The sequence below is a fragment of the Dipodomys merriami genome, unplaced genomic scaffold, assembly GCF_024711535.1.
Source record: "Dipodomys merriami isolate MVZ:Mamm:240054 unplaced genomic scaffold, mDipMer1.0.p SCAF_82, whole genome shotgun sequence".
NCBI classification, from domain to species: Eukaryota; Metazoa; Chordata; class Mammalia; order Rodentia; family Heteromyidae; genus Dipodomys; species Dipodomys merriami.
Window position 1 is genome coordinate 101233 of NW_027206424.1, and position 71196 is coordinate 172428.

At 43.6% G+C, this 71196-nt stretch overlaps 2 protein-coding genes across 2 annotated transcripts in view; one reads left to right on the plus strand and one right to left on the minus strand.

The window, feature by feature from the left end:
* The window catches only part of LOC138819806 (EEF1A lysine methyltransferase 2-like), a 24346-nt gene extending 18473 nt beyond the window's left edge, over window positions 1–5873 (minus strand). Inside the window, exons 1-3 of the mRNA XM_070011351.1 lie at window positions 5734–5873; window positions 3391–3456; window positions 2111–2225 (exon numbers count right to left, since the gene is read on the minus strand). Of these exons, the coding sequence (XP_069867452.1) occupies window positions 2111–2225; window positions 3391–3456; window positions 5734–5840 (288 nt within the window). The 5' untranslated portion in view covers window positions 5841–5873. The remainder of the gene's footprint in view (window positions 1–2110; window positions 2226–3390; window positions 3457–5733) is intronic.
* Window positions 5874–10811: 4938 nt separating this feature from the next.
* Window positions 10812–52343, plus strand: LOC138819878 (BRISC complex subunit Abraxas 2). The gene is made up of 9 exons (XM_070011482.1): window positions 10812–10910; window positions 18065–18155; window positions 25812–25848; window positions 29340–29406; window positions 38031–38221; window positions 39818–39937; window positions 41486–41570; window positions 44723–44837; window positions 50255–52343. Exons 1-9 carry the CDS (start codon window positions 10812–10814, stop codon window positions 50716–50718), a joined length of 1269 nt encoding a protein of 422 aa, XP_069867583.1. The 3' UTR covers window positions 50719–52343.
* Window positions 52344–71196: the final 18853 nt, after the last annotated feature.

Below are 71196 nucleotides of genomic sequence, written 5' to 3' on the forward strand. Positions count from 1 at the left end.
ATTATGAGCAGAGTACTCAGCCTTTGTGCAAGGGAACAATTTCACATATTTCTTCCATGGCCATATAAGGAATACATACATAAAGGAATATTCTGGGGCTGGAAAGGTGGTTTAGTGGTAGAGTACCTGCCTAGCATGCATGAGGCCCTGGGTTAGATCCGTCAGCACCATATAAACAGAAAAAGCCGGAAGTGGCACTGTGGCTCAAGTGGTACAATGCTAGCCTTGAGCTTTTTTTTGTTTTGTTTTGTTTTCTTTTTTGGTCCGGTCGTGGGGCCTGAACTCTGGGCCTGGGCGCTGTCCCTCAGCTCTTCAGCTCAAGGCTCACGCTCTACCACTTAAGCCACAGCGCCACTTCCGGCTTTTTTCTCTTTGCTTATGTGGTGCTGAGGAATTGAACCCTGGGCCTCAGGCATTCAAGGCAAGTGCTCTACCACTGAGCCACCTTCCCAGCCCTAGCCTTGAGCTTTTAAAGAGCTCAAGAGCTCAAGGGATGGCACCCAGGCCAGAGTTTAAGCCCCAAGACCAACAACAATTTCTGTATATATGAAACTTGTGTTAGTCTATCTTCCAGAAACAAAACCAAGGAGATATATATAGAGATAGATATAAAAGACTAGTTGAGGAAATTGGGTCACATATCCATGGTAACTAAGAAGCTGGACAACAAGTTGTCTACACACTGGAGACCTCAGTATGCTAGTATACTAGCTCAGACCAAACCCACAGACCTCAGAACCAGTGAACTATTAGCATGATTCTCAATCCAAGGCTGAAAGTCTGAGGACCTATGGGCCAGAAGTGTAAGACTGGAGTCCAACTACCAGAATTCAGATGTCTACTCAGAAGAAAACTGCCTTAGACCAAGCATAGTGGTGTACACCTATGATTCCAGCACTTGGGAAAAGGACAAGAGGATTGAGTTTAAAGCCAACCGGGGCCATATACTAAGTTCCAGGCCAGCCTAGGCCACACAGCAAGACCCTATCTATGAAAGTAATGGAGGATGGGGCTGGGAAGGTGGGTGGCTCAGTGGTAGAGCGCTTGTCTTGTATGCCTGAGGCCCTGGGTTCGATTCCTCAGCACCACATAAGCAAAAACAAAAAATGGCGCTGTGGCTCAAGTGGTAGAGTGCTAGCCTTGAGCTGAAGAGCTGAGGGACAGCGCCCAGGCCCAGAGTTCAGGCCCCACGACTGGACCCAAAAAAAAAAGAAAGTAATGGAGGAAAGGGAAGGGGAAAGGGAAGAGGGGAAAGAAAGAAAGCTCTGACCCAGACTTTAGAAAGAGATCAATTTCCCTTTGCAATTTGTTTTCTGTAAGCTCCCATCCTGCTAAATGGTGCCCGCCCATACTGAGGTGGATTTTTTTCCCACCTATTCTAGACTCGACATTAATCTCCTCTGGAAACAACCTCACAGACACTCAAAGTAATGCTAAATCACCAGTCTGTCTTCATTCCACTGAACATGATGCAACTACAACAGAAAACATACATACTAATCCCCAGAATTTAGTTTTCAACTCCATATATTTAGTTTTTTTTACCTACAAAAATTGCAGTTTTGCCGGGCGCTGGTGGCTCACACCTGTAATCCTAGCTACTCAGGAGGCTGAGATCTGAGGATCGCGGTTCAAAGCCAGCCCAGGCAGGAGAGACTGTGAGACTCCTATCTCCAATAAACCACCAGAAAACCGGAAGTGCACTGTAGCTCAAGTGGTAGAGTGCTCCCCTTGAGCTGAAGAGCTGAGGGACAGCGCCCAGGCCCAGAGTTCAAGCCCCACGACTGACAAAAAAAAAAAAATTGCAGTTTTCAGGATTTGGAGTTCAAAGATTTTTTTAAATTGAGTATTTGTTTTTAGGGATTTTACAACTAAGGATTTTTCACTTCTAGGATCTCAATAGTCAGGATTTTTACCCTTCAAGATTATGAATGGCAGCATGCATTCCTTACAATTCATTCAGCCTCACTTTTGTATCACGACTACTCAAAGTAAGTGATATAACTGCTTTACTACTTTAGAATTAGATGTTTAGTACCCTGCATTGCAAAACTTTTAAAACTTTCACTCTAAAACTTGGCTCAAACGTGTGAATACTAAAAGTACCAACAAGTTCAACCAGGAAAACACCATTTCCAGTTCCAATATCAAGTACTGAAGCATCCAATGGGATCTTGTGCTTCTGTATCCACCTTATTAGTCGATTTATACTCTCTTCCCCAAACCTGTCAGAAACAGAATTAGTTACAAATGACAGATATACAAATGACAGATATAGAGCAAAAGTTATAACTACATTCCACTTTAGCTGTTTATAACATATGCCCAATTAAGTCTTTCTTGAAAGTAATAGTATCTGTGACTGTTTAAGTTTTGCCTCTATTATCATTTAGGCAAAAGCACCTCCAAATATAGAACAAAACAGATAAGTGTGTTATTTGCCAATATTTCTGAATATCACCATTAACTTTTGAAAATTTCAGCATTAATTTTTGAAACGTTCATGTTGTCCTGAACATTAGTACATCCTGATGATTCAAAATTTTACTTCCATGCCAGGCGCTGGGGGCTCACACCTGCAATCCTAGCTACTCAGGAGGCTGAGAACTGAGGATCACATTTCAAAGCCAGCCAGGGCAGGAAAGTCCATGAGACTCTCATCTCCAATAAATCACCAGAAGTGGCACTGTGGCTCAAGTGGTAGAGCACTCTCCTTGAGCTGAAGAGCCCAGGCCCAAAGTTCAAGCCCTACGACCAGGGGAAAAAAAATGTTATTGCCTACTGAAAAATGGTAATAGAAAAAGGTAATTTTGGGGGCTGGGAAGGTAGCTCAGTGGTAGAGCGCTTGCCTTGCATGCATGAGGCCCTGGGTTCGATTCCTCAGCACCACATAAGCAGAAAAAGCCGTTAAGTGGCACTGTGGCTCAAATGGTAGAGTGCTAGCCTTGAGCTGAAGAGCTGAAGGACAGCACCCAGGCCCTGAGTTCAGGTCCCGTGACCAGCAAAAAGAAAAAAAAAAAAAGGTAATTTCCTAAAATTCTGATCAAATGAAATCTGGGTCATTAAAAAGCTGGGAACTGGTGGCTCATGATTATAATCCTAGCTACTCGGAGGCTTAGATCTGAGGATCAAGGGTTGAAGCCAGCCCAGACAGGAAAGCCCATGAGAATATTATCTCCAAGAAAGAGAGAAAGGGAAAGGGGGGGTGTGGAGAGGGAGGGAGAGAGAGACTTTAAATCTAATCTACCCAGTTAAGCTACACTCAGCACAGAGTTCCCAAGTCTTAGGTAGGCTTACTTTGGTATAAATGCAAATACTTCTTGCTCACATACTCTCCCTTTCCTCCCTCCCCACCTCATATATATGCATACATACATATCTCTAACTTACCAGATTTCTCCTGTATCTCCATATTCTTGGAACATTTGAAGTTCTTTCTCATAGACAGCATCCCAACTATGTAAAAAATGGAAAAGCAAAGCAAGATTCTAGAATTTAACTGAATCTAAGGGATGTTTCCAATACATTACAGAGCTATTTAAAACATTCTTAATGTTACCAATAAGTACATAAAGGTCAATCTCTTAATATCCTTAGGTTAAAAGAATAAAGAGTAAGTTTTTGCATGCAAAATACCTAGATTATATGATACATTAAAAAAAATGCTACATAGGGGCTGGGAAGATGGCTCAGTGGTAGAGCGCTTGCCTTGCATGCCTGAGGCTCTGGGTTCGATTCCTCAGCACCACATAAGCAAAAAGAAAAAAACTGGAAGTGGTGCTGTGGCTCAAGTGGTAGAGCGCTAGCCTTAAGCTGAAGAGCTGAGGGACAGTGCCCAGACCCAGAGTTCAGGCCCCATGACCAGACCTCCCCCCCAAAAAAGCTACATAAATGTTAGCTTTAAAAGAACACAAAAGAGACAACTGTCCAAGGATGTCTAAGTCCCAAAGCCCAGTTCAAAACCTGTTTGTAAACCAGGTGTCAGTGGCTTACATTGTAATCCTATCTATTCAGGAGTCTGAGATCTGAGAATCATGGTTCGAAGCCAGCCCAGGCAGGAAAAGTCCTTAACACTCATCTTCAATTATAACCATTAAAAAGCCAGAAGTGGAGCTAATGCTCAAATGGTAGTCTAGTAACCAAGACGAGCACAAAAAAAAAAAAAAAAAAAAACTTCAATGATCTCTAGACGTCAATTTCAATTTATACTATACTCCTAAAGCATTTCTGTTCTTAAAATATTACAAAGAGCCAGGTGCCAGTAGCTCACACCTGTAATCCTAGCTAGCTACTCAGGAAGCTGAGATCTGAGGATCACAGTTGGAAGCCAGCCCCTGGTAGGAAAGTCCATGAGACTCTTATCTTCAATAAACCACCAGAAAACCAGAAATGGAGTCATGCCTCAAAGTGATAGAGGGCTAGCCTTGAGTGAAAGAGCTCAGGGACAGAGCTCAGGCCCTGAGTTCAAGCCCCATGACCAAGGGGAAAAAAAATTACAAAGAAAAAGGAATGGAGATATTTAAGCTGTACATTGGTCTAATTAAAATGTGAGTTGAGAAGTGGTGCTGTAGCTCAAGTGGTAGAACGCTAGTCTTGAGATGAAGAGCTGAGGGACAGCACACAGGCCCAGAGTTCAAGCCCCATGACCGATTAAAAAAAAAAAAAAGTGAGTTGAAGCCTCAGCACCAGCACAAAAATAGGTAAATAAATGAGTAACAAACTTGACTGTACAAGCACAAAGTAGTTTAGTCTTTATTGGATCTTATGTGAAGACAAAGTATTGCTCACAAGACCACCAAAGATAAAACTGACTTGAAGCATAAACTCTGATGGTACACAGCTATAATCCAGATACTCAGGGGCAGAAGGCAAAGAGGACAGCCAGCTAGTTGGAGTCAGCCTGGCAAAGTTAATGAGACAGTATCTCAAAAACCAACAGTAAAAGCCCTTACTTAGCACAAAGCCCTGTTCAATCCCCTTTACAGCTAACAAATAAACGAAAGTTCTAGGGGGTGAGGGGAATATCTCAAGTAAAAGGAGTGTTTGCCTAGCAAGCAAAAGGCCCCGGGGTCCAATCCCCAGTATCTGGGGGGAGGGAGGGATGAGGAGGTAAAAACAGACTTGAGTGCCAAACACAATGCTGTCTCTCTGCCTCCCCCAGTATTCTAGCCCTCTGCTTCAGTTTCCTCCTGATGATGTTAGTCTCCCCGCCGTCATCTGCTTTCCTAGTTCCTCTTTCTAGAACCCTCTTCCTATCACCCCTCCAAAACATCCTGGTCCTTCTCCCCACTCATGTATCCAAGTCTAATTTATTTCCGAGAGTAATGCATGTTTCGGGTCAGATCACTTTTTTTTCACTCCCATACGCCCCCATCGTCCGCCGCAGGTCGCCCCCAGGCCGCAGCTTTCCCAGTTCCCGGACCCCAAAGCTCTCCCTCGGCCTCCCACCGTAGCCCCGACTCGTATCCGCGAGCTCGGCCGCTCTCCCATTCCCCAGCCGGGTCAGGTTCAAGACTCACACACGCAAGGCCTCCCACGAGCTTAGGAGCCCGGCCCTCCCCCCTCTCCCCGGGGAAGCCGGTTACCGGGTGGCTCCAGCGGTTCCTCCCGCGCACACCCCGCACTGACCCCGCAGCGGCCCCCGGCCTTCCTCCCGCCACGCCCCCAGTCTCGGGCCCAGGCCCGGGCCGCCCTCCCGGTGCGCTCCCCGGCGCTCCCCCGCGCCACACTCACTGCTCCCGGGTCCCCAGCGCCGATGGGACGAAGCCACCCTCGACGGGACTGTCCCGTCGGGACCTCGCGGCGGCCACAACGCCGCCGCCGTCCGCGTCCGCGCTCATCTCGCTCGGCGCTCTGAGGGACCGCGGGGGCCGCCATAGAGACGGGGCGGGGCTAGAGCGGACTGCAGGCCGGGCTCCTCTAGGCGTCGGGAGGCCCCTCTCCACTGCTCCAGGCTGAGATCGAGACCCGGTGGGGATGTCCTCCGGTGCGGTGCGGGGTCGGCCTCTCGCCCCGCGCCAACGTCAAGGTCTCTGACTCCCCTCCGCACGATCCTGTTTGGGGACTGCGGTTGTTAAGTGACAGTCCACAGTATTGCATGTCGGAAAACAGATGGCCTAAGCCAAGGCCGCCGGCACACAACGCGGAGGTCCTCACCTGTCTGCTCTACCTGGCGGGCAGATCAGCTTAGATTGACAGCCCGTGGCAGGACCGACCTAGAAAAACGCATCTGAGCACTTCTGATTTGACATAGCACCACGGACGGAGGAGCCTATCTATGTTCAGGAAAATGAAACCCTGTCAACACACGTGTACACGCACACACAGCGTACCTTAGCCATAGAAATCAGTATGTTGTGACAGAAAGACTGACACAGTGACAGGATAGCTGGGTAGTGTCTGCAGCTGACATTTGCCCCTTGGTCTGACTTTGGTAGTTCTATAGCATGATGTAAGACATCTTAGGAGCCAAGAGTCTGAGGTACTTTTTTTTTTTGGGGGGGGGGGGTGAGGGTGCCAGTCATGGGGCTTGAACTCAGGGCCTGAGTTTCTTTTGCTCAAGGCTAGTACCCTACCTTTTAAGCCAAAGCACCACTTCTGGCTTTTTCTTTTCTTTTTTCTTTTTCTTTTTTTCATTCTTTCTTTTTTTTTTTTTTTTTGGCAGTCCTGGAGTTCAAACTCTGGACTTGGAGACTGTCTGAGCTCCTTTTTACTCAAGTCTAACACTCTACCACTTGAACCACAGTGCCACTTCTGGCTTTTTCTGTGATGAATTGGAGGTAGGTCTCACTGACTTTTTTTCCTGGCTGGCTTCAAACACTATTCTTCAGATCTCAGCTTCTTGAGTAGCTAAGATTACAGGTATGATCCACCCACACCCAGCTTTAGGGTATTTTCTATAGTAGCAATGAAGTATTTGTGATCCAATGTCCTAGGCAAGGATCTTACATGTACCTAGTATGGCTGCCTTCCAAGCAACAGCTGTTTCCTAGGCTTCATTTCTGTTGACTCCACACAGAAGCCCAATTACAAGTCTCTAGAGGACATCAGCACCAACAGTTGCCTTCCAGCTCACAGAAATCCTGATTAGAACCGAATGTACATCTCCTCCTATACATGGTGTTCCAAGACCGTCAGGAAACCACTGGTGATAGAATAAAGTAAAAGGCAGATGGAAATCCATGTGCATAGTGATTAAAGAACTCAAGAAAGAGCGTAAGTAACTTTATTACAGAGCAATAAAACTACCGGATACCACAGCCAATTAGTGCTGCCCTCGATGAATGGTTGTTTTGATCTTCTCTAGATGGTAGAGAAAGAAAGCTTGAATGTGACTGAGTGGGTCTTAAAAAACTTTTAGGTTCTAATTAAGAAGCACCCATGAAAGGTACGCCCATCTTTGCCTGGTGTTGTGCCAGCACTTAAGAGGTTTTTGCTGTGTGTGATGAAAGCTATAAACAGTTATTGGTATGGAGCCTTGGAAAAAACCATCGTTTATACAGAGTTCCTTGCCTGGCTCCAGGCATGATTACTCTGCTTAGTTCTGAAGGCTGTGGCCCACCACCTCAGATCACCCAGGGCAACAGATTCTTGGTAAGGAAAGGAGAAGCTCTTTGAAGCAAATTGCAGAGAAAAGCAGTGTATGCCCCAGAACACAGTTCCTCCTAACCAATTCATTTACAATGAGGCAGGAGGGAAACTTACTGCACTGGAGCTTGCCTGTCACCTTAGTTTTCCGATCCCTGTTGATTGGCATCCTGTTGATCCACAACTGTTCTGAAAGTATAATTTCAAGAGTGCTCAAGCACTTCTCAACTGTCAAATTCCAGGGTCAAATACATGGTTTTCCTTTTCTTGACTTTGCAGTAGTTAGCATCACTGTTGGGCTGGGGGTTGTCCCTTGGCTTTTTCTTTTTCTTCTTTTTTTTTGGGGGGTCCGGTCTTGGGGCCTGAACTCTGGGCCTGGGCGCTGTCCCTCAGCTCTTCAGCTCAAGGCTAGCTCTCTACCACTTGAGCCACAGCGCCACTTCCGGCTTTTTCTTTTTGCTTATGTGGTGCTGAGGAATTGAATCCAGGGCCTCAGGCATGCAAGGCAAGTGCTCTACCACTGGGCCATCTTCCCAGCCCATCCCTTGGCTTTTTCACTCAAAGCTAATGCTCTACCACTTGAGCCACAGCTCCACTTCCAGCTTTTGGGTGGTTAATAGAAAATAATAGTCTCATGGACCTTACCACCTAATCTAGCTTTGAACCACAATCCTCAGATCTCAGTCTCCTAAGTGGCTAGGATTACAGTCATGAGCCATCAGTATCCAGCTTGTGGGTTCTAAATTAATCTACTGTCAGTTGTCATTGACAACTTTCCTAAGTTCATTTATTGTACGTATAGAGAGCTTAGAATGGAGAATGAAAGGGTTCAGGAAATGTTAGCTACCATTTTTTTTTTTGGGGGGGGGGGGTCCAGTCATGAGACCTGAACTCTGGGCCTTGGTGCTGTCCCTCAGCTCTTCAGCTCAAGGCTAGCGCTCTACCACTTGAGCCCAGCACCACTTCCAGCTTTTTTCTTTTTTCTTATGTGGTACTGAGGAATTGAACCCAGGGCCTCAGGCATGCAAGGCAAGCGCTCTACCATTGAGCCAACTTCCCAGCCCTTAGCTACCATTTTTATTACAGATTGACCATCCCTAATCCAAAAATTGCAAATCCAAAATGCTCCAAAACCCTCAAACTAGTGCTCCTACAACTTTTACCTCTCAAATATCTGTGATTACAGGTTTGCACTAACATACTTGGCTTTTAGCATCTTTATTTAACAATACAGTACTGATATATTTGGAAATCTTTTCTTATCAATGCCTATGCATTCCTCATCTTTCAAAATACTTCATAACAATTGAAAGGACAGCTAATTATCAGCAGGCCATCATCTGATGTGCTTAACACATTAGGAACTGTATTGAACACTTCCAACCTATTTTCTCAGTTACTCCTAAAGACAGCCACAGGATATTTCAGATACCCAAACCACAGCACTGAAAGGTTGTCCAAGATCACATCGTAAGTGCTGGAGCTGAGAATGGAAATCAAGAAATCTTTAAGACCTTCAAGTAACCACTACATGTAAGATGTGATTCTATCATTCTTATTCTTTTTTTTTTTTTTTTTTGTCTTTTCTTTTTTGGTACTGGGAATCGAACCCAGGACGTTGCACTTGCTAGGCAAGCGCTTTGCCACTGAGCTACATCCCAGCCCAGACATGATCTATCATTACAATGTGTTGCTGAAGGTTTGCATGGGGAAGTCAGTTAAGAGCAATTATGAGGGCATGAAACACACACTACTAAATCCTAAAAAATTCATCCTGGTTCTCTTTACCTGAAGTTTATAATCTCACTACAGCTATTGCTCTCTCCCCATCCTCTTACTCCCTTCCTCCAAGGTTGCCAAAACATCTGCTCACTTTTTCTTCTTTATCTTCTGTGTCTCCAACTGTTTTTTGACTGGGTAGCCAAGATATTTCCTTATTACCAAGCTTACATGTTTGTTTTTTTTGTCGGTCGTGGGGCTTGAACTCTGGGCTTGGGCGCTGTCCCTGTGCTCTTCAGCTCAAGGTGAGCCCTCTACCTCTTGAGCCACAGCACCACTTCCAGTTTTCTAGTGCTTTATTGGAGATCAGAGTCTCACGGACTTTTCTGCTTGAGCTGGCTTTGAACCGTGATCCTCAGATATCAGCCTCCTGAGTAGCTAGGATTACAGGCATGAGCCACCGGCGCTTGGCTCCAAGCTTACATGTTTTATCAGTTTCTTCTGTCTCCATTCCCCTACAGCAACCTGTTGATGGACAATGCCATCTTCCCTGGGACTCTCCTACCTTTTCATACAACATTTTCTCCCCAACTATGTATTGGGCAATGTCTACATGCCTGGCATTTTTCCAGATGATGGAGATGCATTGGTAAGCAAATCAGACTTGCAAAAATTCCGGAAAAAAAGCCAATAGACAGGATAAATGAATAAAACAGAGATGATGCAGATGGTGACGGAGGGAAAGTAAAGCAAGGAAGTAATATTAAGAGTGTGGAGGAGGGTGGTGATTTTGGTTTGAGTGACCAAAGGTGGCACTAAATAAAAATCTGAGGTCGTCAAAAATTGTGTGCCAGACAAGCAGAGGCTGAGTCTGAGACTGAGCTTGGAGGACGCTGATTAGGGAGTGCACTCAGGTGGACGTCTGCTGGGGAAGGCAAGGAACAGCCACACCGTGGAGGAAGCAGCTGACTGCAATTCCACCACCAGAGCTCCAGCCAACCTCCTCTCCATGGTCCTTGGCAAACGCTAGCTTGCTTTTTTTTTTTTTTTTTTTTTAAGTTTTAGCAATGACTTACTTTAGAATTACATGATGAAGTAGTAGGGAGAAATGGATAAAGGAGCGGCATTTCCTATCCTCCCCGCCTCCACACAAGACCTGGGACTCAAAACCTCCTAAGTGTGCGGCCTTTAACTCTAACCGTTCCGTTCCCCAAAGGGACAAGCTGGGGAGGATCAAAACATGTAGAAAGAAGTTGTGGTCTCAGACTGTGCGGGGCAGTCCGAGGTCCGAAGCTGTGCGGGGAGGGACTAGGCGGTAGGAAGCCCAAGGCTGTGCGGGCCCGGGATGGGAGGGAGAGGGAGGAGGGGGGAGCGCCGCGGAGCGGACCCAGGCCCCAGCCCGCCCGGGGCTCTGGACACAGCCCCGCCTCCTTCCGTCCGCGGACTCCATTTCCCACAATGCCCGGCGGCGGGGCGGCCGGAAGGCCGTGCGTCCCGCGCGGGGCATGATGGGGGAATTGGAGCTTTCCATCATGGCGGCTTCCATTTCGGGCTACACCTTCAGCGCTGTGTGTTTCCACAGCGCCAACAGCAACGCAGACCACGTAGGTGCCGGGCCCCCTGCCGCGGCCGTAGAGGCCTTCAGCCTCCACTTTGGACCAGCGTCCGCGGCCAGCCCGGGACAGCTCGCTGCTCTGCCCCCGGGCTCGGGGCGGGCCCGACGAGCCGGTGACCCCGGCGGCTCCCGCCCCCGGCCGGCTCCCGGGTCCCCGGTGGGCCTCTGGGCGTCTTCCGCCGCCGGCTGTCCCGGGCTCGCTGCTCCGGGAGCAGCCAGCCTGCCCCGCCCGGCCCCCGGCAGTGTCAGTGGTCGCCCGGCGGAAACAGCGCCGGCCCCTCCCTGAGAGTCAGGCTTCCGGACCTTCGAGGGGCGCCCGCCCGGGGTCCGGACGGGGCCGAGGGGCCGGGCTTTGAGTGTAGTGGAAGCACCAGCCCCGCCCGCCGGCCTCGCCCGTTGTCCTGGCGTGCGGTGGGGGAAACCAGGCTGTCACTGTGCATACTAGTGTGTTCTTCGCCCTGATGGAAAATGAGAATGTAAATAGGTGTGTGAGGTGCAGGGTCCGTTTGCGTTTCCTTGAGGAAGTTGCATATTTAGTTCCTCAGAGAATGTTCTAAGGTCTAGGTGAAATAGGGAAGTGACAGCTCTGCGTACCAAGGAGAAACGCTTAGGCTTTGGAACTCCCAGGGGAAGAAGAAAAGCTGTTTCAGGATCTTTCATTTTACGAATTGCCTTTTCATGTCACTGGCGTTTGGTTGGAAATTCCTTATGGAAGTGGAGAAGGCGGTCCTGAATTTGGTGGGCATCGCTACAGGGTGCTTTCAAATTGCAAGATTATTTTAAGTGATGCTAATAGGGAATGATTCGTGTTCATTAAATAAGTGTGCGTGTGCACGTGTGTGTGATTGTCATTACAAAGCAAAATTAGGCTGCAGAAGGGAGAACTGAATTGAGTTTGATGTCAGCAGTCTTAGCTTCCATTAGTTGATAACTGATTTCACGAGTGATTTCATTAGCAAATTTAATGGTTGTAATGCTTTTCATCCCTTCAGTGTTGATGGTAGAAATTGCTAGGAATGTATACAGTATAGGTTTTTTCCCAAAGGCAACTCTGGGCTTCGGTATTGTAGCCAGCCATTTATTAATGTAGATGGTTTGTGATACTCCTCCTGTCCATAGACTACTGAATATGGGTTCAGTGATACTTTTTCACTTTGTATTAGGTGCAAAACCTTCGTATCATAGTTTATGTTTAGGGCAGGACTATGGTAAGAATAAGAACCTACCTGTTGAAAAGTGAATTGTTTTCTTACAAACTGTGGTAAGATGACCATATTATTTATCATCATCATCGAGCGATGATGATGATAGCCATATTATTTGGCTGATGATATTATTGTTAATATTATTAATATTATTTGTCTGCCCTAGGGCTTGGACTCAGATCCTAGCGTCATCCCTGAGCTCTTTTTGCTCAAAGCTAGCCCTCTACAGACACTTAGAGGCACAGCTCCATTTCCAGTTTTCTGGTGGTTAATTGGAGATGTCTTTCCTGGCCAGGCTGGCCTTTGAATTGCTATCCTCAGATCTCAGCCTCCTGAATAGCTAGGATTACAGGTGTGAGCCATCGGTGCCTGGTTTGTTTAGATTATTATTAACTTAAGAGCTATGCCTTTAATGTCTCATGTTCTAGGCATAATGCTAAATTCATGGAAATTTCCCCCAATCCCTATAGCTTGCAATTGTGTTTTATATAACCATGCCTGTTTATATTAACCTTGTAACAATTATGGATGTTGGATACATAATTCTTGATTTGTTTCTTTGTTTATTTTTGTGCTGGTACTGGGGCTTGAACTCCGCCCACTTCTCTGTTCAATTCTGGTGCTCTACCATTTAGCCACACCTCCACTTCTGGCTTTTTGTTAGTTAATTGGATATAAGAGTCTTTAGGATTTGTCTGCCTGGACTAGCTTTGAATCATGATCCTCAGATCTCAGCCTTCTGAGTAGCTAGGAATATAAGTGTGAGCCACCACAACCTGGCTTAATTTCTCTTTTAAAGTTGAAAAACCAAGAATTAATTTTTATAATACATACATGTTTATACTAGGCAAGAGATTAATATAAAACTACACAGTCTGTAGACAAGGCTAGCAAACTTTCTGCAAAGGGCTAAGTAGTAAAAGATAGTAACAATGTGTAAGGTTTGGAAGCCTTGTGGTCCCTGTTGGAACTACTCAACCCTGCTATTGTATGGAGCAAACAGCTGTATGGTAGACAATATATGAATGAAGGTGACTGAGTTCTATTGTTTACTTATAGACTCTGAAATTTGAACTTTATGCAAATTTTAACAGTTCATGAGGTATTATTCCTATTTTTATTTTTTCCAGCCATTTAAAAATGTAGAAATTTTACTTATCTTGCAAGCTGTACATTAGTGGCATTGGACAGGATTTAGCCTCACACTGTAGGTTGCCTACTCCTATAAAATAACAGACTTTGGTAATTCAGACCAGTAGATAAACATACTTAACTTCAGAGTGGTTTTATTATTATTTTTATTATTATTTGCACTGATGAGATATCTCACCTCATACTTAAGTCTGTTATGGTTACTAGGAAAATAGTGAATGATGAATTAAATTTTAATTTCAAATAAACAACATAATCTTTTTTTTTTTTTTGGGTCCGGTCATGAGGCCTGAACTCTGGGCCTGGCCGATGTCCCTCAGCTCAAGGCAAGCGCTCTACCACTTGAGCCACAGTGCCACTTCTGGCTTTTTTCTTTTTGTTTATGTGGTGCTGAGAAATCGAACCCAGGGCCTTAGGCATGCAACGCAAGCACTCTACCACTGAGCCATCTTCCCAGCCCACAAAGCTTCTTTTAAAAGACAAGTTTATTGGTGCTTCTCAAACTGATTGTCATAGACACTTTTTGGCGTCTGAGAGAATTTTATTGTAAAGGAAATCTATATTACTCAATTTTGGGACATGCTTTGAATGTGATAATTGGGGGTTTTAGGACATTCCCCCTTCCCAAATCAAATTTAGAAGAGTGAAGTTTTAAAACATCTGTCTTCACTCACCCCTCATAGATTGATACTTCTAACTGAAAATCTTTTCCTTTTTTTGGGTCCGGTCATGGGGGCCTGAACTCTGGGCCTGGGCGCTGTCCCTCAGCTCTTCAGTTCAAGGCTAGCGCTCTACCACTTGAGCCACAGCGCCACTTCCGGCTTTTTTCTTTTTGCTTATGTGGTGCTGAGGAATCGAACCCAGGGCCTCATGCATGCAAGGCAAGCGCTCTACCACTGAGCCACCTTCCAGCCCCCTGAAAATCTTTTAAACTAGGAAGTTTCTATAACTGGTTTGATGGATCAACCTAGAAATGAGAAATATCTTATAGAAAAACATTATTTCAGCAAATTTATTCAGCCAGTGTTTGTTGAGTATCTGGTTGGGTGTGTGGTACTGGCCTAGGTACAGAGATACAGCAATAAACAAGCACAAAGTACCTTTTCTGAGCATACATTTTAGCTGGTGTAGACATCTATCTATTTCTATAATTCTGTAATATGGTAGTGAGAAGCCTAAGAAGAAAGGCAAGATGAAGGGGACAGAACCCGGAAGATGTACTTTGCCATATGTTGGCCTTCCAAAGCCTCTCTGATGTACCATTTGAATAAAGACATAAATAAGGGAAGGAAAGCCAAGTATTGTTGCTTCACATACGTAGTCCTAGTTACCTAAGAGGCTAAGATCTGGAGGGTTGAAGTTCTAAGCCAACCCAGGCAGATTGGAGATTCCATCTCCATCTCCAATTAGCAACCATGCAAGTATCTAGGGGGAGAGATTCCAGGATGGATTAGTACTAGTATGTTCTCTACAGGAATATTATTTTGGCATTAGGGTGTGCCCTATCCAGCTGAGCTTGTGCTGAGTAGCAGCAAGTATTCCAACAGGTAATTTGCTGAACAATGCAGACTGATTTTTTTGGGGGGGGGGTCAGGTCGTGGGGCCTGAACTCGGGCCTGAGTGCTGCCCCTCAGCTCTTCAGCTCAAGGCTAGCGCTGTACCACTTGAGACACAGTGCCACCTCCGGCTTTTTTCTTTTTGCTTATGTGGTGCTGGGGAATCGAACCCAGGGCCTCAGGCATGCAAGGCAAGCGCTCTACCACTGAGCCACCTTTCCAGCCCCAGACTGATTTTGTTTTTCATGATATACTGAATTTTATTTTAGAAAGCTATATTGTTTTGACTACTAAAACAAAATTAATAAAAAGATAATAATGATAATAACGGTGATTTGCAGAACAAAAATAAAAAATCAGTGGCTTGACAGAAGTTTGTTTCTTCTCTCCTAAATCCAAATTAGGTATTCATGATAGTCAGGCAGCTCTCCTCTTGATGCAGGAATACAGATTCTTCCATGGATTCTGCTTAACTTTGATACTTGGCTTCCATTGTCATGAATTTCCACTCATGTCCAGAAGCAGTCATCCCAGGCAGGGTCCATCCTCAGACAAAGTCCACCGAGGCCTGGTCCTTCCATAGGCACCACTGTACCTCCATGTTCTCTCAGGTCTCCTGCTCCTTCAGAGGTTTCTCCATCTCTCAAAGTCCAAGATTTCTAGCTTCAGTTAAAATTTTCACTGAACGTATCTTCTAAAAACAAGATTGCTTTGGCTTTCATAGTCTTCCTTCTTTCTTTTCACATTCATTAATCTTCGCTCGGGCGGGCCAGAAGCTCTGGATCTCCTCCTCTTCCTCAGGAGTCCCAGCATTACAGCCAGACTGATTTTTTTTATAAACGTATTTTTTTATTATGAAAATACTGTACAGAGGGGTTACAATTACATGGGCAAGATAATGAGTACATTTCTTTTTTTTTTTTTTTTTTTTTTGGTCTGATCGTGAGGCCTGAACTCTGGGCCTGGGCACTGTCCCTCAGCCCTTCAGCTCAAGGCTAGCACTCTACCACTTGAGCCACAGTGCCACTTCTGGCTTTTTTTTTTTCCTGCTTATGTGGTGCTGAGGAATCGAACCCAGGGCCTCATGCATGCAAGGCAAGCACTCTACCACTGAGCCACCTTCCCAGCCCTAATGAGTACATTTCTTATCAAGCATTGTAGCCTCCTCCTTTGTTTCCCCTTCCCATCCCTTCCCATCCTTCCCCCACACCCCCAACCAAAGTTGTAAAGTTCGTTTTTCGACATAATGACTTGTACATCTCAGTGTTGCAGTGGGTCCTCCTATATCCCTGTTTTAACGATTTGTTTTTTCCCTTCCCCTCCACATATACCAACATCATATATAGTGAAAGCAGGGGTTATACCGTGGTGGAGGGACATACAAAGCAACAAAGACATTATCTTATAAATATGTTAGAAACAATTGCATGAAAGATCTTTCTCTCTTTTTTTTGTCAGTCATGGAGCTTGAACTCTAGGCTTGGGAGCTGTCCCTGAGCAATTCAGCTTAAGGCTCATGCTCTACCACTTGAGCCATCGCGCCGCTTCCAGTTTTCTGTTTTTTTTTTTTTTAATTGTGTTTAAGTGATTACATAATTTCCCAAATTTCACAGTATTGTGGGATAGTGATGCTCAGTTAAAGTCATAAACACATTCTAACTTTCCTGGAGCAAATTGTCTATCACGGTCTATAACATATAACGGTGTACACATATATACCATACATGTGATCAGCAGCATGGGGTTATTTAGTAGTGGTTTGACCAGATGAGTGGAAGTTCTTTGTTTCTTAAGTCCTGTTAATTTTGTCATATCACCTAACATTTTGGATTTAACATCCACTTATCAGGGAGACCATGTACCGTTTGTCTCTTTGCTCTTGGCTTACCTTGCTCAACATGATTTCTTCTAGCTCCATCCAGTTCCCTGCAGATGTCATTATTTTGTCATTTCTAATGGCCAATGCAGACTGATTTAATGATAGCGATTCTCCAGAGTTACAAGTAATAAATCAGCTTCTTCATTTGTATGTCTAAGAGTGTGTGTGTGTGTGTGTGTGTGTGTGTGTGTGTGTGTGTGTGTGTGTGTGTGTGTGTGTGTGTGTGTGTGTGTGTGTGTGTGTGTGTGTGTGTGTGTGTGTGTGTGTGTGTGTGTGTGTGTGTGTGTGTGTGTGTTGGTTCTAGGGCTTATAATCAGAGATTGTTCCGGCTTAGCTTTTTCACTCATGGCTAGTACTCTGCTACCTGAACCACGCCTTCACTTCTGGCTTTTTGTTGGTTAAATGGAGATAAGAATCTAGTGGATTTGCCTGTACAGGTTGCTTCGAGCCTTGAACCACTGACATCTGCCTGACTTCTACAAAGAGGAATGAATGACTTGCTGAAATCATTCCCTATGCCAGCCTAAGAGTACTTGTATTGTGTTGACTTTTTTTTTTTTTTTTTTTGTCGGTCGTGGGGCTTGAACTCTGGGCCTGGGCGTTGTCCCTCAGCTCTTCAGCTCAAGGCGAGCGCTCTACCACTTGAGCTACAGCGCCACTTCTGGTTTTCTGGTGGTTTATTGGAGATAGGAGTCTCACGGTCTTTCTTGCCCGGGCTGGCTTTGAACCGCGATCCTCAGATCTCAGCCTCCTGAGTAGCTAGGATTACAGGCGTGAGCCACCAGCGCCCGGCTTGTGTTGACTTTTTTATCCTTTCATGATTAGTAAGTTTTTTTTTTTTTTTTGGTGGGTTGTGAGGCCTGAACTCTGTGCCTGGGCACTGTCCCTCAGCTCTTCAGCTCAAGGCTAGCGCTCTACCACTTGAGCTATAGCCTCATGCATACAAGCACTCTACCACTGAGCCACCTTCCCAGCCTTTAGTAGGGTTTTTAATAGAATGAAATAAATTACATGCTGTTTTAAGAAACAACCTTGGGATATTCTGCTTCCTGAGCTTTTTTTGACATTGCTTATGAAGCTTAATAAGATTTAAGAAATGAATTCACTCAAAACAGGAAGGCCTTGACAGGATTAAAATAATATTTGTTTTCTTATGAAATCCTTTTTTCTCCAAACATTCTAATTAGTAGAGATACCTCATTGCTTTATTTATTGGTTTAAAAATAGTATTTATATGCTAAGCTTATTTGGGCTGTTTTTAAAATTATTATAAAATAATGTCCTTAATCCCTCTTAATTTTAGTAAAAATATCTTTATATTTAGCCTGCAATTGTTTTCTTTTACTTTTAGGAAGGCTTTTTGCTGGGCGAGGTAAGGCAAGAGGAAACTTTTAGCATCAGTGACTCACAAATCAGCAACACAGAATTTCTGCAAGTAATTGGTGAGTAAATTTCTCATTGACCTTAGAAATACACTTCTTTTTTTTTTTCATAATTCAATAATTTATTCCTCTAAAAAAGTGTAGAAGTATGTAGCTCTCATCCACAAGGTATATATGAATGACATTTTAAATGGAGGCCTTTTATTATTGTTTCTTTTATCAAAGTCTTAATGTACTGTACCAGCTCTGTACTGTAGTGTTTTAGTTTTAATGAACTTCACATGTTTTTGTATTCTTTCAAATTGTTTGCTGTATATAAAAGATGCTCACTGCAAAATGCTGGAAGGAAAAAGGAAACAAAAGTAATTCAGAACTTCCCAGAAATGTACAGCTTTTACATTTTAAAAAGGTTCTGAAATATACATACAAGCATGCTTCTGCAGAATTTCCAAAATTGAAAATAAAAATAATAAAATAACTTCTCACTCTGTAGCAAATCCAGGGCTCATACATTCCAGATTAATTCAGTAAAAAACTCACAAGTAAAATAATACATAGTTAAGGGAAATGTTATACAGACTTTTTTTTTTACACAGAAGTACATAATTAGATTTTTTTTTTTTGGGGGGGGTCCGGTTATGGGGCCTGAACTCTGGGCCTGGGCGCTGTCCCTCAGCTCTACAGCTTAAGGCTAGTGCTCTATCACTTGAGCCACAGCACCACTTCCGGCTTTTTTTTTTCTTTTTGCTTATGTGGTGCTGAGGAATCTAACGCAGGGCCTCATGCATGCAAGGCAAGCACTCTACCTCTGAGCCACCTTCCCAGCCCCATAATAAGATTTTTAAAAATCTATTGCCATTCATTTATTTTTGCACAAAACCACATATGTCACCAGCTTTTTCTTAACTTAAAAAACTTAAATAAGACACCAGGTGAAAACTACCCTTTGCTGCCCTTTTTTAAAAATTTTTTGTAGGGTTTTCTGTTTTTATGTGGATTTTTTTCCTGCTAAGAATTGCATTTCTAGAGAAGAAAAGCCCCTGCATTAAAAACAGCCCATTAAAAAAAAATCAAAGTTATGATGAATTCTGGGGGAAAAAAGCACCCCCAAAGTGGTAAAAAATTACGTATATCGGGGCTGGGAAGGTGGCTCAGTGGTAGAGCACTTGCCTTGCATGCATGAGGCCCTGGCTTCGATTCCCCAGCACCACATAAGCAAAAAGAAAAAAAGCCGGACGTGGTGCTGTGGCTCAAGTGGTAGAGCGCTAGCCTTGAGCTGAAGAGCTGAGGGACAGCGCCCAGGTCCAGAGTTCAGGCCCCACGACTGGACCCAAAAAAAAAAAAAAAAAAAAAAAGGATTACGTATATCTACTTTACAGTTTGTCTTCTCCCATGATAATAGAAATATACTTTTTTTTTTTTTTAAATTTGGGTCCGGTTGTGGGCCTGAACTCTGGGCCTGGGCGCTGCCCCTCAGCTCTTCAGCTCAAGGCTAGCACTCTACCACTTGAACCACAGCACCACTTCCGGCTTTTTTTTTTTTTTTTTTTTGCTTATGGGTGCTGAGGAATCGAACCCAGGGCCTCAAGCATGCAAGGCAAGCGCTCTACCACTGAGCCACCTTCCCAGCCCGAAATATACTTCTTGTATATATACTTGTCATTTATTTTGCTCTTTGGCTCATAATTAATTTTAACTAAAATATTAAATGGATGCTAACAAGTTTATTTGTGCTGATAAGTGATATGTTTTGTGTCAGTGCATAGCTGTATGTGTGGTTCTTCTGTGCAGCTGTCCCTATCCAGTAATTGATCTGATTTTTACTGAATCACTATGTGACCATTCGGTAGTCTCTTCAAAACCACAGTGAACCTGAAGTTTGTAGTTTAGGCTCTCATCATTGCTAGTATCACTCTATATTATAATGAATGGATGCCTTGTGCCGATTCTTCCTAGAGGGATCTGACAAAGATGGTCATACCAAAGATGCTTGCTGAATCTACACAGCCTTCTGAGTCTAAAAGTCAGTCATTTTGGAGCATGTGACTGGGGAGGAGGAAAGGGTGTTTATTGATGTAGATGCTTTTAGGTACATTTTGAGCAAAATACCAAATAGCACATCTTGATATGCAGGACTAAGCAAAGGGTGTTTTATTTATTTATGTAGCAAACATCTATTGCAGAACTTCCATGACTGAGGCATGGCCAACAAAGGAGTATCCAGATCTATCCCTGCATTTTGAAACTATGGGAAAAATAAAGCAACTGTACAGAAATACCACCAGACAGTGCAAGATGAGTGCTGTAAGAGAAACAAGTCTCGGGGCTGGGAAGGTGGCTCAATGGTAGAGCACTTGCCTTGTGTGCATGAGGCTCTGGGTTCAATTCCTCAGCTCCACATAAGCAGAAAAAGCCAGAAGTAGTGCTGTGGCTCAAGTGGTAGAGCACTAGCCTTGAGCTGAAATGCTGAGGACAGTCAAAGGCCCAGAGTTCAGGCCCCACAACCGGCAAAAAAAAAAAAAAAAAAGAGAAACAAGTCTTATTAAATATCTGATGCTGCGAGAAAAACCTAGTGGAGAAACTGCAAAGGACTTGGCAGGGCCAGAGGGCTGCACATTCAGGGAAGTGCAGAGCAAATCAGGCATAAAACATAGATGATACCTGGCCTATTTCTGTGTGACTAAGGCTCAAGATGTGTGAAAGTGAATGGTGTGTGGTTTGAAATACTGCTGGCAGGTTAGATCACACTGTGACCAAGTCATCAGTTTTGATACCCTTCAGGTAAATAAACTGGAGGACAAGGATAAAGAATTGAGGGATAAATGACTGAAGGTTCTCCAAAAGAGTCAAGACCTGCTGGGTGCCAGTGGCTCACACCTGTAATCCTATCTACTCAGGAGGCTGAGATCTGAGGCTCCGTGTTCAAAGCTAGCCTGGGCAGGAAAGTCTGTGAGACTCTTATCTCCAATTAACCACCAGAAAACCAGAAGTGGTGCTGTGGCTTAAAGTGGTGAACACTTGCTTTAAGCTGAAGAGCACAGGGACAGCACCCAGGCCCAGAGTTCAAGCCCCATGACTGACCAAAAAAAAAAAGTCAAGACCAAACTTTGACCTCACACAGTTCTGCCCTGCTGAGTAAGGATTTGTTTTGTGTATAGAGTATAATTCACCTTTAATTCAGGTCATATTGAAGTGGTTTTGATTTACATAACTCTTTAAAATCCTAAATCAGAGAATTTCATTTCACAGGATATCTGGGTAGTTACTTACTATTTACATCTTGATTTTCAAAATTGTATTTCTTTCTTATGACTATTCTGGTTGGCTATCTAGCTATCTTTGCAGAGCTAGGGATCAAACCCCAAGGCCTTATACATGTGAGAGGTAAGTACTCTACAACTGAACCACACCCCCAGCCATATTTATTTATGTCTTTTGTTGTTGTTGTTGTTGTTGGTCATGGGTCTTGAACTCTAGGCCTGGGCACTGTCCCTGAGCTCTTCAGCTCAAGGCGAACACTCTACCACTTGAGCCACAGCGCCACGTCCAGTTTTCTGGAATAAACCTATTGGAGATAAGAGTCTCATGGACTTTCCTGCCGGGGCTGGCTTTGAGCCATGATCCTCAGATCTCAGCCTCCTTAGTAGCTAGGATTACAGGAATGAGCCACCAGAATCCAGCCAGACATCTTTTCTTTTTAAAATATAAGTTAATTTAAAAATCTGTGCCTACTCATTTAAATTAGAGCTGTCCACTTTTAGTTCTAAGCGTGGTAGGTAGGGAGAGAATAGTATCCTCAGGTAATGAGGTGACAACAGTAACAATTACTAGAAAGAATGAAGGGAGGGAAAGAGAGGCAATACTCAGCTCTCCCAGGAGGATCATGGTTCAAAGTCAGCCTGGGCAAGGAAAGTCCATGAGACTCTTATCTCCAATTAACCACCAGAAAACTGGAAGTGGTGCTGTGGCTCAAGTGGTAGAGTGCTTGCCTTGAGCTGAAGAGCTGAGGGACAGTGCCCAGAACCAGAGTTCAGACCCCACGACTGACCCGGGTGGGGAGAGGGGGGAAGAATCTCATCAATTTTTTTTTTCTCCCCTAGGCTGGCTTTGAACTACAATCCTCAAATCTCAGCCTCCTGAGTAGCTAGGATTATGGATGTGAGCTACCAGCACCCAGCTAACAAAATAATCTTAAAAGAGATTAGTTTTTTCTTTTCCCTGAACTGGATAATCTTTTTTTTTCTTTTGTTGGTCATTGGGCCTTGAACTCTGGGCCTGGGCAATGTCCCTGCCCTCTTCAGCTCAAGGCAAGTGCTCTACTTCTTGAGCCACAGCGCCACTTCCGGTTTTCTAGTGGTTTATTGGCCACCAGAGTCTCACGGACTTTTCTGCCCAGGCTGCCTTTGAACCATAATCCTCAGATCTCAGCTTCCTGAGTAGCTATGATTACAGGCGTGAGACACCAGTGCCCAGTTTGGATAATCTTTTTAGTACAAGTAATATGTATACTTTTTTTTCACCTGATGCAAAGAGACAGCAGCCCACCCTTGTCTCTTTATGAATACATTTTTAAAAATTATTTTTTCCCACTTTAAAAATTATTTTTTCCCACTTTCAGTGTTTTGGTGGTTAATTGGAGATGAGTCTCACGAGCAGTGAAGTCTGGGCTGGCTTTGAACTGCCATCTTAGATCTCGGCTTCCTGAGTAGCTAGGATTATAGGACTGAGCCAACAGCACCCGGCTATAAGTAATATTTTTACTACTGACCTTCCACATTCTAATGACTGTCTCTGAAGTAACGTATAATGATGTACTCTGGGCTGGGAAGGTAGCTCAGTGGTAGAGTGCATGCCTTGCAAGCATGAGGCCCTGGGTTCGATTCCTCAGCACCACATAAACAGAAAAAGCCGGAAGTGGCGCTGTGGCTCCAATGGTAGAGCACTAGCCTTGAGCTGAAGAGCTGAGGGACAGCGCCCAGACCCAGAGTTCAGGCCCCATGACCGGCAAAAAAAAAAAAAAAATGATGTACCCTGTCATTTTTAGCCCCGAAAGAAGGAAATACTTCTGGAGTTGTCTTCACTTTCATCACTATATCAGCTCTATAGCTAGGCAAATGAATTCTTCTTTCCTATAGAAGTTATGTATGTATGTATGTGTTGGTGATATAATGTAAATCACTGGTACCCGAGTTTGTAGTAGTTTTGTTTTAATTAACGTAAAACTACACCCTGGAACTCTGAGGCTATGGATTTTTTTTTTTTTTTTTTTTTTTTGCCAGTCCTGGGGCTTGAACTCAAGGTCTGGGCACTGTCCCTGAACTTCTTTTGCTCAAGGCTAGCATTCTACTTCTTGAGCCACCCCACCACTTCTGGTTTATGTTTATGTGATTTTCTGTTTATGTGGTACTAAAGAATTGAACCTAAGGTTTCATGCATGGTAGGCAAACACTCTACCACCAAGCCACATTCCCAGCCCAGAGGCTATGGATTTTTAAACAGCAGGTGATAAGTTGCTCCCTAGGAGAATGTGATAAATAGAATTGAATGGTCAACTTATCTCTTCTTTATAAAAACAGTTCAAACCCTAGATCCTCTAATGAACTTGAAGGAATTGTTCATTTCAGAAGTTCTTAGGATCTGCCTTATAAATGACTGTCTCCTTCAGTATTCACCATCTTTGCAAGGGTTAATAGACTTAAAGAATTCCTTCTCAGCCGGGCGCTGGTGGCTCACGCCTGTAATCCTAGCTACTCAGGAGGCTGAGATCTGAGGATCGCGGTTCAAAGCCAGCCCTGGCAGGAGAGACCGTGAGACTCCTATCTCCAATAAAACCACCAGAAAACCGGAAGTGGCGCTGTAGCTCAAGTGGTAGAGCGCTCGCCTTGAGCTGAAGAGCTGAGGGACAGCGCCCAGGCCCAGAGTTCAAGCCCCACGACCGACAAAAACAAAAAACAAACAAAAAAAAAGAATTCCTTCTCCTTCAAATCATCTGGCCCAACTTGTCAGCTAGTTATGAATGGTAGGTGCTTAAGACCCTTTTCTCTGGCTGGGAAGGTGGCTCAGTGGTAGAGTGCTTGCCTTGTGTGCATGAGGCCCTGGGTTTGATTCCTCAGCACCACATAAGCAGAAAAAGCCAGAAGTGGCGCTGTGGTTCAAGTGGTAGAATGCTAGCCTTGAGCTGAAGAGCTGAGGAGCAGCGCCCAGGCCCAGAGCTCAGGCCCCATGACTGACAAAAAAAAAAAAAAAAAAAAGACCCTTTTTTTTTTTTTTTTGTCGGTCGTGGGACTTGAACTCTAGGCCTGGGTGCTGTCCCTCAGCTCTTCAGCTCAAGGCGAGCACTTTACAACTTGAGCTACAGCGCCACTTCCGGTTTTCTGGTGGTTTATTGGAGATAGGAGTCTCACGGTCTCTCCTGCCCAGGCTGGCTTTGAACTGCGATCCTCAGATCTCAGCCTCCTGAGTAGCTAGGATTACAGGCGTGAGCCACCAGCGCCCGGCTTTTTTTTTGTTTGTTTGTTTGTTTGTTTGGGTTTTATTTTAAATGTATTTTTTTGTCTTTTCTTTTTTTTTTTTTTTTTTTTGGTACTGGGGATCGAACCCAGGACGTTGCACTTGCTAGGCAAGCGCTTTGCCACTGAGCTACATCCCAGCCCGACCCTTTTCTCCCTAAGTTGTATTTACAACTTTTTGGGTATTTTTTTCAGACATGGGGCCTGAACTCAGAGCCTGGGTACCAAGCACTGACCCTGAGGTCTTTTGCTCAACGTTAGTGCTTACCACTTTGAGCCACAGCCCCACTTCCAATTTTCTGGTGGTTAATTGGGGATAAGAGTCTCATGTACTTTCCTGCCTGCGTTGGCTTTGAACCACCATCCTCAGATCACAACCTCCTGTGTAGCTAGGATTACAGGCATGAGCCACCAGCACCCTTATAGCTTTTATGCCACTTGATTAAATACTTCCAATCAGTGTTTACTTTTTCCTGTGATGAGTTGCTGAAATTGGTAAGATTGAATAAGACACACAATAGCTGCATGTTCCTGAAAGACCTTCAACTGTGTGCCCATCACACATGGGCAAACAGAGCAGAACTCTTGTTCTCCAGTCTGCTTGTTCTATCTTGTGTCCCTGGTGTAACTGTTGAGCAGGCACACCATACTGCCTTTGCTTCTGGTTTGATGGAAGACTGTCTTCATTATCAAAGATTTTGTTTAAAAACAAAAAATCTGGGAGTGGAAAGGTAACTCAGTGGTAGAGCACTTGCCTTGCATGCCAGAGGCCCTGGGTTCAATTCCTCAGCACCACATAAGAAAAAAGAAAAAAGCCGGAAGTGGTGCTGTGGCTCAAGTGGTAGAGTGTGCTAGCCTGGAGCTGAAGAGCTGAGGGACAGTGCCCAGGCCCAGAGTTCAAGACCCATGACCAATCAAAAAAAAAAAAAAATCTGGGCTGGGCAGGTAGCTCAGTGGTGTAGTGCTTGCCTCAAATGCATGAGGCCCTAGGTTTGATTCCTCAGCACAACATAAACAGAAAAAGCCAGAAGTGGCACTGTGGCTCAAGTGGTAGAGTGTTAGCCTTGAGCTGAAGAGAGCTTAGGGACAGCGCCCAGGCCCAGAGTTCAAGCCCCAAGACTGACCAAAAAAAAAAATAATCCTAAGCTATTTTATGGTTGTCTGTGTCTCACATGATTAACTGAAGTGTTTTCCTTTCTTTTTACAGAAATCCATAACCATCAGCCTTGTTCAAAACTTTTTAGGTAAGCTACATGCTTTCAGTTCTTATTAAAAGGATTGATTAAAAACTAGTGAATTGGGGGCTGGGAATGTGGCTTAGTGGTAGAGTGCTTGCCTAGCATGCATGAAGCCCTGAGTTCGATTCCTCAGTAACACATAAACAGAAAAAGCCAGAAGTGGTGCTGTGGCTCAATTAGTAGAGTACTAATCTTGAGCAAAAAGAGCTCAGGGACAGTGCCCAGGCCTTGAGTTCAAGCCCCAGGACTGGCAAGAAACAAAATTAAAAAAAAAAAAAAAAAAGCAAAGCTAGTGAATTTAGGCCTGTAGCAGATTATGACTATAAAATTACAGTAATAATTGAAGGAACCCAAAATTCTTATTCATTTAACTCTAGCTATGTGTGAAGTACTATGTTAGATTAGGAAAGGGGATGGGAAATGTATAAATCATGGCTTCAGTGATTTAGAATGGGAGACTTCTTCACCTCCTATCAAAAGCTTTGTACATATAGAACAAAGTTAAGATGACATACAGATAAAAATACTTTAAGAAGTGTTATTTTTTTGTGACTTTTTGACATATTACATAAGAAGTGAGAAATTAAAAATGTTCAGTGGAGCCAGGCGATGGTGGCTCATGCCTATAATCATACCCACTCTAGGCTGAGATTTGAGAATTGCAGAGCCAGCCTGGGCAGGAAAGTCTGTGACACACTTATCTCCAATTAACTGCCAAAAAGAAAACCCAGAAGTGGAGCTGTGACCCAAGTGTTAGAACTCTAGCCTTGAGCAAAAAGCAAAAAGCCCAGGATCAGTGCCTAGGCTCTTAAGTTCAAGCCCCTGGACCAGCATCAGAAAAAAAGAAAAAAAAAAGCCAGGCGCTGGTGGCTCATGCCTGTAATCCTAGCTACTCAGGAGGCTGAGATCTGAGGATCGCGGCTCAAAGCCAGCCCGGGCAGGAAAGACCGTGAGACTCCTATCTCCAATAAACCACCAGAAAACCACCGTTGAGACTCCTATCTCCAATAAACCACCAGTAGCTCAAGTGGTAGAGCGCTCGCCTTGAGGTGAAGAGCTGAGGGACAGCGCCCAGGCCCAGAGTTCAAGCCCCACGACCGACAAAAAAAAAAAAAAAAAGAAAAAGAAAAAAAAAAAGAGGTCAGTAGTCAACTCTCACATGTAAGTAAAGGAGACAGCTACAGTGGCTTATGCCTGTGGTAGTTGTGGCTACTCAGAAGGCTGAAGCAGGAGAACCACTTAAGCCCAAGAGTTTGAGACTAGCCAGGGCATCCTAGCCAAACTATTTCATCCAGAAACCAGTGGTTTATGCATATAATACTAAACTACTCAGGAGGCTGAGATCTGAGGATGATGATTCAAAGCATTCTGGGCAAGAGAGTCCAAGAGACTCATCTCCAGTTAACCACAGAAAGCCAAGTAGAGCTGTGTTCAAGTGATAGAGTGCTAGCCTTTATTACAAAAGCTCAGGCCCAGAGTTTTAGCCCCAGGATTGGCTGAAAAGAAGAAGAAAAAACATCTCTTCAACTTTTTTTTTTTTTTTGTCGGTGTGGGGCCTGAACTCTGGGCCTGGACGCTGTCCCTCAGCTCTTCCGCTCAAGGTTAGCACTCTACTGCTTGAGCCACAGTGCCACTTCTGGCTTTTTCTGCTTATGTGGTGCTGAGGAATCGAACCCAGGGCCTCATGCATGCAAAGCAAGCACTCTACCACTGAGCCACCTTCCCAGCCCTTCAAAGAATTTTTTTAAGTAAGGAAGGGGTACATATGACTTACCTTTGTGCTTACTGTTTAAGCTAATATACACCAGTTTCATTATATGACCAACTAAACAACAGACAGAAAGAAATGAGAAGACAACATTCAGAGGGAGAAAGCAAACAATAGAAATAGATCTGGAGGGAAAAGATAGGACAGAGGAGTCCAGTATCTCCCAGTCCCCACACTTCTCCAAAACCACCACCTAGGCTCTGTCATCTTTCTAAGCCTCAAACCCTACCATCTGATGGCTGGAATGCTTTCCCCTGTGTGCTGCATAAAACTCCCCTAGGCCCTACTTCTGCCTCCCCAGAAGGCATGCCAGTGTGCTTCCAGTATGCCCACATAAACACCATTCAGTGTTCTTGATCATTCCTTCACCCCACCAACCCCTTTGGCCTACCTCTTTTTGCTGTTTGAACCCTGAAGCTCTCACTCTAAACACCCAGGCTCTGATACCCCAGCACCCCTGACTCTTACCATGTCTACTCTTCACATACACCTCTACTCTTAGACTATTATAGAGGACTGTCATCATGCCAGCTGGCTACCAGTAAACAAAGCCTGAAAGTAGCCAAGAACCCCACCTAGTTTAGATTTACACATAACTGAAAGTGGAATGGGGAAGCTATAATAAGACCAATAGCAGAGGAGCAACTATTGGTCATTTGAAAAGAATGTCAGATGTCAGAGCCATGAAATGGGCGGAGTTTTATTCTACACACTGCCTCTGTCTCACCCCTGAAAGAATCTGCTCTAGGCCTGGTGTAGCTCCACTGGATGTGCTTGGCCTCCCCCTGCTAAGGAATTCCATAAAACTGTCAGTACCAGAGCAAGGACAGGATTTGATTGAGTTTAATTCAGATATTCATAATTCCTAGAGTTAAATAAACAACAACAAAAAAAACCTTAGAGATCAGGTGTCTACTCCAAACTCCTTATTTTGCAAAAAAGGAAATGGAGAACAGATAAAGTGACTTGCCCCACATTTTACAGGAAAAAGCAGAATTTGGGCTGGACCTAGTATCTCTTGGTGCCTGAGTCAGTGATTTTTTGAACTCTTTCCTGCCTTTAGGGCCTGCACTTACGGTAGTAAGAGGAGGATGGCATTCCTAGGACAGTCACCAGAGACAGGAAAGTATATCTGAGCTCATTGCATTGGTCTGTTTGGGAAGTGAATGCATTGTTTGAAGCTAACCAGACCTGGCTTCAAATCCCAGCCCTTTTGTGCTAGCTCTTCAGCTTGGGGCAAGTCAGTTAACATTGCTATCTTTATCTGTAAAAAATGGAATAAAACTTCCTGATTGTTGGGCTAAACTCATACCTCTCATCACTGATGCAAGAAGGATGTGATTGCATGAGAAAGCATGCAGCTGAGTGTCTCATTAAACATTCAGCAGATATTCATCTCCCTTCATTTCTCAGAAAATGATGTTATTTTTGATGCTTAGAAACAAAGATGTAGCAGCCATTAGAAACTACACATGTGTAATCACTTGCTGTCAGAACCTCCCTCCTGAGGAAGTAACACCATTTGATTATAGTGATCTCAACTGTTTGATACAAAAGAGAACTTCATACCAAGAAAGCATTAAGACTGATTTCTCTTTATATGCCTTTGAAGACAAGCCATTACATCTTTATTAGGGTTAAATACCCCATGGGTACATATAGCTAAGCAGGTACAGGTCACTGTACTATGGAATTTTGACAAGAATTTTTTTCTTCTCTAAAAAAACAGTTTTTATGACTATGCAAACAAAGTTAATGAAGAGAGTTTGGACAGGATTCTGAAAGATCGGAGAAAGGTATGTTTTATTTATTACTCCATCTAATTTGAAAATAGTTCTTGGGGGGGGGGTTGGGGGAGGATGGGAAGGGATGGGAAGGAGAAACAAAGGAGGAGGCTACAATGCTTGATAAGAAATGTACTCATTATCTTGCCCATGTAATTGTAACTGTATTTTCACAATAAAAAAAATAGTTCTTCATCTAAGCACTCAAAAACAGAAAGGAATGTAAAATGGAACAATTATAAAATGGAATAATGATACTTTATGCTAATATGTAAGACTTCTATTACTTAGATTTTAAAGGTAAGTTACAGATATGAGATAATGTTGATACTCTTTTTTTTTGGGGTTCGGTCGTGGGGCCTGAACTCTGGGCCTGGGCACTGTCCCTCAGCTCTTCAGCTCAAGGCGAGTGCTCTACCACTTGAGCCACAGTGCCACTTCCGGCCTTTTTTTTTCTGCTTATGTGGTGCCGAGGAATCGAATCCAAGGCCTCATGTATGCAAGACAAGCACTGTACCACTGAGCCACTTTCCCAGCCCTGTTGATACTCTTTTACCAGAAAAAAAAATTAGATATTTATAGAATTATCCCATTATGTTAAAATAGGAAATAAAAAGTGAACTATAATCTGGAAAGATAACGGCAGTTCAGTGAACTGTGGATGGTATGTTTTTTTTCTACTTGTAATTTAAAATAATTTTGTAAATGTTTAATGTTCATTAATTTATAATCAGGAAAAATATTTCTCAAAAATGTCAATTTCAATCAAACATCATTAGATATGTTATTCCTATTCTTTTTTTTTCCCTTGGGGCTTGAACTCAGGGCCTGGGCACTGTGCCTGAGCTTCTTTTGCTAGTTAGTTCTCTGTCACTTGAGCTACAGCGCTGCTTCCGACTTTTTCTGTTTATGTGGTACTGAGGAATCAAACCCAGGGTTTCATGCATACTAGGCAAGCACTCTACCACTAAGCCACATTCCTAGCCCCTGTTACTCCTATTCTTATCAACACATGCATATGATTTTCTATTACATATGGTAAACAAATCTGAATAAAATTGAAATGATCCAAGTTTTGTTATTTATTGTCTGAAAGCTTCAATTTACTGTTGGGCACCAATGGCTCAGGCCTATAATTCTAGCTATTCAGGAGGCTGAGATCTGGAGGATTAGACTTCAAAGCCAGCCAAAGTAGAAAAGTCTTCAAGACTCTGTCTCTAAATAACCAACAAAAATCCAGTCTAGAGGCATGGCCCAAGTGGTAGAGTGTCAGCTATGAGCAAGTAACCCAAGCAGGTTCAACCCTGGTACCTGTAACAAGACAAAACAAAACAAAAACTCTATTATATCATGAACAGGGTTTTTTCTCTTTTTTTGCCTTAAGACAATAGATTGACTCTTGAGGCATCACTTAAAAAAAAATTCTCAACTTGTCAAGCCAAACAAAATTCCTGTGTGTAAAGAATTCTGGAGTAAGTGTAATTACAGCCTTCCTAGTGTCTTTCTTAGTACCACTGCTGAGTAGAGTAGGCTCATGTAAAGGAAGAAAGCAACATAAAAGAAAGAATAGGAAGTCTGTAAGGATGGGGTGGAAAAAAGGCAGAGTGGCTTCATGTGTGGCAGCAAGCTTAGGAAGCTCTGTCTGCTGATCCATCCAGGGTATGTGCTCAAATGGGAAAGGGCATTGTGAGCTCTGCTCTCATTTTCAGTGATTTGCATGGGAGCAAACATTCTGGTATCTCTCAGCAGTCCATCCCTCATCTCTCAAGTAACAACTTACTTCCTCATTTGTTTTCAGTTTAGATTGTGAGCTTTTAATGATAACGGCTTTATAAAACTGAACTTCATTCCAAATGGCTTTATAAAACTGAACTTTGTTCCATTGAGCCTCTTAGTATAGCACAGTTTTCTAGAGTACTCATTACATATTAAAGTACATATTGAAAGGACCAGAAAGTTGTGTGTATTTTTTTAATAGGTTTCAAAACTGTAGACACTAAAAATAAATAAGAGCCGGGCACTGGTGGCTCACACCTGTAATCCTAGCTACTCAGGAGGCTGAGATCTGAGGATCACAGTTCAAAGCCAGCCCGGGCAGGAAAGACTGTGAGACTCCTATCTCCAATAAACCATCAGAAAATGGGAAGTGGCGCTGTAGCTCAAGTGGTAGAGTGCTAGCCATGAGCTGAAGAGCTGAGGGACAGTGCCCAGGCCCATAGTTCAAGCCCCACCACTGACCAAAAGAAAAAATAAATAAATTTTAAAAAAATAAATAAAAATAAGTAAGCTAGGCATGGTGGTACATGCCTGTAATCCCAGCTCTAGTTTATTCTAGTTTGGATCCCCTCCCCCCTCAAGAAAGGCACAAAATTATACTTTTTCCTCAAAAGCTGTACTACCTACAAAGATATACTTAAGATGTTAGGATTGAGTCAGGCCCCAGTGGCTCATACCTGTAATCTTAGCTGTTCAGCAATATGACACTGGAAGATTGTGGGTCAAGGCTAACCTGGGCAGAAGAGTCTGTGAGACTCCATCCCCAAAATAACAAGGAAAAAGCCAGGGTGGAGGCCTGCCTCAAGTGACTCAAGAGCACTGCTAACCAAGTATGAGGCCTTGAGTTCATATCCTAGTCTGGAAAAATAAAAGTTGAGATAGAGGCTATGTTTTTGTTAGGAAAAGCTTAGGTACAGAGTGGTCAGAGAATTACTACTCTAGCAGAATTCATGTTGTATTTATAGTTTCTCCAGGCCTCAAATTTTAGGCTAAGACCACCCAAGGCCAAAGGAAGATTTCTGTTTTTTGTTTTTTTTGTTTTTTTTTTTTGTCGGTCGTGGGGCTTGAACTCTGGGCCTGGGCACTGTCCCTCAGCTCTTCAGCTCAAGGCAAGCGCTCTAGACCACTTGAGCTATAGTGCCACTTCCGGTTTTCTGGTGGTTTATTGGAGATAGGAGTCTCACGGTCTTTCCTGCCCGAGCTGGCTTTGAACCGCGATCCTCAGATCTCAGCCTCCTGAGTAGCTAGGATTACAGGCGTGAGCCACCAGCGCCCAGCAAGATTTCTGTTTTCTGAAAGTATCTACTTTTCAACAGAAAATAAATTTAGTACTCCTCTTAGTATCTTCATAAGGCCCAAAAGATCCCAGGATTAGCATGATTATTTTGGCTCCAGGAAATGTAAATGAATGTTAAGAATAGAGAAGAAAGTCTATGGGAGAAATTGGTAATGAAGCGTAAACAAGCAGTTTATGGAGGATACAGTTTAGAGGAGGTTGTCCATGATTCTTTTTTTAGGTGTGATCATTTATTTGTTACTCTTAAAGTATTCTTTTTTTTTTTTTGGTCAGTGTGGGGCTTGAACTCTGGGCCTGGGCACTGTCCCTCAGCTCTTCAGCTCGAGGCAAGTGCTTTACCACTTGATCCTCAACGCCACTTCTGGTTTTCTGGTGGTTTATTGAAGATAAGAGTCTAACAGACTTTCCTGCCTGGGCTGGCTATGAACCGTGATCCTCTTATCTCAGCTTCCTAAGTAGCTAGGATTACAGTGGTGTGAGCCACCAGTGCCCAGCAAAGTATTCTTTATTAAATTTTGCTAATGGTTTATTCTAGTATAACAGGATTAAGTAGGGAGAAATGGAAGAATGGATTAGCATTTCCTGCTTCCCACACAGGAAATGGGAGTGAAGACTGCAGAGATTCTTAGTTTTGATTGAACTCAGACTTAGAAGCGAAGCTCAGAGAGGAGCCTTCATCTCTTGGCAATCTGTTTCTTGAGATTTTCTTTGGCTTTCTCTTCATCCTCTTGGCCAAAAGTTGAGCATATTCTGTGGTCTCAGCATGTTGTTTGTTCAGAGCAACATGCCAGTGTTTATACTTCAGGACACATGGAGTAACAAGATGCTGGGTCTTGGGAGCATGGGCCTGGGTTTCTTGCCTTCTTTGTTCATTGGCTTTTTGGCAACAAATTGGCTGACATCTTCTTTAGAGAGATTGAAAGGTTTGCATATTGTGCTAGCTCTTTTGTACTCCAGACAAAGAGGCATAGTATCTTATTGGTCCAGGAATATCCCTATCTCCCTCTTTTTTGTTAACTAATTTCTAGTTGAGAATGCTCAGGTAGACATTTTCTTTTTTTTTTTTTATTGTAAAGATACTATACAGAGGGTTACAGTTACATGAGTGAGGTAATGAGTACACTTCCTCTTGAACATTGTTACCCCCTCCATTGTTTTCCCCCTACCATCCCTTCCCTCCCTACCTTCCCTGAGGTTCTTTTTTTTTTTTTTTTTTTGATTGTGATTGATTACATAATTTCTGGAATTTCACAGTATTGTGGAATAATGATGCTCATTTAAAGTCACAAGTTCATTCTAACTTTCCTGGAGCAAATTGTCTCAGATAGACATTTTCAGTGCAACCTCAGATGTACATTTTCTCTCCAGTTCTCTTTGGTCTTTAACATGCCCTTTTCTCAGCAACAAGTAAACAAGTCAAGATACTCTGCTTCATAGGAAAGCCTTGTTTGTCATTCCTACTTTAGAGTGTCAACAGCAACTTCTGTGACCATATGCTTCTTATAAAGAGTAGGAAATTCACGCTCACTATTCACTTCAGTGAGTTCCTAACAGCCAGAGGACAGGAAGGAGATACTCAGCTTCATTTTCACGCAGCTGCCTGTACAGGAGGTGCCACAAAAAAGAGGCCACCTGGGTCTGGGAAGGTGGCTCAGTGGTAGAGCGCTTGCCTTGCATGCATGAGGCCCTGGGTTCGATTCCTCAGCACCACATAAGCAAAAAGAAAAAAGCCGGAAGTGGCGCTGTGGCTCAAGTGGTAGAGCGCTAGCCTTGAGCTGAAAGCTGAGGGACAGCGCCCAGGCCCAGAGTTCAGGCCTCACAACCGGACCAAAAAAAAAAAAAGAGGCCACCTTACTTAGAATGCCTCATGGTGCTCCAGACATAGCTATCTGAAATATGCTTTTCAACACCAGTGAGCTAGTTCCCCAGTAATTTGTGACTAGCTTCTCTTTTAGTTCTAAAAGGTAGAATTGTAGACACCACCAATATGAATTGACTTGGCATCTCACCCTTCAGTTTTCAGATTGAAGGGAGAATCTGTTTATAAATATAGACAAATGTCAAATCATTATCAGTTGATAGTTGACATAAAGTAGAAAAGACAAATGATTGAAAACAGTTGGACTTGGCATAACTGAAAAGCACTGTTACTTAGCCTGTCACCATTTGTAAGATTCTGCTAGTCAATGAATATTTTGTGAAAACAAGTTATCTGCCAAGTGCTATTCAAGTCTTTTGGAGATAGAGTGTGAGGTGTGACCCAGGCCTGCAGGGGTAGTTCCAGTATTTAGCACAAAGGATCCAATCTTAGAATAAAGATGTCATGTTCACATACACTGAGAGCTCTCACTAATGGATAGTTTCTTTATCTTTTTTTTTTTTTTTTTGTTGGTCATGGGGCCTGAACTCTGGGCCTGGGCACTGTCCCTCAGCTCTTCAGCTCAAGGCTAACACTCTACCACTTGAGCCACAGCACTACTCCTGACTTTTTCTGCTTATGTGGTACTGAGGAATTGAACCCAGGGCCTCATGCATGCAAAGCAAACATTCTACCACTGAGCCACCTTCCCAGCCCTCTATTTTTTGCTGGATACGGAACTACTTTTAAACTAGGTACCAATAGTTTACACTTGTAATCCTAGCTACTCAGGAGGCTGAGATCTAAGGATCTCAGTTGAAAGCCAGCCTATGCAAACAAATCTGAGAAACTCTTACCTTCAATTAACAAAGTAGAGGTGTGACCCAAGTGATAGAGCGCCAGACTTATGAACAAAAATTACAAGTGAGAGCAAAAGGCACCGAGTTCAAGCTCCAGAAATGGCACAAATTTTTACATGGACAAGATAATGAGTACATTTCTTATCAAACATTGTAGCCTCCTCCTTTGTTTCCCTTTCCCATCCCATCCTCCCCTCCCCCCCCACCTAACCCTCCCCCCCCCCACCACCAAATTTGTAAAGTTCATTTTCAACATAACGACTTGTAGGTCTCATTGTTGCAATGGGTCCACCTGTCTCCCTATTTAAACGATTTGTTTTTTCCCTTCCCCTCCACAAACATCAAATACAGTGAAAGCAGGGGTTATGGGGTGGGGAGGGACATACAATGGAACAAAGAAATAATATTATAAATGTGTTAGAAATAATCGCATGAAAGAAAAAAACATTTGAATACATATCTTAGGGTTCATTTCCCTAACATCAACTTATCTGACCTTTTCTGCTTGACTCACAAAATTTTTTTAACCCAAAATAAAAACTACATTTCAGCTGGGCGCCAGTGGCTCATGCCCATAATCCTAGCTACTCAGGAGGCTGATATCTGAGGATCGTGGTTCAAAGCCAGCCCAGGCAAGAAAATCCATGAGACTCTTTATCTCCAACAAACCACTAGAAAACCGGAAGTGGCGCTGTGACTCAAGTAGTAGAGTGCTTGCCTTGAGCTGAAGAGCTCAGGACAGCACCCAGGCCTAGAGTTCAAGCCCCATGATAAAGAAAGACTACTTTTCACTGTTCTTCATGAAACATGGAATTTTGAAGTTAGTGTCGTACCATGGAAAGAGACAGGTAGCCAAGTTCTACACTGTGGCTGTTGTTCAGTCACCTGACTTTGGACAATACAGGTCTTATATTGATCAAGATTCATGGCTTATGGACTTGTAATCTTTTTTTTTTTTTGTCGGTCGTGGGGCTTGAACTCTGGGGCCTGGGCGTTGTCCCTTAGCTCTTCAGCTCAAGGCGAGCGCTCTACCACTTGAGCTACAGCGCCACTTCCGGTTTTCTGGTGGTTTTATTGGAGATAGGAGTCTCACGGTCTTTCTTGCCCGGGCTGGCTTTGAGCCGCGATCCTCAGATCTCAGCCTCCTGAGTAGCTAGGATTAAAGGCGTGAGCCACCAGCGCCCGGCTTGGACTTGTAATCTTTTTGTACAACTACTTAATAATAAAATTGAAAAGTAAAAGGACAGGTCTCATAAGATTGTACACTGATTGGCTTAGTGGTAGAGTGCTTGCCTAGTATGCATGGTGCCCTGGGTTTGATTCCTTAGTACTACATAACAAAAAAAGCCAGAAGTAGCGCTGTGGTTCAAGTGGTAGAGTGCCAGCTGTGAGCAAAAAAAGCTGAGGGTCAGTGCCCAGGCCCTGAGTTCAAGCCCCAGGACTGGCAAAAAGAAAAAAGAAAGATGAAGTGGTGCTGTGGCTCAAGCAGTAGAGCACTGGCCTTGAGCTGAAGAGTGCAGGGACAGTGCCCAAGCCCAGAGTTCAAGCCCCACAACTGACCAAAAAAAAAAAAAAGTGCTAAAAGAAAAAAGAAAGAAAGAAAGAAAGAATGGAAAGTTTGGCACAAGTATTCAGTGACTGTTAATTTACTTCCTTTCTACTTGAAGGTGCCAGAATATATTTTAAATTTACTATTTTAAAATAATGTTGACAGTTTTAAACTCCCTTCCTGTGTGTGTTTGTTTGTAACAGGTTTGAGACTGGCCATGAATTTGCTAGTGTAGACTGACCTGACCTTGCAATCCTCCTCCGTCCTCAGTCAATCCAGGGCTGGGGTTATAGGCATACACCATCATGCCTGGCTCACTTTTACCTTAAAAACAGGATTTTTTTGACTGGGAGGCATGGCTCAAGTGATGGAACACAATTGTGTGAATGCAAAACTTAGTTCAAGCCCCAGTCTTGGCACAAAAACAAAAACTCAAGATTTTTACTTAGTATTTATTTCAAAGAAGCAAGGTTTATGGAGATGGTGTTTCTAATTTAAAAATTAAGCTGTTTCTACAACAGGCTTTCAAATTTTCAAACGCAAAAGAAAACTCAAAGAATTTATCTTAAATTCAGATTCCTGGCTCTACAGATATGAGAGAGACCCAGGAAGGCATTCTGGCAAGACTTCCAGATGCCTCATGTCATCTGTTTTCAAGATGTTCAGCAAGTCACATTATGAGAAGTATACTTTCTATATGTTAATTCACTTAGCCGGTTTAGATATGTTATAGTTTGTCAAAATGGCTATTAAAAATAGGCTATGGAATATAGTTGTCATATGATAAAATACACATATTTAGTGTATACAGTGATCAGTTTGGTATGTGTACACATCCATGAAACCATCACTGTAAGGCAATAATGAACATACCATTCAGTGGCAGAAGTTTCCTATGTATTTTTCTCATTCCACTTCCTCACCTGGCCCTCGCAGCCATGGAATTGCTCCATCTCAATGTAGATGAATTTTCATTTTCCAGAGTTTTACGTAGATAGACCCTTGTGTCTGGCTTCTTTCATTCGGAATTAATTTCATTCATAATTCGAGATTCATCCATATTGTATATACCAGTCATTTGTTCCTTTTTATTATTGAGTAGTACTCCAGTATATAGGTACATCACAATTTGTTTACCTGTTCACTTGCTGATGGACAGTTGCTTGCTTTCCGTTTGAGGCTATCTCATGTAAAGCTACTATGAGTATTTGTGTACAGTGTTTGTGTGGATACATTCAGAATTAAATTTGTAGGATTTCATGCAACTTCTAATACTTTTCTTCTGTTTTGCTACAGAAAGTTATTGGATGGTATAGATTCCGACGAAATACTCAACAGCAGATGTCATACAGAGAACAGGTTATCCACAAGCAGCTCACTCGCATCCTCGGTGTGCCCGACCTCGTCTTCCTCCTCTTCAGCTTCATCTCCACTGCCAACAATTCCACTCATGCTTTAGAGTATGTTCTCTTTAGACCAAATCGCAGGTAAAGAAAATCTTTCCATCTGTCTCATAAAGAGAAAGAAGTTTGCACAAGTAATTGAGATTTATAGCTTTGAAAATGTTTGTGCATTGTCGTGTATTTATAGTATCTATAAAGAAATGCTTTTGTTGCTCTCTGAATAGTTAAGAGAAGGTATTTTCCTTGTCAAGTATTTATATAAATTAAACTGTTTTTAGATTAATAAGCATTAGTAAGACATGATACTATGCATAAATTCATATGGGAGTGAACAGGTAGGAACCACCATTTACTTCTTCTTGATCTATTATAGCAATGTAGTTGTATTGCTTTAGAGGTCTGATCAGGATGTTAGAACAACAGTTTCAAAGACAAAACTGTAAAATTGATTCCACCTGCTGGTTAATGAGGGTTTTGCATTGTGAACTTGTTAAAGTGAAAAAACATGATTAGGTGGGTCATATTGTCTTTGGAAACTCAGTTTAATGAAATCAGTCAGTATCAGTGAAAATAATCATTAATAAATAACTATTTTTAAACTTGGGAACCTGATTTTATTGTGGTTCAAGTCCAGCCTCGCCTCGCTTGAACTCAGGACCTTTTTGGCTTTTTTGCGCAAGTCTACTGATCTGCATTTGAGCCAAACCTCCACTGAAAGCTTTCTTCTTTCTTTTTTTGGTACTTGATTGGAGATGAGATTCTCACAGACTTTCCTGCCCAGGCTGGCTTTGAACTTGGATCCTCAGATCTCAGCCTTCTGAGTAGGATTACAAGTGTGGGCCACTAGTGGCTGGGCCACTAGTGGCTGGGCCACGCTCCATTCTTTTTTTAAAAAAAAACAGGGCAAGGAGTCTTTATTAGCCACTCTGCAACTGCACTCCACTATGCCAAGCCCCATTCTTAAAGTAAAACTTTTAGAGAAGGTGATGGCAGTGTATACCTATAATCCCAGCACTTAGGAAGATAAGATAGGAGGATAATTTGAGCTCACAGGGTCACCTTCAGTATAACAACATAGCAAGACCCATATGGTTGTTTTTTGTTTTTGTTTTTTTGTTTTTATTTTTTGTAGGTCGTGGGGCTTGAGCTCTGGGCCTAGGCGCTGTCCCTGAGCTCTTAAGCTCAAGGCAAGTACTCTACCACTTGAGTCACAGCACCACTTCTGGTTTTCTGGTAGTTAATTGGAGATAAGAGTTTCATGGATGCAAAAAAAAAAGGGGGAGGGGCTGGGAAGGTGACTCAGTGGTAGAGCGCTTGCCTTGCATGCATGAGGCCCTGGGTTTGATTCCTCAGCACCACATAAGTAAAAAGAAAAAAGCCGGAAGTGGCGTTGTGGCTCAAGTGGTAGAGCGCTAGCCTTGAGCTGAAGAGCTGAGGGACAGTGCCCAGGCCCAGAGTTCAGGCCCCATGACCTGACCCAAAAAAACAAACAAACAAACAAACAAAAAAGTTTCATGGATGTTCCTGCCCAGGCTGGCTTTGAACCATAGTCCTCAGATCTCAGCCTCCTGAGTAGGATTACGGGCATGAGCCACAGGAGCCCACCTCCCATATGTTTTTTTAAAAGAGAAAAAAAAAGTGATTCTTTTTTCATTATTTCTTTTTCTACTTTCCTCTTAGGTATAATCAAAGGATATCACTTGCTATTCCCAATCTAGGCAATACTAGCCAGCAAGAATACAAAGTGTCTTCAGTGCCAAATACTTCTCAGAGTTATGCCAAAGTTATTAAAGAGCATGGGTAAGTTGAAAGGTAAAATGAGAGCTTTTTTCTTTCTCTTGCAGACAGTATTTTTTTTATTTTTATTTATTTATTTATTTATTTATTTTTGTGGGTTGTGGGGCTTGAACTCTGGGCCTGGGTGCTGTCTCTAAGCACTTCAGCTCAAAGCAAGTGCTCTAGCACTTGAGCCACAGCGCCACTTCCAGTTTTCTGGTCGTTTATTGGAGATAAGAGTCTCATGGACTTTCTTTCCTGGGCTGGCTTTGAACCACGATCCTAAGATGTCTGCCTCCTGAGTAGCTAGGATTATAGACAGGCATGAGCCACCAACACCTGTCTAGTATTTCCTTTATTAATAAATCATTGATAAGTTTATGGAAATAAATGAAATCAAATTTGTTAAGATGGGAATTGAAAAATACAGTAAGGTAATTTTCTAGACTATTGTCATTACCATAAACAAAATTTTATTCTTACTAAAAAATAGTTTACTGTATTTTTATCATTTGCCACAAATATTTTTGGTGGCAAAACAAAGGTTGGGAAAGACTATGTGTATTTCTAAGGTTCTAAGAGTTAAAAAAACATAGTCATTAAAAGATGTATAGTTAGGGGCTGGGAAGATGGCTCAGTGGTAGAGCACTTGCCTTGCATGCCTGAAGCCCTGGGTTTGATTCCTCAGCCCCACATAAGCAAAAAGAAAAAGGCCAGAAGTGGCGCTGTGGCTCAAGTGGTAGAGCGCTAGCCTTGAGCTGAAGAGCTCAGGGACAGCGCCCAGGCCCAGAGTTCAGGCCCCACGACTGGAACCAAAAAAAAAAAAAAAGATGTATAGTTAGTTGTAAGCCAGGCACCAGTGGCTCATGCCTGTAATCCTCACTATCCAGGAGGTTGAGATCTGAGGATCGAGGTACAAATACAACCTAGGCGGAAAAGTTCTTGAGACTTTTATCTCCAATTAACCACCAGAAAACTGGTACTGACACTGGCTTAAAGTGGTAGAGCACTAGCCTTGAACAAAAGAGTTCAGGGACAGAGCCCAGATGCTGAGTTCAAGCTCCACAACTGACTGGAGGGGGTCTGGGGGGGTGGGGGGGGGGAGACATATATATATATATATATGTTTTTGTTTTTTGTTTTGTTTTTTCTTTTGTGGTTGTGGGGCTTGAACTCTGGGGCGTGGGCACTGTCCCTGAGCTCTTCAGCTCAAGGTTAGTGCTTTACCTCTTGAACCACAGTGCCACTTCTGGTTTTCTAGTGGTTTATTAGAGATAAGAGTCTCATGGATTTTTCTGCCCAGTCTGGCTTTGAACCGTGATCCTCAGATCTCATTTAGGATTACAGGCATGAGCAACTGACACCTGGCTAAGATGTATATTTTCTAATTAGTACTTAAAACTGCCTTGCTAATGTGGTTTTTTTTTTAAATTCCTCTGCTGTAATTCTAGTAGGAAGAGCATTTTAGAATCACAATTTAATTTGCAGATTAATGATAGAAGTGGTAGGAAAAATGTCTCTCTGGTTCATGACAGTTTTAATAATTTTGACATCTGTTTTTCTGTCTTCTAGTACTGACTTTTTTGACAAGGATGGAGTAATGAAAGACATCAGGGCTATTTATCAGGTTTATAATGCACTTCAGGAAAAAGTACAGGTAACTGATTTATTAGTTGTCATTGTATGTATATTGCTTTAATTTTTTATCATTTCCCAATTGACATCTGAACTGTGGTCCATCAGATGTGCTTCCTGAAGTAATGTCAGATCTATAGAGCAGGTGGGCTAGTCCACAGAAGCCTCTGAACTACATTTTAATATTGTTTATTAAAGCAGTTAGGCCCCCAGTTACAATAGCACTCTTTCTAGGAAAATGTATGTTGAGTTTAAAGAAAGCTGTTCAGAACACAACTATCAATATCAGTCATATTCTAAGAAGAGACAGTATCAAAAGCCGCTCGTAGGGGCTGGGAAGGTGGCTCAGTGGTAGAGCGCTTGCCTTGCATGCCTGAGGCCTTGGGTTCGATTCCTCAGCACCACATAAGCAAAAAGAAAAAAGCCGGAAGTGGCGCTGTGGCTCAAGTGGTAGAGTGCTAGCCTTGAGCTGAAGAGCTGAGGGACAGTGCCCAGGCCCAGAGTTCAGGCCCCATGACCGGACCCAAAAAAAAAGCGCTCATAGCTCAATTCAGTTCTGCCTCCTTTTGAGACCACTTACTTTGCTTTTGGCCTGCCTCTTTCAAGTGGAAGGATTGCAGTGGAGCCTGTTCATTCTTAGTCATCCACACAACAAATATTTATGGAATCATCCTCAGTGATCCAGATGCTGAGCTAGATACTAACAGTACTTTCCCACATTCTTTTCATCATCATGTGTTCTTGCTGGTAAACCCTAAGCACAAAACAGTCTTTGAACTTGCCTTTCAGGGCAAGAAGGACAGTGGCTTGTTAGAATCTCTCCTAAGGCTAGAAAAAGCATTTTTGTTAGAAGAAGTCTCCAAAGAATAAAGTAAGGAATGAAGGCAGCATTGGAAAGAGGGGGAAGATTGAGTGCAGTCCTGGGGCACAAGGAGAGAGCATACAGTGGCAGTTTCCAGTGCCTCTCCAAATTAGGCTTTCCCTTACCACTCACTGTATCTGGAACTCTACATGCTCACTGGTGCGAGCTTACTTTCTGAAAGTTTCTGGTATTTCTGCTATGGGAAGAATGTGCAGTAGAAAACAGCTTTTGTCCTGAATTCATGTCCATGCCCTTTCAAACTGTCAGCACAGGCCAAAAGAACTTCACAGTGACTATTAGACATTTCCTTGTTGATTAAAGAAGGCCAGCTCTGAAAATACTGATATCTCATAGTGATTATTAATGATTGAATTATATTGATGCAACTTCAAATAGTTACCTTTTATTAAACCTTGACTTTGGAATGTATTATTCTCTTTTCTAGCTTTCCCTCATTATTATTTTCCTGTTAAATAAATCTGTCTTATCTCTCTCTTTTTTTTTTTTTTTTTTTTTTTTTTTTTTTTTTTTTTTTTTTGGTCCGGTTGTGGGGCCTGAACTCTGGGGCTGAGCACTGTCCCTCAGCTCTTCAGCTCAAGGCTAGTGCCCTACCACCTGAGCCACAGCGCTACTTCCGGCTTTTTTTTTTTTTGCTTATGTGGTGCTGAGGAATCGAACCCAGGGCCTCAGGCATGCAAGGCAAGCGCTCTACCACTGAGCCAACTTCCCAGCCCTTATCTCTTTTTTTTACTTTGTTGGTTATAAATAAATGTTGAAAGCATCTCATTGCTGTCTTTTACTCTTCGTTTGTAAGCTACATTAGTAGCAAAAAATTTCCTTTTCACTTCAATAAAAATGGTGAATTAGAGCTGGGAATGTGGCTTCATGATAGTGTTTGCCTAGTACAACAAAAACAGAAAAGGTCAGAAGTGGCGCCATGACTCAAGTGGTAGAGTACTAGCCTTGAGTAAAAGAAGCTCAGGGACAGTGCTCAGGTCCTGAGTTCAAGCCCCAGGACTGGCAAAAAAAAAAAGAAGAATTAGCTGGGCTTCAGTGGCTCATGCCTGTAATCCTAGCAACTCAAGAGGCTGAGATCTGAGGATTATGGTTTGAAGCCAGCCGAGGCAGGAGATTCTTATCTCAATTAAGTACCAAAAAAGCCAGAAGTAGAGCTGTGGCTCAAGTGGTAGAGTATTAGATTTGAGCAAAAAAGTTCAGGGACATGCCTAGGCCCTGAGTTCAAGCCCCAGGACTGGTACATATACCAAAAAAAAAAAGATGAATCAAGGGAAAAGATTGTATTTTTTTTTTTTTTTTGGTCGATCGTGGGGCTTGAATTCTGGGCCCGGGCTCTGTCTCTCAGCTCTTCAGCTCAAGGCTAGCCTCCTACCACTTGAGCCACAGCACCACTTCCAGCTTATATGATGCTGAGGAATCGAACCGAGGGCCTCATGTACGCTAGGCAAGCACTCTACCACTGAGCCAACTTCTCAGCCCAAGATTGTATCTCTTATTCTTAAGAATTTGTAAGCTGGGAAGTCGGCTCAGTGGTAGAGTGCTTGTCTCACATGCATGAAGCCCTGGGTTCTTTTCCTCAGCACCATATAAGTAGAAAAAAGCTGGAAGTGGCACTGTGGCTCAAGTGGTAGAGCGCTAGCCTTGCGCTGAAGAGCTCAGGGACAGTGCCCAGGCCCCAGAGTTCAAGCCCCATGACCAACAAAAAAAAAAAAAAAGAATTTATAAGCTGAATTGTACAAGGATTAAGAAAGGAAATCAATGGATAGGAACAATCTGGACCCAGGTAAGGTGGTGTGCCACTGGGCTCCAGTGGCACATGCCTATAATCCTTGCCCGCAAGAGGCTGAGGCAGGAGCATTTTAAGCTTAAGGCCAGTCTTGGCAGCATATCAAGACCCTGTCTCAAGAAAACAATCCTAGTTCCTTGGTCCTTTCTATCTCATGTGTCTGTTTTGAACTTGATTTAATCATCTGGTCTTTTTCTAAGTTTGTAATAAGAATGAATTTATGGGTCTGGAAAGGTGGCTCAGTGGTAGAGCGCTTGCCTTGCAGACCTGAGGCCCTTGGTTCAATTCCTCAATACCACATAAGCAAAAAGAAAAAAGCTGGAAGTGGTGCTGTGGCTCAAGTGGTAGAGCATTAGCTTTGAGCTGAAGAGCTAAGGGACAGCGCCCAGGCCCAGAGTTCAGGCCCCACAACCGGACCCTCCCCCACCCCCCCAAAAAAAGAATGAGTTTCTAAAGTGCCTTAGGCTTGAATGAAACTAACCTTTCTTTTTATGTTTTCCCTCCTCAGGCAGTGTGTGCAGATGTTGAAAAGAGTGAGCGAGTTGTTGAATCTTGCCAGGCAGAAGTGAATAAATTAAGAAGACAAGTCACTCAGAAGAAAAATGAAAAAGAACAAGAAAGAAGTATGTTTCTTAGTAATTTTATCATTAGTATCAGGGAAATGACTTTTTTTTGGTACTGGGGATGGAACCCAGAGTGTTGTACCTGCTTTGCTACTGAGCTACATCACAGCCCTGAAATGTCTTATTTTAAGTATCCAATTAGACATTAAGTGGCATGAGTTCCATTCAGCAAGCACCAAGTTAACTTGTTTGTTTTTGTTTTTGTTTTTTGGGTCTGGTCGTGGGGCCTGAACTCTGGGCCTGGGCGCTGTCCCTGAGCTCTTCAGCTCAAGGCTAGCGCTCTACCACTTGAGCCACAGCACCACATCCGGCTTTTTTTCTTTTTGCTTATGTGGTACTGAGGAATCGAACCCAGGGCCTCATGCACGCAAGGCAAGCACTCTACCACTGAGCCACCTTCCCAGCCCCCCAAGTTAACTTGTTTAAGGAAAGACATTCCCTTGTCACTGAGCTCTTCCTAAGGAGAAGGGCTATTTTTTTTTCTTCAAATTTTTTACTGTGATTAAGTAGTTACATAATTTCCCAAATTTCACAGTATTGTGAAGTGATGCTTAGTTAAAGTCACAAACACATTCTAACTTTCATGGAGCAAATTGTCTCTCACGGTCTATAACGTTTATGAGTTCTATGAGCTTTGCGATGCAGTTATTTCTTCCACATTGGGTGATATGAACATTTCTTTTGTTTTGCATAGCATCAGCTGTTCCCTCTTTCTACTTGTTCCCTCCCTCCCATCGCTGCCATTGAATTGCTTAGTTCATTTTGGTCAATGTCCAGTACAGCTGATGGGTCCCGCTGTTGTATGTTTTTCCCTGGTTTCCTCTAGTTTTGTGTCCTCCTGGTTCCCCTCCGGTGTGCACATATATACCATACATGTGATCAGCAGCATGGCGTTATTTAGTAGTGATTTGACCAGATGAGTGGAAGTCCTTTGTTTATTAAGTCCTGTTAATTTTGTTGTATCACCTAACATTTTGGATTTAACATCCACTAATCAGGGAGACCATGTGTCGTTTGTCTCTTTGCTCTTGGCTTACCTTGCTCAACATGATTTCTTCTAGTTCCATCCATTTCCCTGCAAGTGCCATTATTTTGTCCTTTCTAATGGCTGCATAATATTCCATTGTGTATAGATACCACAATTTTTGGATCCATTCATCTGTGGCGGGACATCTGGGTCGTTTCCATATCGTGGCTATTGTGAACAGTGCTATAATAAACATGGAGGTGCATGTGTCCTTGTATACTGGTTCCTGTTGTTCAGGATAGATGCCTAGAAGTGGTATGACTGGGTCATAAAGGAGGTCAATATTTAACTTTGTGAGGACCCTCCAGACTGCTTTCCAAAGTGGTCGTACAAGTGTACATTCCCACCAGCAGTATAATAGGGTTCCTCTTTCTCCACATCCCCTCCAGCATTTGTCGTTGGCTGACTTGAGGATGTGGGCCGTTTTGACTGGGGAAAGGTGGTATCTCAGGGTTGTCTTTATTTGCATTTCCTTCACAACCAGGAATGGTGAACATTTCCTCATGTGCTTCTTTGCCATTTTTATCTCTTCTTCTGAGAAGTCTCTCTTTAGTGCCCTTGCCCATTTAGTAATTGGTTTGTTGGATTTGGGAGGGATTAGTTTCTTGAGTTCCCTGTATATACTGGATATTAACCCCTTGTCTGATATACTGCTGGTAAATACTTTTTCCCAATTAGTTGGTTGTCTTTCTAGCTTGGTTGGTATAGCTTTAGCTGTGCAGAAACTTTTTATTTTAAGGTAGTCCCATTTGTCAAGTCTCTCTCCAATTTGTTGTGACCCTGGGACTCTGTTCAGGAAGTTTCTTTCTGTACCTATAAGTTCAAGTGTCTCTCCTACTCTGTCCTGCAGTAGTTTCAGAGATTCAGGTTTGATGTTAAGGTCTTTAATCCATTTTGAGTTGATGTTGGTGCATGGTGATAGGCTGGGGTCCACTTTTATTTTTTTTTTTAACTGTATTTGTTTTGTCTTTTTTGGTACTGGGGATCGAACCCACTGAGCTGCATCCCAGCCCATTTTTGTTTGGATTTTTTTTTTTAAGTTCATGTGGATTTTTTTTTTTTTTTTTTTTTTTTGCCAGTGTGGGGCTTGAACTCTGGGCCTGGGTGCTGTCCCTCAGCTCTTCAGTTCAAGGCTAGCACTCTACCACTTGAGGCACAGCGCCATTTGGGGTCCACTTTTAGTTTTCTGCATGTGGACGCCCAGTTTTCCCAGCACCAGTGGTTGAAGAGGCTGTGTTTCTTCCACTGTATGTCTTTGGCTCCTTTGTCAAATATCAGCTGATTTTTAGGCATGTGGTTTTATTTCTGGATCTTCTATTCCATTGGCCTTCGAGTCTGTTTTTGTGCCAGTACCATGCTGTCTTTGTTATTATGGCTCTATAGTAGAGTTTGAAGTTCGGCATCGAGATCCCTCCCATGTTGTTTTTCCTAGAATTGTTTTGGCTATTCTAGGTCTTTCGTTGTTCCATATGAATTTTTGGACTGTATTCTGTATTTCAGAGATGTACGTCATTGGGATTTTAATAGGAATTGCATTGAACTTGTATATTAATTTTGGCAGTATTGCCATTTTCACTATATTAAGTCTGCCTATCCAAGAGCATGGAAGGTCTTTCCATTTCCTAGTGTGGGAAGGGCTATTTTTGCAGTAGCCTTCAGGTCTCTTAAAAACTGGAAGAAAAAGTGAGGATAGAAAAGCTGACACAGGGCTGGGAAGGTGGCTCAGTGGTAGAGCGCTTGTCTTGCATGCATGAGGCCCTGGGTTCGATTCCCCAGTACCACATAAGCAAAAAGAAAGTCAGAAGTGGCTCTGTGGCTCAAGTGGTAGAGCGCTAGCCTTGAGCTGAAGAGCTGAGGTACAGCGCCCAAGCCCAGAGTTCAGGCCCTACAACCGGACCCCCCCCCAAAAAAAAAAAGAAAAAAAAAAAGAAAAGTTGACACAGAAGTTAGAACAGGTAGTGGCCCTGTGGCTCAAGTGGCAGAGCACTTGCCTTGAGCTGAAGGACAGTGTTCAAGCCACACACACACACACACACACACACACACACACACACACACACACACACACACACACACACACACACACACACACACACACACACACACACACACACACACACACACACACACACACACACACACACACACACACACACACACACACACACACACACACACACACACACGTTCAAATAAATCCAGTAGGTCTGATGATTATGACTAAGCAAACCCTGACATGCCTTACCTGTATGAACTGTGCCTTATGTTCTAGCTACAGAAAAAGCCAGGCAGTAGTAGCTTACTCCTATAATCATAGTTCCTCAGGAGGCTGAGATCTGAGGATCACAGTTTAAAGTTAGCCTCAGCAGAAAAGTCTCTATGACTTTCTCTAATAGCAAAAAAGCTGAACTAAGAGGTATGGCTGAAGGGGTAAAGCACCAGCCATATGTGAAGAAGCCAAGTAAAGGCACGAGGGCCTGAGTTCGAGTCCTAGTACTGGCACTGAAACAAAGCAAAAGCTTCTAAAATTTCTTAACAGTTGTATTAGATTTACATCAGGGTTGTGATGCAGACTTTTTTTTAAATTTAATTTTATTGTCAAGATAATGTACAGAGGGGTTACATTTACATACATAAGGTAGTGAGTATATTTCTTTCTTTTCTTTTCTTTTCTTTTTTTTTGCCTGTCCTGGGGCTTGAATTCAGGGCCTGGGCACTGTCCCTGAGTTTCTTTTTGCTTAAGGCTAGCTCTCTACCACTTGAGCCACAACACTACTTCTGGCTTTTTCTGTGTATATGATACTGAGGAATCTAACCCAGGGCTTCATGCATGCTACACAAGCACTCTACCACTAAACACATTCCCAGTTCCCCCCTTCCCCCCTTTTTTTTTGTTGGTCGTGGGGCTTGAACTCTGGGCCTGGGCACTGTCCCTGAGCTCTTCAGCTCAAGGCAAATGCTCTGCCACTTGAGCCACAGTGCCACTTCTGGTTTTCTGGTAGTTAATTGGAGATAAGAGTCTCATGGACTTTTCTGCCCAGGCTGGCTTTGAACCATGATCCTCAGATCTTAGCCTCCTGTGTATCTACGATTACAGGTTTTAGCCACCAGCGCCCAGCATGATGTAGACTTCTTTGTCAGATTTTTGGTTGTTATGCATAAACGTATATCATTAAGCCTAGGGATGCTAAAATGAAAGTTAGGTCTGAGAATCTAATAATTCCAATATAGTAACAGATTTAACATTTATACATACAATTTATAAAATGTATGTCAAATAATATCAAGTGTAAAAGACAATTTTGTGAACTAACTTCTAATTTAACAAGGACATATATAATCCAGTTAAAAGGTTATTTATGTTTCCAGGAAAATGTTGATTTTTATAGAAATAATTAGAAATGTTCTGGGCATGATGTCATACTAGTGCTCATGAGACTGAGTCAGGTGGACTGTGAGCTCAAAATCAACTTGTGATACATAGTAAGACATGGCCTCAAAAAACAACACACACAAAAAAGGACAAATTTTAGATGAACTTAGAATAGTTGAATCAATAATAGAATAGTATTCAGAATAAGTTATGGTGGTACATTAATATATGCAACCAGAATTTACTAATTTTTTTTTTTTTTTGGTTGGTCGTGGGTCTTAAGCTCTGGTCCTGGGTGCTGTTTCTTCAGCTCAAAGCAAGTGCTGTACCACTTGAGCCACAGTGCCACCTAACACAGAGCTTTTGAGCTTTTGTTTTGTTTTGGTTGGGTGGTTTGAACTCAGGGTCTGGGTGCTGTCCACTTTGAGCCACAGTGCCAGGGTTTTCTGCGGTTTAATTGGTGATAAGATTCTCACAGACTTTCCTGCCCTGGCTTGCTTTGATCCTTAGATTTCAGCCTCCTGAGTAGTAAGATTACAGGTGTGAACCACTGGCTTCTGGCAGCTTTTGATCTTTCAAGGAAAAGAAAGTTCCTAAGTGCATGCTTAATGGGAGCTCTAAAGGAAAATACTACTTGATGTGAGGCTCAGGAAAAGCCCAAGTTCACATGACATGGTAGTGCTTATTTCAGGATCTGGAGTGATGTGTGTTCTATACTCTGGGCCCTACTTCTAGTCAGATTATTTTAGCTTTTCTGAACTGTGATGTCTGCATATTTAATGGAAATTATGCAGCAATGATAGGGCCAGGGTTACAGAAGGCTGTATTGTGCTTGAGAATTAATGTATCAGGTAATACTTTGAAAAAACTATAATGTGTTATGAAGTTAAAATAATGGTAACAATTTTATAGCCTTGCTGCATTTTTCTAGAATGTTCAGGTTGACTGTGTGACGCACTAAGATGCAAATCTATGAAAATATTGAAGTTGTTACAGTGTTCTTCCTGTTTCACCCAGGACTGCAGCAGGCAATGTTAAGCAGACAGATGCCTGCTGAAAGCTTGGAGCCAGTGTTCAGTCCCCGGATGCCCTATTCTGGGTTTACAGCTGAAGGCAGAAGTACACTTGCAGATGCAGAACCCTCTGATCCTCCTCCCCCCTACTCTGATTTTCACCCAAACAATCAAGAAAGTACTCTGAGCCAGTCTCCAATGGAAAGGAGTGTCTTCATGCCAAGACCTCAAGCTGTGGGTTCTTCCAATTATGTTTCCACCAGTGCCAGACTGAAGTATCCTGGAAGTGGAACAGATCTTCCTTCCCAAAGAGCAGCTGGAGACAGTGATGAGACAGATGACAGTGATTATGAAAATTTGATTGACCCTACAGAGCCCTCTAATAGTGAATACTCACATCCGAAGGATTCAAGACCCGTGACACATCCTGATGAGGACCCCAGGAACGTTCAGACCTCCCAGATTTAACTAAACAAAAGAAACTGCTAGGTAATGTGTTTCTTAATGGCTTATGGAGAGAGTCTGTTGAGAACTCAGTCTGGGAGGAGAACTGCTTTCTCAGATCATGGCTCCCAAAGGGAAAGTCCTTGTGCACAGAACTTGAAGGAGACTCCGTCCCTGGTCCTCAGCTCCAGATGCAGTGTGCAGGTTTCATGACAGAATCATTAAGATAATCAAATTGTCCTAATTCTGGTGCAATTCACGGATGTACTGGTAAATTTAGGTGAAGTGAAACTTATCAGTATAGTTTCTGTTCTTTAAATCGGAAATTAGAGACTAAGCACAATTAGTCTATAAATGTTCTATAAATCAAAAACTTACCTCTTGCACTATCATGCCTTGAAATTTACTTTTTCAATGGGAAACAAGTTTAGCAGCAGCTTTCAAAGAACTTCTTTCTATGATGAGCCAAATTAATCTTTGCCAGAAAAGAAATTTTATTAATTCCAAGAAGCCTGATTGGAACAAATCAGACATACCTTCTCTTGTCTGCATGATTGTAAGATCAGAAGGGAGGGCTTTGTTTCAACTTTTTTCTACTAGCCTGATATGTATTGTCACTTAAAATGGTTGCCTTTTAAAAGACATATAGAAATACTAACTACGAGTAAGTAATCACCAAAATAAGTATATCATAAATAAGTTAATTTTCTTTCGGTGGGTGACAGCAACTGGCCTGTTACACTAGCATACTGTGGTCTCTGGAGACTTAGGAGAGACACAGAGTGGAAACCAGAGGGGCGTGTGCCAGACAAACAGATTCCAGACATGATGGCGTTAGCTGAGCTCACACGTGAGGGATAGAACTCACTTAGATCATCTGACAAACCCTAGTGTTAGTTTTATTTGTGGAGGAAAGGAATTTAATAAACTTTGGGAATCTTGATGAATAAAGGTTGTTTTAAATCTCAATAACCATACTTTTTTTTTTTTACGTTGTCATTTGGGAGATTATTACAGAATGTATAGAGACAGTTGGGATGAACTTACATTTTTACTTAATTACTGCTTGTTTTCTACTTTGGCCCAGAATGTGTGAAACCACTAAGACATTCATGAGTCTGTTGAGCTCCTGGTTTGGATATGGCAAGATCCAATGTATTATGAGAAGGTCACACATGGAGTTCATACATGAGGCTTAACTGTTCTAGACTAGTCGAAGCCTGTAAGAAGAAGGAAATCATTAGAGAGGCTTAAAATCTGGCTCCAAAAAGTAGCTTCGTCTTCTGGGAGGGATGTTTACTTGTGAAGCCAGCTCTCAACAGAATCAGCAGTGATGGAGACTGCTATTCCTCGGGTGTGCACGCTGTGGGTCTGTGTGGTAACCATCAGGTTCTGTCTGCCTTACACCACTGCCATTTGATTTGAAATGTTGCAGATCATGGTATCTGCAAATGTATTCGTAATTTTTATCCGCTACCTACTAGCAGCTTCAGCACCAGTGTGAACTTAATTTTGTTTTAAGTGCCATTGCCATCTCCTCTGTTCAGATTTTGACATTCAGGAAAATATTATTTTTATGCCATATTGAAATCTACAGTGTATATCTGACAAAGCAGTTAAATGTGACAATAAAACTTATTTAATCATGATACCATTGTTTTAATGTCTGTTTCAGTGTTTGACAAAGTCTTGCTTCATTGGACTCCTTCTGGCATTTCATAACAGATGAGGGGTTTTAAAGAATGTTAAAACTCATATCCAAGCTCACCCCTGTAATCCTTGTCACACAATATCCTGGCTGAGATCTGAGGATTGTGGTTTGAAGCCAGCCCAGGCAGTAAGTCTGTAAGACTCAGATCTCCAATTAACCATCAAAAAGTTGGAAATGGATTTGTGGCTCAATTGGTAGAGTGCTAACCTTGAGCAAAAAAAAGCTCAAGGGTAGTATTCAGGCCCTGAATTCAAGTCCTGGGGCTGGCACCAAAAAACATATCGAATCCCTACAGTCTTTATGTGTCAACTGGTTTCCTGAGAAGTTGGTAAAGTATTTCCGATTTCAAGGAGAGCACATTGAGTGGCAAGTTACCTAGATAATCCCTCAAGTATGAAGCTGGCTCTCGGGAAGGTCCCCACGAGGACCTGTTCTACAAGAAATGTGCCTCGCCTGGGTCGCCCTGTGACTACTGGGATGTCTGCTGGCTATCCCAAGAGCATCTTGGGATATGTGGGCTCACTTTAGAGAGAGGACCTACTCCCCGTGATGATATCTGGAGAGCCACTGCCGTTGAGTCATGTGCTTCTTCCAAAATTCAAAGTGTCTGTAAGCAGGATTTTAATTTTCCAGTTATTTGGAGAGACTGCTCTTTCTCCCCTCTCTCTCTCTTCTCTGTGTGTATGCACCTGTACTCAGGCGGCTTCTAAACTTTAATCCTCAGATCTCAGCCTCCTAAGTAGCTCAGATTATACGTGTGAACTGAGCCACTTAATGTGTTCAGTTACACATTTTAATTGGATTTTCTGGAGTAGGATCAAAATGTGAAAATAAGTATTGTTCCCAAATATTTATTATACATATTTCACAATTCCAGACACAGGCAGTAACACTAGCTGCTGTTTGTCTACTAGCACACTTTAATCTTAGCCTCATGCTTGCTAGACAAGCACTCTACCATTTGAGCCACTTCTGTCACTCTATGCCAGGGCCTCCCTGGACTTTACTCCTCTTATTTGTGTTTCCCTTTGTCACTGGGATGACAAAGGTGCACTACTATACCCAACCATTGATGGTGATGGAATCGCAAGAACTTTTCGGTTTCTGCCCTGTTTGGCCTCTAATCATCTGATCTGCCAATCTCAGCCTCCCAAGTAGTTATGATTGCAGGCTTGAGCCACTGTGCCTGGTACTAATTAGTGACTAAATAATACAAAAATAAGAAGGCTAGACCTGATTTTCCTAGACTGTAGCTTTTAGTTACTAAAAGATACTTACTCTTTTGCAAGATTCATCCTTTCCCACAGTAAAACTGAATTCTGCCAGATAGGAAGTCTGAAGGATTATTATGGTTTTTGTGATATTCTAAATAAAGCAGGACTTGGAGTACAGCGCAGCTGTTCACTCGTGCTATCTGGTCCCCAGACAGTTGAGCAGGGCACTCCTAGAAGCAAGTCCTTGGAACATCCACCAGGAGATGGTCTTTTGAGTGCCAGTCATTACCCAGAGTGCAGGCTGTAGTATACAGTATTTTTCTGTGTATGCTGGTACTGGGGCTTGAACTCAGAGCTGCACTGTCTCTCAGCTGTAGTCACTCAAGGCTAGCACTCTACCATAGCTCTACTTCTGGCTATTTGCTGGTTAATTGGAGACAAGAGTCTCATAAACTTGAGTACCTGGCTGGCTTTGAACCATGATCCTCCTGAGTAGCCAGAATTACTCATGAAGATATGGCAAAAGGAATGAATGACATTGATGCTAATGATAGTCAAGTGGTCATTCCCATTTTGGTACATTTCCCAGAAGAAATGGTCTCTGCAGTTATTAAAAAGACTGAAGTAGAAGCCATAAAAGGCTTCTTGACATGGAGAGATACTTTCTAGATGTCAAGTGGAGAGGCACGGATATCCGAATGGTGTGTGAGGTATGATTCTTACGGGGGCAAGGTTATGTAGAATTGTTTTGATAGCAATGTGGAAGAGTATTGAGGGAAACATTAACTGTGTTCTCTCTGGGTCATGATGATAGAGGTAATTTTTTTCCTTTCACTTTACTCATATCTCATAGGTTTTTCTTTTTTCTTTTGTAGTGTTTGTATAATAAGACTTCAAAAATGGTGGGTCATAGCCTGCATGAATTATTTCAAATATATCCCCATCGAGTGAGTCCTGGAATCATTCCTGGTTCCCTGAGTCTTGTCACACCACACTCAACTTCCTCAGCTTTGGAGTCAATAAAAAGATGGCATAATTGGCTGCTAACTTTCCTGAAGCCTGACTTTCTTATTCCCAGATAAAATCCCATGCTTACTTTTTGTTTTACATGGAAACACTTTTATTTTCCCTAATAACTCTGGAGCCAGTTCAGCTTTTGTTAGTTCAGCATCCATTGCCTAAATTTCCAAGAAGCCACTTTCCAAGAAAGCCGGGAACTGGTGGCTCACGCCTGTCATCCTAGCTACTCAGGAGGCTGAGATCTGAGTATCACGGTTCAAAGCCAGCCCAGGCATGAAAGTCTGTGAGACTCTTATCTCCAATAAACTGCTCAGAAAACCAGAAGTGGTGCTGTGGCTCAAGTGGTAGAGCACTAGCCCTGAGCTGAAGAGCTGAGGGACAGTGTTCAGGCCCAGAGTTCAAGCCCCATGACTGAAAAAAAAAACAAAAACAAAAAAACTTCAGAGTTGCAGATGATTCAAAACTACTAGAAGAACTATTTGTATTGCTCTAAGGTTAAGGTGCTAGGTATCACATGGGTTTTGAAGTATTAAAATGTAAGGATGATTTCCATGATTTTGTAGATACTCTGCAAAAGTTCTTGTGTCCTGTCTGCTGTCATTCTTTAGCATGGAACTCTTCCTGCTGGGCATATTGAGAGCATATTAAATATTAGGAGGTATAGATACTTGCTAGTCCGTCCATGGATAAGCAAGCCTGGGAAGTTCTGATTCCAAAATAAGCATGTACTTGATTGACATGTGCTATAGCCAACAAATTGAGGTTGATAGAGTTGGAGTCCCCTAGGCTCAATGCTTACAAACCGATGTGGTTTCAACTCTACGGGAATGACTCCTGCAAAGCTCCTATTCCAGTGAGTCTGTGGGCCTAACACTCTACTTCCCTGATTCCACCAGAGAACTTGTAGCTTTTGTAGCTCCACCTCCTTAGACCACCTACTGAGCTGGAAATATCCCAGTTTCAATGTTTAGGTTTTCAGCTCTTTGAAAATATTAATTTATCTGATATTCATTTTATATATAATGACAAGTGTTTTGCTTGCTTGCTTTGGTACTGAGACTTGAACTCAGGGCCTGGGCATTGTTCCTTAGTCTTTTCATTCATGACTGGCACTCTACCACTTGAGCCACAGCTCCACTTCTGGCTTTTTGGTGGTTAATTGGAGCTAAGAGTTCCAGGCATTCCGGCCTGAGCTGGCTTTGAACCTCGATCCTCAGATCTCAGCCTCCTAAGCTGCTAGGATCATAGGCATGAGCCACTTGTTCCTACCTGTTGTTTTTTGTTTTTGTTTTTTAAATCAAATGTTTAGTGACAACCAATTTCTATCATTCATTGTACCTACCCTTCACATATAATTGAACGTAGTCAATCTCAAATGAAAACATCTCTCATTTTCTAAACCCTGGCCACACATTTTAGTTTCTCTCCAATTAACATTGACTCTGTCTAAACAAAATCAAGAATGTTTATGTGTGAATTCTCCTTAGTGGTATCATTGTTTTGAGCAATGAAAAATAAAGCTCAATATGTTATTTTGAATATTCCATGAAGACAGTCTATTAATATCTTTTTTTTTTTTTTTTTTTTGGTCCGGTTGTGGGGCCTGAACTCTGGGCCTGGGCGCTGTCCCTCAGCTCTTCAGCTCAAGGCTAGCGCTCTACCACTTGAGCCACAGCGCCACTTCCGGCTTTTTTTTTTTTTGCTTATATGGTGCTGAGGAATCGAACCCAGGGCCTCAGGCTTGCAAGGCAAGCGCTCTACCACTGAGCCACCTTCCCAGCCCCTATTAATATCTTTAAATTTCACTGGGAGTCAATGATCACACCTGTAATCCTAGCTATTCAGGAAATTCAGATCTGAGGACTGAAGTTTGAAGCCATTTAAGAAGAAAAGTCCAGTCGGGTACTGCCTGTAATCCTAGCTACTCAGGAGGCTAGATCTGAGGATCACAGTTCAAAGTCATCCTGGGGAAGGAAAGTCCGTGAGACTCTTATCTCCAATTAACCACCAGAAAACCAGAAGTGTCACTGTGGCTCAAAGTGGTAGAGTGCTAGCCTTAAGCAAAAAAGCTCAGGGACAGTACCCAGGCTCTGAGTTCAAGCCCCAAGACAAAAAAAGAAGAAGAGGAGGAGGAAGAGGAAGAATCACCCATGAGAATTTTATTTTATTTTATTTTATTTTGGTCAGTCATAGGGCCTGAACTCTGGGCCTGGGCGCTGTCCCTCAGCTCTTCAGCTCAAGGCAAGCACTCTACCACTTGAGCCACAGTGCCACTTCCACCCATGAGAATTTTAATTCCTATCAACCCCCCCAAAAGCCAAAAGCAGATCTGTGGTTCAAGTAGTAGAGCACCAGCCTTGAGTGAAAAAAAGCTCAATGACAATGTCCAGGCCCTGAGTTCAAGCTCCATAATGGCACACAAAAAAGAAAACAAGGTGCTGGGAAGGTGGCTCAGTGGTAGAGTGCTTGCCTTGTATGCATGAGGCCCTGGGTTCGATTCCTCAGCACTACATAAGCAGAAAAAGCCAGAAGTGGTGCTGTGGCTCAAGTGATAGCGCACTAGCCTTGAGCTGAAGAGCTCAGGGACAGCGCCCAGGCCCAGAGTTCCAGACCCATGACCGAAAGAAATAAAACAACTGTCCTGCTGAGACCAGCTTCAATTGCCAATCAGCAGGATTGTAAGCTAAATGGTTTTGATTAGCTAGCTTTATTTTATTAATGTTTCCATTATTATAAAGCTTTTATATGTAATTTATTATATGTAGATATTTAGCATTTCATTAGCTTATAATAATTATACAGAGGGAGATTTCATTGTTACTTTTCCACATATGTATTATATAGTTGATAATTTATTTATTATTGTTTTAAGCTATTACCTTAGAATCACACCTGTATTCCTAGCTATTCAGGAGGCTGAGATCTGAGTGAAAAAGCTGATTAGTTAGGCAGCTATTGCTACCTGCTACTTGTGGGAACAAACCTAGGCATTACTATTAACACTTGGTTGACGGTGAGAAAATCCTATGATGCACAATACAGCTCACCACCAGCACTCTGGATCTGAGGAAACATAGAATGCACAACATTTTTTTTTTCTTTTGCGGTCCTGGGGCTTGAACTCAGGGCCTGGGCATTGCCCCTGAGCCTCTTTGTGTTGAAGGTTATTGCTCTACCACTTGAGCCACAGCTCCACTTCTGGCTTTTTCTGAGTAGTTCACTGGAGATAAGAGTCTCATGGACTTTTCTGCCCAGGCTGGCTTTGGACCACAACCTCAGATCTCAGCCTCCTGAGTAGCTAGGATTACAGGTGTGAACCACTGGCACCCAGCTAAGAATGAACAGCTTTATAAATTGATCAAGCCAGCTAACATCCAGATCAGCAAAGAAAGGCTTAAGGTTGGGGTTTCCCCCACCCCAGCATGGCCACAGAAGGCCACACTGCACAGTAGAAAGATTCTTGAACTGAGATCGAGATCTGCCACACATAGGTACAATCACACACCTCCGTGGATCTCAGCTTCCTGCTCAGCACGGGGAAAAGAGACATGTGGGAAATCTCATTGTGTCCAAATTCTGGTGAGTCCATCTCCCTGGAAAGTTCACAGGCAAAGTCGGTGTTGAGAACCGGGGAACTCACAACTGAAAGAAGAAAATCTCATAGAATAAGGAATATGGTACAATGCAGATTCTTCCTCCTCAACGTGTTCCATCTTGTGTGTGAGGCTTGGATTTCTTTTTTTTTTTTTAGATGTTTAATAACTATTTTTTTGTGTGTGTGTGAGGCTTGGATTTCTACAGTCTGCAGCTGGGGTCTGGGCCCCATCTGTGCTTCTTTGGGATCTGTGCTTCTAACTAGCAGGTCCAACCCCCAGTGCCCACCTCTGCATGGGCAGGCCCTGAGAGAAGTCATCCACCAGCTTGGAAAATGTAAAGTGTTAGTCACAGCCAGGCACGGACCGGGAAGATGACAGAGGATGACGAGAGGACCTGAATGGCAGGTTCATTCGTCTACTCATCCACCCATTCATTTCCACCTCAGATCCTCGGGTGCCTCTTGTGTTTGGCACTTAGATATCCAAGACATGATCCTGACAGTGGACATCATGTTTTCACACCCATTGCCCCCCTGTGTTTCTAGAATAGCTTTCAGAAGACCTTGAGACCCTAATCATGATGGTGGACACTCGACCCACATAGAACCAATCAGACTTTCTAAAGAAATGTAGAGGGAGACAAACTGGAGTGTGACTGGAGCCAAGTTATTCAGTGGTCCCCCATCTAGAGGGATGACCTGAGGGGTTCTGAAGCCGAGATCCTGGAGGCACCCAACATGTCCAAGCTGGCCCTAACTTTTCAGCATTTCCTCTGATAGAGTGTGCTACTCTGATGCTCTCTAGAAAAAGAAGGGATTTCTTCCAAAGGTTCATTGACACTGCAAATAACCATAAGGTCTTGGCTGGAATGTGGCCTGGGGGCGTGGAGGAGCACAAAGAGGGCCTCAGGAAGGCTGATGACACCCACAGACACAATCTAGGGGGGCAGATAACACAGGAGATGTTAAATGAATAGTTAGAAGACAATATGATATACAAAGTCGTAAACACATCTTCACACAATAGGTATAGCTCAAAGGAGGGCTGGGAAGTAACATGGAAGGAGGGACATTGTGACAAGTTTTGAAAGCCAAGGGAGGAGCTTGCCAGGTGGACAAGGACAGGTGGCATTTGCAAAGGTGGAAGATAGGAAATAGCTTGGTGTAGTCAGTGGGTGGAAGGCCAGTAGTTTTTGGTTGCTTATTTTGGATATTAATGTATATGTTGGCAGTACTGGGGTTTGAACCAGAGCCTCTCGCTTGCTAGGCCAGTGCCCTACTACTTGATCCATGTCTCCTAGCTCTTTTAGCTTTTGTTATTTTAGAGATAGGATCTCACTCTACCACCACCACCCCGGAATGCAATTCTATTTATGTTTCCTTAATAGCTGGATGATAGGCAGGCACCAGTGTTTTCATGCATGCCAATGGTGTGAGTTTCTTTTGCCTCTGCCTGACCACCCACAGCTGAATGCAAAGCCACAGCCCTCATTCTCTCCTCTGGTGACAGTTGTAAAAAATATTTTCATGTGCTGAAGTCCATGGGGCCAGACATTTAAAAAAACATTTCTTAGTCAGGTTCTGGTGGCTCACACCTGTAATCCTTGCTACTTAGGAGGCTGAGATCTGTTAGAAGACAGCCTGGGCAGGAACGTCTGTGAGACTCTTGTCTACAATTAACCACTAAAAAGTCAGAAGTGGAGCTGTAGTTCAAGTGGCAGAGTACTAGTCTTCAGCACAAAAAAAAACTCAGCGACAGTGCCCAGGCCCTGACTTCAAGTTCCATAGGACTGTCAGAGAAAGAAAGGAGGGTCAGGTGCCGGTGGCTCATGCCTGTAATCCTAGCTACTCAGATCTGAGGATTGTGGTTTGAAGTCTAGCCTGGGCAGAAAATGTCCTGTGAGACTCTAATATCCAATTAACCACTCAAACTGGAAGTGATGCTCTGCCTCAAGTGTTAGAGCACTTGAGCACAAAGAGGCTCAGGGACAGTGCCCAGGCCCTAAGTTCAAGCTCCACACTGACAAAAAAAAGAAAAAGAAAAAAAAAAGAAAGAAGGAAGGAAGGAAAACGTTCTTGGGCAGTAACCACCTCCTTCTGCTCTGCCCAGGACTTCCCAGTTCTAGCACTGAAATCCCATATCCTGGATACTCTCAAGATGATTGATGAGCAGATTTGTTTCACTTGAACCCAAAGATCCACAGCACATTGAAAGGATGGTGTCCTTATAGGAAGCAGCATGCTTTCATAGCCTGTTCTTTCCTGGGAGCAATCGACCAAACCGGGTAGCACCCAGGGCAATTCTGTATAGGAATTCATTTACAGGGTATATACACAAGAAGAAATGAACATACCTTGATGAACAGTAACCTTGGGTTTGAGAAAAGCCAACTGTTGTGCATGGGTAGGAAGAGGGTTAAGAACCCAGCACTGGTCTTATAACACCTTCAGCTAACGGGCCAGCTGCTAACGCTTCACACCTGTAATCCTAGCTAATCAGGAGGCTAAGATCTGAGGATTGTGGTTCAAAGCCAAGCTGGGCAGACAAATCTGAGAGACTCTTATCTACAATTAAATAGCAGAAAAGCCAGAAGTAAAGGTGTGGTTCTAGTGGTAGAGTATCAGAGCAAAAATCTCAGGGACAGTGCCCTGGCCCTGAGTTCAGGCCCCAATACATTTAAAACAAAGAACCATCCACAAAAACGCCCTGATGAAAATGAACCTCATCTGTTCTGTTTAATGCTGTTGCTTCTAGTCACGTGTGGCTACTGAGCTCTTGAAATGTGGTTGGCAAACGTAAGAAGAGTGTTCAACTTTATTCTATTTTAACTTCTTTCCACAGAGATTGAAATAGCGGTGAGGCTATAGTGGCAGCCATGTTGGCAGGCTAGGATGCTGAGCTCTTCTTTCACAAGGAGGGGCCAAGCCAGGCAGGGTAGCATCACGATGTGCCCAGGGTCACAAAGCCGGTGAAAGAGCCGGCGCCAAGACCTCCGGCCTTGTCCTGTAACATCATCTGTTCCCCAATCTCGACAGGCTCAGCGCATGCCAACCCAGAGAAGGACAGAGGATCATCCCAGGCCACTTTTGTCCTACATAGGCATAAAGAAGAGCAAGCTGCAGCAACCACACCAGAGCTCCCCAGGGCCTGGCCACCTGCTCAGAAAGTACCTCTACCCTTGGCCCAGCCTGAGATGCCCTTTGCAGTATCCTGGCACCTGTGGAACAGGGAGGCCAGAAGAGATGGAGGCCAGGGGCAGCTGCCATCCCAGTGACCATGTCACTGACCAGCACACCTCCTCCCCCCGGCCCAGCTCAGACAGACAGGGCTGCCCCAAATGGAGGTCAGGCCTGGCTCTGCAGCTTGAATCGCTCCACCTGCGCCATCCCTCAGCCCGCCCGCACACAGGGCCCAGGTGGAGGATCAAATTAATCTCCTTCTTTATCCGGAGGCTGGCACTCAAATCTCCATCCACCCAGGGAGAATGGGCTGAGTTCTGAGTGAGGCTGAGTGACATCCAAGCCCTCCGGATCAGGAGCAGACAGGGAGGAGAGAGCCCTGGCACCTCTCTCCAGCCATCTGCTCCCAACCAAAGCCTGGTGAGTACATCATGCCTCTCAGGTTCTGGGAGAGGGGGCTTCAGGCCCCTGGGGATAGGGGGTTGGAGGGGGTACCAATTTCCATCTCCCTTTTCCTTAGCAATACTTCCTCCCAGAACTCTATGTTTTTATTCCTTACTCTTTTTTTCCTTCTTTCCCTTTCTCTTTTGTTGAAGTAAGTTTTGTTTTTGTGCTGATACTGGGGCTTGAACTCAGGGTCTCTTAGCTTTTTCATTAAAGGCTGGCACTCTACCACTTGAGCCACATCTCTACTTCTGGATTTTTTTTTTTTTGTCGGTTGTGGGGCTTGAACTCTGGGCCTGAGCACTGTCCCTCAGCTCTTCAGCTCGAGGCTAGCTAGTGCTCTACCACTTGAACTACAGTGCCATTTCCAGTTTTCTCGTGGTTTATTGGAGATAAGAGTTTCACAGACTTTCTTGCCCAGACTGGCTTTGAACCGTGATCCTCAGATCTCAGCCTCCTGAGTAGCTAGGATTACAGGTATGGGCCACCGGCGAATGGCTGGATTTTTCTTTTTCTTTTTTTAGTAGTAGTTAATTGGAGCTAAGAGTCTCACAGACTTTCCTGCCCTGGCTGGCTTCAAACTGTGATCTTCAAATCTTAGTTTCTTGAGTAGTTAGGATTACAGGTGTGAGCCACCAGCACCTGGACCAAGTAAGTTTTCAGTGAAGTGTAATCTACACATGGAAAGATACAAATCACAGATATATAGTGTGTTAAATTTTCACAAAGCCAACCTAACTATGTAACTGGCATGAAGATCAACCCCGAGACCTTATGCTCACTCATCTTGCCTGCTTGACTGGTGCTCTACAACTTGAGCTACACCTCCAGCCCAGCTTTTTGCTAGTTATTTTAAAGATGCCCCTTTGAACCTCAACCCCCTCTGTAGTAACATGTGAGCCGCCAGGTCATAACTCATCTCAAGCACTTTTTATTTCTTTTAGTAGATCCATATTTCCATGTGGTGTCATTTTCTTTTCATCTGAAAAATTGCCTTTAACCTTTTCTTTAAAAAAAAATCAGATCTGCTAGCATTGAATTCTTTTGGTTTTCTTCCCCATCTTGTCTGAAAAACAGTTTTATGCTGCCTTTATTAAAAATATTTCTTCACTACACATAGAAATCTAGTTTAGTGCCTTTTTGCTTTCTGTGTTTTGAAGACTTCTTTTTCAATTATCCTTTGGCCTCAGTAGTTTCTGTTGAAGGGCTGCAGTCATTCTGTCTTTGTCCCACTGTTTCTGATGTACTTATGAAAAAGATTCTGGCTGGTTTATTTATGTGTTTAGAGATTGGATCTCAGTTTCCCAGAGTGTCTTGCACTTCTGAGTGTAAGTAAGCCTTCTTCCTCAGTCTCCTGGTGCTGGCACAGGCACCAGGCAGGCTGTGATTGAGAACTTCTTGTTATAGCTGGATGTCATCTCAGCCTTGTGGGAGGCTGAGACTGGGACGGTATAGTTCCAGGCCAGCCAAGGCAGAAAAATCCATCTCAACAGAAGAAGTGTGGTGTGGTTGGTGCATACATACATCCCAGTTACAGTGGGAACCCTAGAATAGACAGATTACATTCTATTTTTACTTGTTTATTTATTTTTGATCGGTCGTGGGGCTTGAACTTTGGGCTTGGGCACTGTCCCTGCGCTCTTCAGCTCAAGGCGAATGCTCTACTGCTTGAGCCACAGTGCCACTTCCAGTTTCCTAGTGGTTTATTGGAGATAAGAGTCTCACAGACTTTCTTGCCCTGGCTGGCTTCGAACCTCGATCCTCAGATTTCAGCCTCCTAAGTAACTAGTATTAAAGGCGTGAGCCACAGGCGCCCGGCATAGATTACATTCTAATCTGCAACCTGATCTCAAAAATTCGAGGGAAGGGCTAGAGGTGTGGCTCAGCAGTAGAGCACCTGCATAGCAAGTGTAAGGCTCTGAGTTCAAACCCCAGTATTAAAACAACAACAACAACAACAACAAAACTTCCTATTTTTCATCAAGTTTATTATAAAGAGCTTTGGTGTCATTTTGAGTTTGTCTTACTTGGGGACTGTTGCAGTCTATGGATATTTGGCTTTGTAGATTTCTATCACATTTAAGAAGTGGTTATTGGAGCTGGGAAGGTGGCTCAGTGGTAGAGCGCTTGCCTTGCATGCATGAGGCCCTGGGTTCGATTCCCCAGCACCACATAAGCAAAAAGAAAAAAAGCCGGAAGTGGCGCTGTGGCTCACGTGGTAGAGTGCTAGCCTTGAGCCGAAGAGCTGAGGGACAGGGCCCAGGCTCAGAGTTCAAGCCCCATGACCGGACCCAAAAAAAAAAAAAAAGGAAAAAAGAAGTGGTTATTTGCTATTACTTATAACAACTTTTCTTCTTTTTCTGAGAATCCAACTAAATAACTGTTCAACTGTGTAATTTTGTCCCACAGTTCACAAAGTTCTATTGCCTTTTGTTCAGTGTGTGTGTGTGTGTGTGTGTGTGTGTGTGTGTGTATGTGTGTGTATGTTGTGTGAGTGTGAGTGTGTGATTTTTGGATTTTTTTTTTAGTATCAGTGTTTTTAGTCTTACTCATTTTTTTTTTTTGGTTGACTTGAACTCTGGGCCTGGGCGCTGTCCCTGAGTTCTTCAGCTCAAGGTAGTGGCCAGCGCTCTATTACTTAAGCCACAGAGCCACTTCTGGTGGTTTATTGGAGATAAAAGTCACAGATTTTTCTGCCTCAGCTGGCTTTAAACCGTGATCCTTATATCTCAGCCTCCTGAGTAGCTAGGATTACAGGTGTGAGCCACCGGCGCCTGGCTTAGGCTTACTCATCTTTTACTGTGCTCTATCCTGTTGGTTACTTTTTTTTTTTTTGTCGGTCGTGGGGCTTGAACTCTGGGCCTGGGCGTTGTCCCTTAGCTCTTCAGCTCAAGGCGAGCGCTCTACCACTTGAGCTACAGCGCCACTTCCGGTTTTCTGGTGGTTTTATTGGAGATAGGAGTCTCACGGTCTCTCCTGCCCGGGCTGGCTTTGAACCGCGATCCTCAGATCTCAGCCTCCTGAGTAGCTAGGATTACAGGCATGAGCCACCAGCGCCCGGCTTGTTGGTTACTTTTTTATTTCAGATAGTGTAACTTCCATTATTGTTTTTAAAGTAACTTCAATTTCTTTTTTTTTTTTTTTTTTTGTCGGTCGTGGGGCTTGAACTCTGGGCCTGGGCACTGTCCCTCAGCTCTTCGCTCAAGGCAAGCGCTCTACCACTTGAGCTACAGCGCCACTTCCGTTTTTCTGGTGGTTTAATGGAGATAGGAGTCTCACGGTCTCTCCTGCCCGGGCTGGCTTTGAACCGCGATCCTCAGATCTCAGCCTCCTGAGTAGCTAGGATTACAGGTGTGAGCCACCAGCGCCCGGCTTCAATTTCTTTTCTGAGTAGGCTTCTCTTTACTAACTCCTTGAACATACTGAGATAGTTGGTTAAGTATCCCTGCTTGCTATTCATAATCTGTTCCCTTTCAGTCTGCATTTAATGTTTTGTTTTTCTGGCCATATAATACAGATTCTTTGCATGGCTTTGTGAATTTTAGCTAGGTACTGAACATTGTGAATTTTATTGTTTTTAGAGCTGCATTTTTTCATATTCCTTTATATTGGCCTTTTTTTTTGGTCATAGGTGGGTGGTAAGTTAATCCCATTCAGGATTGTTTTTAAGTTAAGGATATGCTGTCTAATATTTAAAAAGAGATATCCAGGTACAATGATCCTATAGTCCCTGGTTGTTGGGAGGCTGAGATAGGAGGACCGCTTAAGTACAGCAGTTCAAAACCACCTTGGGTAATATAGCAAGACTCTGGCTCAGAAAACAAAAAGCTGGGTGCTGATGGCTCACACCTGTAATTCTAGCTACTCAGGAGGTTGAGATCTGAGGATCATAGTTCGAAGCCAACCCAGCAGAAAAGTCCACAAGACTCTTATCTCCAATAAACTACTCAGAAGTGGTGCTGTAGTTCGAGTGGTAGAGTGCCAGTTTTGAGTACAAAGAGGCTCAGGGACAGCACCTAGGCCTAGAGTTCGAGCCCCAGTACCAGGGAAAAAAAAAAATAAAATAAAAGTAAATTGAAGCTGGGCACTGGTGGCTCACGCCTGTAATCCTAGCTACTCAGGAGGCTGACAATTGAATTTTTTAAAAAAGAGAAAAATTAAGATGATTGAGAAAATGTTTTAAAAAATCCAAATACACATTCTTCAAGGCTGCCCCAAATCCAGTCTAAGTCAGGAGAAAACATAATTAATCCCTAATTTTCCAGCCAATGTACCAAATATGTTACCAGAAAGTTTAGGGTAGCTAAACAACCTGGGTCCTTATGTCTGGCCAGAACTCAGTCAACATGATAGAAAAGCTCCTTAGAAGAGAAATATGACAGCGAAAGAGAACATAGAGAATAGATATGCCACGGGAAGATAACAGAGTCAGCCATCTTAGCCGTCTCCTTCATTATAGAGTTTAGCCTTGGGCTAAATGGTGAGAATTGGATGGCTTTCTGATTGGTGGATCTCCTTTCTGTCTCCTGTAAGGTTGTGATGCCAAAGATTTATTGTACATTTATTTCTTCATCCTTTTGTAGTCCCCTTTCCCCCGTTTTGTTGTCAGGCAGAATTGGTTTACCAGTTCAGCCTGCCACTTGCAAAATCTCTAGTCCACAATGCCTTCACTGATTGTTTTCTTCCTCTCATCATTTTAACACTTTCCTAGCATGCACAGGCTGTAAGTTAGACTCCTAGCACTGCAAAGAACAATATAGAGCCAGTGGTTTTTCACACAGGCCACCCTTTATAATCCCTGGAGAACTTTATCCAGGACTTGCTTTCCTTAATTAGTCTGGAGCAGAACGGGGCCCTTCCTCCAGCATCAGAACTTCCCAGGGGGTCTTAGAGGTCAGGAGGATTAAGTCCATCAGTCTAGGTCTTCATGGTCAGTCAGGAGGGTGGAAGGGGCCCCTGACTCCTCCATGCAGCCTTGTCTTGTGGGGAGGCTGAGGCCTGAGAAAGCCCTTGGCTGGGAACAGCAGGCTCTGTTTCCCGCCCGGCCTGTGTTCTGACATGACAGTGTTTTAAGAGCACAGCATGGCAGGAAGTCATCATCTCAGCCCCAGAACAAGTTAGGCCTCTGGGAGGAGTCCAGGCATGCTGTCACTCCTGGCACACCCCCAGGCTCCATGTGACAAGTTACCTGAGTCTCCCAGGTGACATTAGCCACACTGTGTGCTGATGACAGTGAGACACCCTTGGTGTGGCCACCCCAGGAGGAAGTGACCCAGCCAGTAGGCATTCTGGAGCTGCCAGTGGGTGTCCCTACACTCTCCCTTCTCCCTCTCTTCCGGGGAGGGAGCAGGGGCACAGAAGCCACGGGGCTCTGTACGCAGGGAAGAACAGAGGCTTGCTCCACTGAGTCTCAGCGTTCCTGGCAACCCAGTCACCATCTGGTCCTGGTTATGGGAAGGATTTCCAAGGAATCCTGCCCCAAGATGCCCAGCTTTCCCACGCTCACCTCTGGGTATTTGCATATTCATCAGCAAATGTCTCCCATTAAAAGAATGGTCGTCTTTTGACACCCATATGTTTCCTTTCAAACTGACAGACTGGTATTTATCCTCCTCCTGAAACAGATGGCGGTGCACACATCTTCTTGATTTGCTGTAATACAATCCTCTAGATTTGAAAGGGCTCAACCCAGCCTCTCAGCCTGTGAGATCTCTGTCCACAAAGTCAAGTTCATCCAAAAATGAACATCATGTAGTTTGCTTGCTTTCACAGGAAATGTATTGGCAGATAATTCACTTTTGCCAGGTGCCAGTGGCTCATGCTTGTTAATCCTAGCTACTCAGCAGGATGAGATCTGAGGATAATGGTTCAAAAGCCTAGGCAAGCCAGGTGCTAGTGGCTCACACCTGTAATCCTAGCTACTCAGGAGGCTGAGATCTGAGGCTCGAGGTTCAAAGCCAGCCGGGGCAGGAAAGTCTGTGAGACTCTTATCTTCAATAAACTACTCAGAAGACCGAAGTGGCACAGTGGTTCAAGTGGTAGAGCTCTAGCCTTAAGCTGAAGAGCTGAGGGACAGTGTTCAGGCCCAGAGTTCAAGCCCCATGACTGACCCCCCCCCCAAAAAAAAAGCCCAGGCAGACAAATCCACGAGATTATTATTCCAATTAACTAGCAAAAAGCCAGAAGTGGAGCTGTGGCTCCAGTGGTAGAGCCCTAGCCTTGAGTGAAGAAGCTAAGGAACACAGTGCTCAGGCACTGAGTTCAAGCCCCAGTACCAGAAAAAGAAAGGAATAAAAGAAAACTTAGTTCATTCCTTTTTCAGTGCTAGAGCAGAAATTCATGTCTCACATTTGCTACAGAAGCACTCTACCACTAAGCTAAATTCTCACTCTGGAAACCTGCTCTTCTACCTTTTGGATATTAAAAAAAATTCTTTGGAGGTCATGTTGATTTTCTCTATGGCTTCATGGTGATCAGAAATCCTGTGGGAAGGACCATAGGGCTACAGGTACCAGGTAGCTGGTGCTGGTTGGCGTGACACAGACCAACAGACTACATGACCTTGAGTGAGTCCCTTCCCTCTGACTGTTCCCCACGGTCCAGAGAGGGAATTGGAGTAGCCCAGTCATCCCCAAGCCCAGTACCCATCAGGACTACTGCAGGGCTTTGTGGCCTGTTGACCTTTAGGGTCCTTCAGCTTCTTCTAAGCATAGCTGGGTCTGGGTCTCCTAGCCAGCTCGCTGCCGTGTTCCTGCCCCTCTGATGTTCTGCATATCTAGGTGAAAAGTCCCAAAGCTCTTGGCCAGCACAGTGTATCTGACCTGATACTATTTGTCCACTTGAATTCCTGGCATACTGTCATATGGTTATTATGACAGGATAATTAAACCATCGTTAACTTCTGTCCAGCCCCTTTGGAGGGCTGGGCACATGCTTCTTCACACAAGTGTCTTGCTTTATCTTCACACCAGCCTCAGAGGCAACTTCCATTATTAGTCCTCATTTACAGTGAAGGAAACAGAGGGATTCGATATCTGATACTATACTGAAGGACCAGGTGGAAGAGCCTGGACTGGAAGTTGGGCAGCTTGGCTCCCAAGACTGTGGCCTTGGCCAACTCATCATCTAGGCAAATAAGGACAGCTGCCAATTCCGGTCATGGGGCATCCAGAGAGAAGGTGAATGAGAAGGAAAATGGCCAAAGCAGCCTGCTCCCCACTTCCTGCGTCCATGTGTCCTGTGAGGAGGGCATTTTACTGCCTTCCCCAAAGCCCTGCAGGGGCCCGATTCAGTCTCTGACATCATGGACAGCAATCAGAAATGCCTCAGCTAGCTCACGCTTCCCCAGCTAGGTCCATCACCCATGTGCTTTCCTTCTCCCCGGCTCTGGTAAAGATTGCCCAGGAAAGCTCCTGCTGCGCTATGGGAACAGAAGAGGCGGGGCTTGGCCTGGTCATTGACTTGGACATGCTCAGTCACCTCCCATTCTTGGCCAGGCAGTTTTAGATTGCTTCATCCTTGACCTTGGTCCTGCAGGCAGGGCCTGGCAGGGCTTGGGTGTCAGTGCCAAGCACTCAAGAGACCTTGTCTCCTAGCCTCTTCAGCTCAGCGATTTGCTTTGGAAAGTTCAAGAAATTATCAATGTGTATATGATTTTTTTTACTTTTTTTATCTTTTGGAGCTGCAATCAGCCCAGCTGGGGATAGAGGAGTGACCTCCCAATACATATATATGTGGGTATACATGCCTTGATAAAGAAGTAGTTAGCTAAGGATACCCAGGAGCCTGAGATCTGAGGCTAGAGGTTTGAAGCCAGCCTGGGCAGACAAATGCAAGGGGAGATCTTCAGAGGACATAGCAGCTGCCCAGTCTTACACCACGGGACACCGAGGAGGACCTGGCTCTAGGTGGCTGCAGCTGCTTGGGCCTGACACAGACACAGACTTAGGAAGGCTGGTTGAATGGCTGTGAGATGTTAGGGCACTGCTCCAGAAATTATGGTCACCCACAGTAGCTGGAGGACACAGGGGTAGGTGTGTTGTCCTCTCAAAGTCGCCTCAGTAGCTTTGACTTTTGAGACTAGTCTAGAACTCGAGTAAATTGGGAGCCAGGCCAGCCAGCAAACACAGAGCAAGGGACTTGGGGCTCCTAACAGCACATGCACCCTTTGGCAAAGGACAAAGCCACTTGGAGGGAGCAGGGCAAGGTGTAGAAGAGGCCAGGGCCAGAACTAATCAGGCCTGGTGTGACAGCTGTCTGATCCCTACCGGGTACTGAGTGCTAGCCTTGAGTGAAGAAGCTACGGAACAGTGCCCAGGCCTTGAGTTCAAGCCCCACGGCTAACAAAAAAAAAAAAAAAAACAACAAAACTAACCCGTAAGAAGCATTTTATAACCTAGAAAGAGCAAGATGAACTGTCAGTGCCTTTCTTCCTCTCTTTCCTTCTCTGTCTTCTCCTTTCTCTCCTATTTTCCATTTTCTCTTTCTCCCTGGAAGCCCAGAGGCTTCTCTTTCCTGTCTGTCACATCCTTGAGGTCATCTTGAGACAGGTGTCACTATCTAGCTCAGATTGGCCCTGAACTTGTATGTAAGTCAGGCTGGTCTCAAACTCCCAAGCTTCCTTCCTGTCTCTCCTGACTGCTGAAATTACAGGTATGTGCTAGCAAGTCTGGCTTGAAGTCACTTTTATCTATTTATTTAATTATTTATTTATTTATTTATTTTTGTCATTCGTGGGGCCTGAACTCTGGGCCTGAGCGCTGTCCCTCAGCTCTTCAGCTCAAGGCAAGCGCTCTACCACTGAGCCACAGTGGTTTACTGGAGTTTCCTGGTGGTTTACTGGAGATGAGAGTTTCCTGGACTTTCGTGCCCGGGCTGGCTTTGAACTGCGATCCTCAGATCTCAGCCCTCCTGGGTAGCTAGGATTATAGGTGTGAGCCACCAGTGCCCAACTTGGTCACTTTTAAAAGCAGATGTCCAGGACCCAAGCTTACTCTCCTGGGGAAGCCTCATCTTTTCCACCTCTCTCCTCTGAGCCAGCCTTGTGAAGTCAGCTGATCATTGCCTACCTGCCTGTTTGGGGCCTGGCTCACCCAGAGCCTGCCTGGTTTGGCTACGGCAAGGAATTGAATACAACAGATGCCAGAGCTCAAGCAGGCAGTGCCACTGGGAGTATCTCCTCTCTGCCCCCACATCTGCCAAATCCTGACCTGAGACTGCTGAGACATGTAAGCGGCAAGTGTGTCCGATGACTGCAGTCATAGCTCCCCAGCTCTGGCTCAGTTTTCTCCGTGTTCTAAAGACTGCTCTGAGAACCGGAGAACCAGATAGCTGCCCAT

Excerpts from the sequence above, each read along its gene's own strand:
- LOC138819878 (XM_070011482.1), top strand. The coding sequence starts at position 10,812 with ATGATGGGGGAATTGGAGCTTTCCATCATGGCGGCTTCCATTTCGGGC. Across the intron at positions 38,222-39,817 it reads CTCTTTAGACCAAATCGCAG|GTATAATCAAAGGATATCAC; the intron begins GTAAAGAAAATC and ends CTTTCCTCTTAG. Across the intron at positions 39,938-41,485 it reads AAAGTTATTAAAGAGCATGG|TACTGACTTTTTTGACAAGG; the intron begins GTAAGTTGAAAG and ends TCTGTCTTCTAG.